At 48.0% G+C, this 72089-nt stretch overlaps 1 long non-coding RNA gene across 1 annotated transcript; it reads left to right on the top strand.

Annotated features, from left to right (window-relative positions):
* Positions 1-18890: 18890 nt before the first annotated feature.
* Positions 18891-30050, top strand: LOC123403793. The gene is made up of 4 exons (XR_006611558.1): positions 18891-19869; positions 19960-20499; positions 20582-21311; positions 30011-30050. It is a non-coding gene; the product is annotated as an uncharacterized LOC123403793 (long non-coding RNA).
* The last annotated feature ends 42039 nt before the right edge of the window (positions 30051-72089 follow it).

Here is a 72089-nt window from a genome sequence, read left to right as displayed (position 1 = left end):
GCCATGGCTTGTGAATGTATGGTAGAGGGGAGTAAACTTCATAATTCCGATTGGCAACCACTTATAATGTGTTTAGCATGGAAGATACCGAAATCCTTTGTTGTGCCCTTGTGTGGGGACCCCGAGTCATAAGTCATGATCATCGAATGCACACGTACAATGGTTCCAGAGATCAATGCTCACTGAATATAGAAGCTGAATAACAAGAGTCTTAAATCCATAAATAGTGTATTACACAAATTACTACCATCATGTTCAAGTTATACATAGATAGATCCATGAAGGCTAAACACCGAACATAAACTCGCACCAGAAATCTTGAAAGATAGCGTAGGCCATGCCATCTGCCTTAACCCTACATGCATTCTGACTTGGAAGCGTCCTAATTCCAAACATGGGCTGCATGCCAAGGTAATCTTCATCATATTCCTGCTCTTCCATGCCGAGCCAAATAAATAATTAAAGGCAAGCGAATGAGTACTTTGAATGTACTTGCAAGTAACCCATGTTTGGAACAAGGTACAACAATGTATGATATAGCACCAAGTAGGTAAGTTCGCAGAAGCCTAATTTTGAGTGCAATACATGTCCTATATGAACAGGTTATAGATATCATTATAAACAAAGTTCAGAACAACTCTAGTTTGATCATCACATCGAGTCATTCGATTTATCTCAAGTATCCCCTCCCCCCACACACACCAAGTTTTATAAACGATGTAGTAGCCCAAGAGCAGTCATCCAACTGTCCTTGATCGTGAACACATCTATTCGAATAGTTTTACACTCTGCAGAGGTTGCAGGCTTTACCCACAAGACTCGGGGAACTTCGATGTCATATAAGACTCGCGTTGCCTTGGGTACCCGAGGTAAGCACCCAAACAATACCTTTCCCTTGACGATACTAAACAAAGGGTCCACTCATTGTCCACATCTTCATGATGTACAAAACACGAGCCTCGCTCAAAATAGTACCATCCATGAAGGGACACAACGGTGTGCCCGATGTCTGTGAAAACATCCCATGGTCACCCTTCCTGGCACGACCCTATATTGAGAGAGTGATTCGGGTCTCCCGCCACTATTAATGCAGGATCTATACTAGTATCGACCAAAGGAATCAATAAGGCCCTTCTCATAATAGGAGTAGTGTGGTCACACATGTAAGGTTGGAGTAACGGTCGCAACATAAACTAATCCGTTTTCGAAAACAATACACTCACTTGTCTCGATACACAAATTCTTAATCATGTGGTTACGTAGATTAACATCATCTCCCTCGGGTATTAGTAAATGTCTTTCGAAAAATATTTTATTTTCCCATAATGATGCATATACCCGTCCCACTTGTGTAGCATCTACAATCATTCTATCTACTGCCCACCCACACAACTCTAAGCTGAAAGTAGAGTCATGTTAATGCAACTATCAACGATTAAAGTAACAGAGAAATCCCACCAAAGTGGCCATCCTTCATTATGATTCTGATGCAAGAATTTAAAGTGCTATATAACATGCATCGAAAGGTTTGTTAGACATGGTCAAGGGGCTACTCGCTTCGCTCAACAAAGTCTTCGGGGTCTTCAAATCCTTCTAGTTCAACTTCTTCGTCAATAGTGCAATCTACCGTGGCAATATAACGGGAAAAAATAAGACCGCGGCAAAAGCAGGAAAAATACATCACTCCTAGAAATACAAACCACTTCTGTAAAATATTAGGTTCAAAACTAAAAATACCAAAATTATTATTTTCTTGTTTTGGTGTTTCAAAAATAGTGGAAAGCATTTAAACAATAAAAATGGTTTTAAATAAAAATAGTACATAAAATATATTCCAAATAGTGCACAAGTGGCATCATCAAATAGGATGGAATATTAGAAGACTTTACAAATTTGAATCACTAGATTTGGACAAGTTTTTGGGCTTGAGGAATTTTTGCAAAATCTGACACAAAAGGAAAAGAGAAAAGGCACTACTTTCCCTTGGCCAAAACTTGTCACAGTTGGGCCAGCCTCGGGCGACGGTGGCCCAGCTGAGTCGGCGCACACGCCGCCATGTTTTAAACCTAACGTGCGGGGCATAGTGGCAAAGAGAGATTGAGAGATGCGGGGCGAGGCGGGATGATGACGAGCGAGATCCCCTTCCTCAGGTCCTCATCAACTCCTGCCAGAGGATGGAGGGGATCACCGGGAACACTGCAAGGCACGACGAGGTGAGCATATGACAAGAATAGAGTCAGCGTCGAGCTACCATTTGGGTGGAGGTGGAGAGGGCCGCTGGAGTGCAGGGATTCACCAGCGGCGAGGTAGGCCGCGGTGGAGAAATTCGAGAGGTGGTCGAAGTCGACATTTCCTACAACAATACATGCGTGAGAGGGAGTGAAACACGTTTGGGAGGTGAGGGATGGCCATAGGAAAAGAAAACAAAGATAAAGAGGGGTTGCACCCGAAGATCAATGGAGATCCGATGCAACGGAGCTCAGGCTTGATCTCGAGCCCAGAGCCATCTATGTTTGAACTAGTGGTGCGGGGGATCGATTTGGAGGGAGAGAGGGTGAATGAGATGGATAGGAGGGATCAAAAAGGGCACATATAGCTGGAGCGCAGTCCACCATGGGCGAAGTTCGCTGTAGTCCGCTGCATGGGCTTTGGAAGCCACGGGAGGATGCCGAGGTGGCTCGGGGGCATTTGTGGGGATGGTCTATGACCAGAGGAAGGAAGAGAGAAAGAGAGAGAGAGAGAGAGAGAGAGAGAGAGAGAGAGAGAGAGAGAGAGAAAGAGAGGGAGAGGGAGCGTTAGGGTCATCACGTGTGTGAGCTTGCTCACTAGACGATCCGGCGGTTGTTGGGCACGCACAAGAGGGGAAGAGAGAGGAAGACATAGGAGGGGCTGATAGCATGGCATGATGCAGATGCTGAGGCCGCCTCACGGGACCCAACCCATCCTCTCCATGATGTCGGGATCCTGGGGATGCTATCGCTATAGTGGGAGGATGCACTCTAGTGCGCTCTAGAGCACGCCTTTGGCATACCATGGCATGCTCTTGGCCCGTAGAGCATGGCCAGTCATCTCCAGAGGATCTAGTTGGAGTACACAAATTTGGTGAAAGACTTTGGTGTCCTGAGGGTTGCTGGGAAGGTGAGGGAGAGGAAATATGTTGATGTTTTTACTCCAGGGAGCTAAAATTGGGGGTTTTACCGCTCGATAATTGAGGTGAGGACTTAGGGTTCTTACTAGGGATAGAAGGGGACTAGGAGGTATTTTGGAAAAAAATTGAGGTGAATGGAAATAGTAGAAGGGGTCAAAACATGGCTTTGACCAAATCACCAAAAGGTGTTTGTGCTAGGTTTGAGCAACATAAGGGATCCTACTGTTCATGATATTTAACAAGATCAACTAGTAGTAGAATTGGGGTTGATCACCAAGTTTGAGCCCATTTGAAGAAAGTTGCCAATGCAAACTTTATAAACCCTATAACTCAACTGAATAAGGATTCTTTAGATATAGCCATGAAAACCCATTCTCCTTGATGAACCACTTGGTGTGTTGGCATCATTTGGGGGTTAGAGTATGCCCACAAAATTTGAGATCAAGTGGAGATACTTGGCAATGCAAAGTTATTCAAATTTGGATCTAGACGGAGAGGGTTTAGGGGCTTTTTGGTGAACAAAAATTATTTGGATTGAGATGAAACTTGGCAAGATCATACCATAGGGCATTTGCAACACGCTGGAATTTTCCTGGTTTTATTTGACATTATTTATTATATAATATTTCAAATGCTTGAAATATATAAAAAGGGTTTTGGAGGGTATTGTCCAATGTTTTGAACATGACCATGTGTTGAAACTCATACATATGGAAAATATATTTCCACTGAGTTTCCTTAAATTTTCTCAAATATTTTAGATGTATAAAACTAATCCTCCCCTATAAATACCATTTCTTGCCTTAAGAGAAGCCTTTAAATAAAATATGAAATAATATTTGGTGGTCTTGGTAAGTCTTATATATCCTACATTTCAAATAAAATATTCAGGGAAAAATATTCTCCCTAATTTTAGGACTTGCAGTACAAACCTCAATTTATGGGTTTTTTGAAAACCTAGTTGAATAAATGATTTTTGTCCAACATAATATTTTTTATAAAAATATTTCTTTGTCCTATACACATGACATAATCATTGGGAAAAGGTTTAGATCAAGAGATGAGTTTTTGAGAACAAAAGTATTTTTGTGAATTAAACACAGTCAAGAACACAAGCAAATAGCAAGACATTCATGCATCCACAAGCACACACTTTTTTGTTGGTCCAAAATTTTTAAACTCATCATCATAACAAAGTGGTACAAACACAGGGTGTGATAGACGTACCCCCTTACAAGAATCTCGTCCTAGAGATTCCTAATCTAGGCGCCAAAGAGATAAGGGAAATTGAATCTATGGTACTCTTCACTCTCCGAGGTTGCTTTTGATTCAGTGTGGTTAATCCACTGGACTTTGACATAACTGATCATGCGGAACTAAGTGCACCACTCGGCTTCATCCAAGAGCCAAACTGGCCCTCATGATAAGTGAGGTATGGCTGAAGGTCGATGGCTTGATGATCGATGTCATCATAGAGGACGGGGAGGTAGGGAACTTGGAGACACTTCCGAAGTTGTGACACGTGGAAAATGTTGTGCACATCGGACAACTTGGAAGGTAGCTCTAGCTGGTAAGCAACTTCTCCTCGTCTATCAGTGATATTGAAGGGTCCGCTATATCTTGGTGCGAGCTTTCCTTTTACATGGAAGCAACTGGATCCCTTGAGAGGTGTAACTTGGGTATAGTCATGGTATCCAACATGGAAACTCATGTCATGGTGGTGTGAGTCGGTGTAGCTCTTTTGTCTTGACTTGACAGTCTCCACACGTTCTTTGACAAGTTGAACTTGCTCCTCTACTTCATGGAAGATATCTTGTCCAAACACTAGTCCTTTACCGGCTTCCGACCAATTGAGGGGAGTGTGGCATTTCCGTCCATACAACACCTCAAACGATGCCATTTGAAGACTAGACTGGTGGTTGTTCTTGTAGGAGAACTCGATGAAAGATAAGCAATCTTCTCACTTGGATCCATACGCCAAAACACAAGCAGGAAGCATATCTTCGAGTATCTAATTTACTCATTTTGTGTGTCCTCTGGTCTAAGGGTGAAAAACGATACTGAAGGATTACTTGGTTCCCAAGGCTTCTTGGAATCTATTCCAGAACCCCGAGGTAAACTAGGTACCTCGATCTGACATGATTTTGTTAGGAACTCCATGGAGACACACGATTTGGTTTGATGTATAGGTTGGCTAGTTGGTTCCCATTGTAGGTTGTCTTGAGACGAATGAAGTGGGATACCTTGATTAGGTGATCATCAATGACCCAAATGGAATCATGTCACTTGCTTGATCTGGGTAATCCGGTGATGAAGTCCATCCCAACTTTGTCGTACTTCCATTCACGCACTTTGAGAGGTTGTAAAAATCCGGAGGATTGCTGATGCTTAGCTTTGACTGTCTCGCATATTTCCCATTTGGCGACAAAAGTGGCTATCTCTATTTTCATGTCGTGCCACCAGAATCTTCCTTTGAGGTCTTGGTACATGTTGGTTCCTCCGGATGGATAGAATACAAAGTTTCAAGGGCTTCTTGCATGATCCAATTCTTGAGATCAATTTTTCTGGGTACGTAGATGCAATTCCCAAACCATAAAACTCGTTCATCCTCTAAGAATACTCGGGCCTTGCCTTCCTTGATCTACCTCTTGAAACTTAAATGATTTCATGTCCCTGCTGAGCTTCCTTAATATCATCCATCAAGGTAAGCTTTGCTTTGAGGTTAGGCAAAAATCCTGGTGTAACCCGTTCCAAGCCAAAGCTTTCAAGATCTTCATAAAAGGGGAGTAGCCTTTCCTTAATCATACCATTCAAGGAACAAGCCCTTATGCCTAAGGCATGTGCTACCACATTAGCCTTTCTAAGGTGGTATTTAACAATGAGGTCGTAGTCCTTGATTAACTCCAACCATCTTCGCTGCCTCATGTTCAATTCCTTGTAAGTGAGAATATCCTTCAAAATCTTGTGGTCTGTGTATATCTCGCGTCGCTTCCCTAGAAGGTAATGTCGTCATGTCTTCATGGCATGGACCACAGTTTCTGACTCAAGATCATGAGTGGCGTAGTTCTCTTCATGAGGATGTAGCTATCTTGATAGATATGCTACAACCCTTCCTTCTTGCATGAGAACGCCACCAAGCCCTATTCTCGATGCATCACAATACATCACAAACTCCTTCTGATTATCGGGGGTGGCCAAAACTGGGGATGTTGTCAATCTCTTCTTAATCTCTTGGAAGCTTTCTTCAAACGTCGGAGTCCATTCAAAATTTCTTCCGTTCTTCAAGAGTTGAGTCATGGGTCGGGTAATGCTTGAGAGTTCTTCAATGAACTTACCTAGTATCCGTGAGTCCAAGGAAGCTTCTCACTTCCTTCACATTGCTTGGGGATTGTCATTCAGTCATTCTATAGTCAACACATGATCCAAGAATCCGACTTTGTGTAGCTAGAATTCCCTCTTACTGACTTGGCATGCAGTTTGTGCTCTCGAAGCTTGTCTAAGACCATCCTCAAATGTTGCTCATGTTCTTCCTTAGACTTGGAAAAGATGAGTATGTCATCAATGAGGACGACAACAAACTTGTCCAACTACTCCGTGAAAACTTTGTTCATGGGGGTACAAGAAATAGGCGGGGGCATTTGTTAATCCAAACGAAATGACCATGTACTCGTATAGGACATACCGTGTCATGAATTCAGTCTTCGAAATGTCTTGGCGTCTGATCTTCAACTGATAGTTCTCTGACCTGAGATCGATCTTGGAAAACACCTTGGAACCATTCAGCTGATCGAATAGGTCTTCAATATAGGGATGTGGGTACTTGTTCTTTACCATGAGTTCATCGAGAGACCGGTAATCGACACAGAATCAGATAGTTCCATCCCTCTTTGACACAAATATATTAGGTGATCCCCAAGGAGAGGCACTAGGGCGGATAACTCCTTTTTGGAGCTTCTCAACTAATTTCTTCTTTGGTTCAGCCACCTCTATGGATCCCATCCTATAGGACTTCTTATAGACGGGTCCTGCTCTCGGCATTAGCTCAATGATGAACTCAATGTCATGGTCAGGAGGCATTCGGGGAGCACATCAGGAAATACATCTGGCTATTTACATACCACTAGCACTTGGTCTAACTCAATTCCTGATAGGCAATTGACCTGAGAGATTGAGCGGCGGAATGGTTGGGGTCATACTTGACTTCAACTCCATGGAGATTGGTCATGGTAACAGTGTGCTTAGTGGAGTCTAACAACCCTTGCGTATGATCACACCCAAGCCTTATGACTTCAGGATGATAAAGTCTGCCAGGCATTCTACTCCATTCATGACAATCCTATCTAGTTAAATCCTATCTTGGTCCTCAAAACTGAACCAAGGGTTTGTACCATAATATGACCAAGGTTTTAAATAGTGGATAGCCAGCTAGTAGCAGATTCGGTTCAACGTAGCAAAATGTATACAGCGGGCGATATTGTGGGTGCTATGTACGCATAGAGGACATTTAAGAGCACTAGATTCTTGTTTATATCACTCGAACATGAACAAAAAGTAATGACATTTAATTTGAGTGATAGTGGTCGCTATTGCGCTAGCGCTATTGCGGACGCAATAGAGGATGCTATTTTTGCTATTTACTACTATGCATATGACTACCCAGGGGTGTAGGCTTCATACCACTTGTTAGTTCAAAAAATTTGGTAACAAAAGAATGCAAAGCTCCACAATGAAATAGAACAGTTGATGGGGTTGAATTCCCAAGGAAAGTATCAAATATGACTTTTGGGTCTTCGTGGGCTTCCTCAGCGGTGTCGTGCTTCACAAGACATTTGCCATTGTTGGCTTGGTTGCGAGGAGCTTGGTTCCTTGGTGGCACTCCTTGGCCTTGACCTTGGTTCTGCGCACTGTGACACGGTGCATCTAGCTTCTTGTTTGGGCACTCACTAGAGATGTGCCCAGGCTGACAACATCCAAAACAAGTGACTTGGCCTAAGCCGTTGTTATTATTGCCACCATTGTTGTTGTTAGGGTTGTTGTAAGTTGTCCTAGGATTGGCATACTACTGAGGCTCATAGCTCAGACGAGGTGCAGGACTCCTAGTTTGCTGAGGCTGATAGGTTGGCCCGGCTAGGGCTAGCTTCCATGGGCGAGGCTTCTGGTTGCTAGAACTACCCTTGATAACCATCTTGCACTTGCAAGTGTCTTCCATGGCACGACACTTGCCTTCACGCATGTGAGCCTTGTTCACCAGATTGAAGATCGTCCAACAGTCACAAACAATGAGTTGATACTACACGGCTTGCTGGAGTGCTTTCACGAAGCGTTCCATCTTAGCTACCTCAGTGTCGACATCTTCAGGGGCATACCTTGATAGGAGGTTGAACATTTGCATGTACTCCTTGACAGAGCCACTTCCTTGCTCCAACGCTCAAAATTATTTCTTCTTAATAGACATGATAAGAGAAGGAATGTGGGCCTTGAGTAATCCATCCTTGAAGTCATCCCAAGTGATCACATGGTCGCCTTGCATGACCTTGAATCCATCCCACCAAGATCTACGATATCCCCGAGGCAATGAGAGGCATAAAGAACCTTCTCGCAATCCACATTGTAGTTGACAAGTGCAAGGAGGTCCTCGATGGTGCGGATTCAGTCATCGTCATCCAAGAGTCCAACAATCTCGATGAAGGTTGGGGTGAATTCCTCATGAACTCTGACAGAGTGGAGCGGCCATTGTCCTTCCTTCCTTACTGGTGGTTAGTCACAAGGACATGAGCCATCTGTTAAATAACAGTAGTGTTGTCTTAGAGTTCCTCCCGGAGAACTTGGAGAAACTAACCTATGGTCATGTTCTTCGGTAGAGGTGGTGGTGGGGGAATGTCACCGTGTGGCTGCTACTGGTGTTCTCCAGCCTGCTAAGAACCACTAGCCCCCTGGTACTGCCTAGAGTTGTCGGCATCGGGGTTGGCAGAGGAGTTGTTGCGGGTTGCAGTCACCATCCTGTTTGGTGTAGCCAAGTCAAATATTTGGAATAGATGAGAGGGAAAAGAAACAATAGAGGAATCATGCCTAAGAGGGTTGGTATGGTGCAAGTGTTATCAAAGAGGGATCGAAAGACCCAAAACAAATGACATTAAGATAAGATAGATGATGGAGTGGCTTACATGGTTCCTAAGGCAAAAGCGTAACTTGCATCAGGACGCAAAAAACAAAACAAACAAGAAGCACACATGGTTTCATATGACCCATTAATAGGACTCAACTTTGCATCAGGGGTACAAAATATATAATACCATAGGGGTTCTTGGATTCAAGTGGTAGAGTGCTCGGTCTCCTACTCATGCTCCTTTGGAACTTCTTCCTGGTCATCACCTGTATGGGCATTGTCTCTGCTCGCGGGGGTCAGAGAATAAAGAGGTCAATCTCGATGACACTTTGCCGGTGGGTCGGTGAAGAGCGCACGATACTCCTTCACACTCATGTGACAACATTGAGAAGTCCCTGCAGCGGGTGTATCTCTAGATAGGGGTAATCCTCCTTTGTATGCGATAGTTGGTGGTCCCTCGAGGGCGCCATCCTTCTTGATCCTATCTGGCTTCATCTTGGCTTGACGGAGTAGGTCTCGGGTGGTGGTGAAGTTCCTTGCGAAGCTTCATGGTCCCTTAATAAGGTTGTGAGCTAGACTGTAGACATAGAGGATGAAGTAGGTCTAGAACCTGAGTGGTGTGTGATAACCCACAAGTATAGGGGATCGCGATAGTCTTCACGGGTAGTATTTCACCCTAATTTATTGATTCGACACCTGGGGAGACAAAGAATATTTATTGGTCTTGACACTTGAGTTTTCAATTCAATTTCACATGGGATATCTCTATGCGTAAAGGATTTAGTAGCACAACAAATGGTAGTAGTAATAGTAAAAGTGATAGCAGCAATTTTGGTAATAGTAGTAAAAGTAGCAATTGAGTAGCACGTGCGACAGTAGTAGCAACGGTAGTAAATCAGCAATATTCAGTATATGTAAATTGTAGGCATGTGGATCAGTGATGGATAATGATTTAGATGGCATTGATCATCTAATAGTTACACACTAGGGTGACACTGAACTAGCTCCAGTTGATCAATATAATGTAGTCATGTATTCCGTATATAGTCATACGTGCTTGCGATAAGAACTTGCATGACATTTTTTGTCGTACCCTCCCATGGCAACAGTGTCCTATTGGAAACCATGGGACATTAAGTTATCCTTTTCATGGAGAACTAGAACGAAGCATTAACACAAGGTGAATACATGAACTCCTCAAATTACGGCAATGAACGGAAAGAATCCCAATTATTGTCACCTTGGGGTATGCGGATCAAGACACGTAATACCTTACTACAACTTGCAACATAGGATCCAAATCACTCTTATATTCATGAGAACATAATAGGTTCAGATCTGAAATCATGGCAGTCAGGGCCTAGTGACAAGCAATAAGCATAGCAAAGTTATAGCAACATCAATCTCAGAACAAAGTGGATACTAGGGATCGAGCCCTATCAAACTTAACTCGATTACATGCTCAATCTCATCCAATCACACCATCGTCCAGCAAGCCTACAAAGGAATTACTCGCTCCCGGTGGTGAGCATCATGGAGGTGTTGATAGAGAAGGGTTTGTGACGACGGCGGCGACGAATCCCCCTCCCCGGAGCCCCAAATGGACTCGAGATTAGCCCTCCGAAAGTAGAACAAGAGGTGGCGGAGGATCTGTCTCATAAAACACGATGAATGCTTCTCTTTGATTTTTTTTTCTCTGATTATATGATTTTATAGGATCGAATTACGGTGAGAGGATCCATGTGGGCCCAACAAGCCATCACGGTACGGCATGGGGGCGCCCTGCTAGCTTGTGGCCTCCTGGCAACCTTCCCCCGACAGTTTTCTCCAAAATTCATTATAAATCCCAGAAATAATTCACAAAAAGTTTCCTCTTTCCGAGATCTTTTACTTCTGCTGAAAAATAACACCAATGCAATTCTGCTGGAAACAACGTCACTCTGGGGTAGTTTCATTCAAACCATGCAAATTAGAGGTCAAAACCAGAGCAAGAGTGTTTGGAAAAGTAGATACATTGGAGACGTATCAACTCCCCCAAACTTAAAATCATTGCTTGTCCTCAAGCAATTCACATGATAAACTAAAAGTGATAACTAAAACTTTTACAAATTCTTTTGTTCTTGTCTTTATACACATGCTTAGCTATTGTTCAAGTTTTAAGCAGAAATCATAAATATTCATATCCATGAGAACAATTTAAGCATCATATTCAATTATGGAAATACATAACCAACTAGCATGTAATAATTAGATGTCTCAAAAGCCAACAATTTGTAAAGACAATCATGATATAATGTGGTGATATGGTATCTCACTAGCCCTTTCTGAGACCACAAAACACAAATGCACAGCACGTGTGAGATTCATGTAGTGACTAAACATTATAATTCAGAATAGAAAAGAACCTAGTCACGCTCATATCCAACATTGACTAGACTCAATGCATAAAAATGACAATAGTGCTCTCCAGTCTAGTGTTGTAGGTAAGAGGGTGATGACTCAACACAAAAGTAAATAGATAGGCTCTTCATAGAGGAAAGCATTGATTTGTACAGGTGCTAGAGCTCAAAGTTTGAAACAAGAGTGAAAGAAAAGTTTTTGGGAGGTGTGCTTCTCTTGTCAACATTACAGCAAAGGTATTCAGTATAGTCCATGCTAAATTCATTATTGGAGGTTCCCAAACAGAATTGTAAAGTTTACTCCTTTCCACCATCCATACACAAAACCATGGTTATCCAAATTCATGGGTGTGTGCCAACAATAAACTATACCAAGGAGATTTGTTTCATTAATTTCGATTATGCAGGACTGGGCATCCTTTTTACCAACCTCTCTCCTACAATGACAGTTAATAAAGGACCGTCTTGAGAATAAATCACTTAGCATTGAAGATACCGGCCACCTCATCCCTCCATGAGCTAGACAAGTGCACAAATTAAATGTTTATTTGAATATTTAGAGGTGGCACATGCAAATTTATATGGAACAACAGGGTAATACCACATATAGGTAGGTATGGTGGACTCATGTGGAATAGCTTGGTTTTAAGGATATTGGATGCACAAGCAACATTCCCACTTATTATAGGTGAAGGCTAGCAAAACATTGGGAAGCGGCCATCTAGAGAGAAAAAAATGTTCATAAGCATGTATCGAAAATAATCAAGTTTGGACAAAGCATGAGTAGGATGTAAACACTCTGAATCATATATCGCGAAGGCTACATTTGTTTTGAATCAACTACATGTTTGCACATGGGCCAAGTCAAACCACTCGAAATACTCAGAGGGAAATACCATACTACCATATCACATCATAACCATTTTAATGCATGTTAACATACAAGATAAATCATTATCTACTCCTAACTATTTAGGCATGGCATGAAAAACTATGATCTCTAATTTTCATCAGAACCATGTTCACTCGTGATATACTGAATGAAGATAGAATGAGCCCACCTATTTACGAAAACAAAAAACAAGAAGAGTTCATACCCATATCCTTTGCCACGATCACTTCATCAAATATCGTCATTATTTCCTTTCACTTGCACGACCGAATGGTGTGATAATAGTAGTCCAAGAATACCATCGACTAAGCTGGAATATGCAGGGTAGTTTCATACAAAGGAGAAGAAAAGGTAATGTTGGCTCATAATTATATTGAAAATAAAGTATAGAGGAGCCACTCAACATTTTCATAGTGGTGTTCTCCTTTCAAAAAAAATGAAAAGAAATTCAGAGAAACACACTGAAATATTTTTGGAGTTTTTGTTGTTCTTAAGCAAGCAAAATAAACTAAGGGAAAACATGAATGAGAAAAAAATATTTACACGGGAAAGCTCCCAACATGCAAGAGGAAATATTTTTGTTTTTTTAGGACTACAACTAATTAAATGGAAAACGAGAAATGAAAAGAAACGAGAAATATTTTTGGGTTTTCAAAGTAAAAATAAAGCTAACATGGATATACAATGAAATAGGATGAACACCAAAAATTTGTCTGAAGTGTGTGAACATGAATGAAATTTTGGTGAGAGATACGTAGTCCCCCAATCTTAGGCTTTTGCCTAGCTTGGTAGTCACCACTGGTAATAACCATCAGGTTCAGGAAAGTGTTCCTCCGGTGGCACTAGCATCCCAATCCTGGGCCTCGGCCTTCGGAGCCGCCAACATGTCAAGGTACGCAATTATGTCTTCCAGCAAGATGGGTTATCCGTTCCTGCCGGGAAAGTCAAATAAGAGGGTCCAAGCAACACAATAATACCGCGAGTGTCCTTGATGTATACTAAGTTACAGTGGATGCCCTGTGATAACTCAATTTTCATAGTGAGTTGATGGTGTGACATAGATTGTTGGTCAAGATAAACCCGAGGCAACAAATAATTAGTAGGTCATAGGCCAACATTAAGACGATTTGCCAAGCACGTGGCATAAAAACAACCATGAATCTTGCCTTTGGTTGGGCTATTATGCAAGTGGCAAGCGACAGTAGCTCCTAGGTTGTAAGTGTTATCACCATAAAGTGCGCGACACAAAATAGCCAAGGTTCGGGCACTAAGACTACCCCCTGCTCTATAGCAGTTATACATTTGCCTATGAACACACAGAATATTGCATAGAAGGAAAAAATGCAAACTAGTGGCCCTCGCATTTGATACGTCCCTAGTTTCCCCCACAATTTAGGTGAGGAGGAAACCATCATATTCCTCAGACATAGGCTCTCGTATCCCCCCGTCACATGGGAGCAAGCAAATATCACAAAATTCATCAAAAGGCAATTCAAAGTTTGTTGCATAAAGAGCAAAGCATACTCTGGGAGCACTAGGCATGTTTAAGAAGAAAAAGTTTTGCATGAAGGAAATAGTAAGGAGACAGTATTGCTCACACTCATTTGCGAGGAAGTTGGCCAGCCCGCCATTTGCAATGAACTACATGAATTCTTCATAAAAACTGGCTTCACTCACGCACGGTGTATGTGGCCATTCACAAGGCGTAACCTCCGCCTTGAGGAAAATGTTGACATCGCGATCTTGAGTCCTCCGAGCAGCTCCCGTGGGTCTATGTCTAGAAGAACTTTTCATACTACGTGGAACTCAAAGAATTTAACATGTAGGCTCATTTTATGTATCACCAAGTGATGTAGTTTATGAAAAATATAAAACACTAAAGAAAAACTAATTGGAGGGGTAGAGGAGTCACATACAAAGGAAGAATTTCCTCAAAATGGTTTCGAAAATGGAGTTCTGAGCAAAGAGATCGGTAATTTTAGTTTCCACAGGAAGAACACGGTAGAGAGAGAGAGCCAGTGATTTTTCTGAGGTAGAGGATGATATGAGCTAAAGACATAAGGTAGGAGCCCTATGCCCCTCCCCCCAAGCCAGCATGGCATGACCTAGGGGGGCTCTGTTGTCTTGTGTCCAACAGGTTCGTCTCCCTGTTGTTATTTTAATGTCAAAAATTCTAATTTAATCCAGAAAAAATCTTGTTAAAATTTTGTAGCAATCTAAGACTTTTCATTTTTTGGTCAATTTTGTTGCATGGGAGAAATCAAAAAACAGAAAAAGTCAAACTAATTTCTACTCCCTCCGTCCCATAATATAAGAGCATCACTTATATTATGGGACGGAGCGAGTATTTCTTAACTGTAATAACATAGAACAAATTAGTGATATAGAGATTTGTGAATACTCAATTCATCAATCACATGTCTTTCGAAAAGGATCCATTAATAAGGTTGATCAAGTCTTATAAATAATTGTTTCCACTTAACATGAAACTGAAGAATTTTAGTATATCACTATGTTACCTTAATCGGGACTTGCATATCCCCAAAAATAAGATTATAGTATTTCTTTTTCTTGGCAGTAGCTAGAGTGCTTGTAAAATCTCCAACGATGACTGTGGGAATAGGCTCAATGGCATTAATATTGTTAACCAAAGTTTGCTTCTTCAGAAACTGCACAATATGTTGCTTTCCATTAACATGAAAAGTGATCATACTTTTCTTGCAATCAATAACAAACCCTACAATATTTAGAAAGGGTCTACCAAGGAAGATCGACATATTTTCATCCTCGGGCATATCAACAATAACAAAGTCTATTAAGATAGTTACATTTGCAACCACAATGGGAACGTCCTTGCAAATTCCAATAGGTAAAGATGTGGATTTATTAGCCATTTGCAAAGGTATCTCAGTGGGTGTAAGCTTATCCAATTCAAGTCTTTTATAAAGGGAGAAAGGCATAACACTAACACAGGCTCCTAAATCACATAAAGAAGTTTTAAAATAATTTATTTTAATAGAACAATGTATTGTGGGTATACCCGAATCTCCTAACTTGTTAAGTATTATACCATCAAAAGAATAATTAGCAAGCTTGGTAGCAATTTCAGTTTCGGGTATCTTTCTTTTGTTGGTATTAATATCCTTCATATACTTAGCATACAAATGCATTTTTAACATATGAGTTAAGCCAGTGCGCAAAAAGACAGGTCTAATCATTTCAGCAAAGCATTCGAACTCTTCATCGTCCCTACTTTAGAAGGTTTTTGAGGGAATGGAATGGGTTTTTGAACCCATGGTTCTCTTTGCCTTCCATGTTTTCTAGCAATGAAGTCTCTCTTATCATTACATTTACTTTTAGGAGGTGGGTTATCAAGAACCTTAGCAGGTTCTATCTCCACATCATCATTAGGTTCCTTATTACTACCTGGCGGATTTTCTACATGAACATCATTATTATCATTATTATTGTCATTAAGTTCATGTTCACTACAATATTGTGTTTCGGCATTAGAAATATAAACATTATTATGATTTCCAATAGGTTTCTCAATATTAGATTCACTAGGGGCATGCAAAGTCCTATCATCTTTCTTTTTCTTTTTCTTTTTCTTCTTAGTGGGACTAGGTGTATCATCATTAATTCTCTGAGAATTTCCTTCTATTCTGTTAGGGTGACCTTCACAGTAAAGAGGTTCCTAAGTCATTCTACCTCCCCTAGTCATTTCCCTAACATCATGATCATTCATATTATTATTATTCATTTCAACAAGCAAATCATTTTGTGACTTAGCTATTTGATCTAGTTGGATCTGAACCACAGAGGCATGTTTACCTAGACCTTTCACATTATTAGCAATTCCAAACATCAAGTCACCTCAGCGATCTATTTTTTGACCGGCTACTGTAGGGAAAACCCCCCACAGCCTTTTTCCTTTATTCCCATATATGAGAGCAATATGTACAAGAGGAAATTAGAATGTACAAAGGGGAAGAGGAGCAAAGATTACAAACCTCAAGGAGGCAAAAAGAAAACCCATTTAAGGAGAACATCCCTAAAACTAGCCTTAATTCTATGAGCTAACAGAGAAATGTCATGAATGAATCGAGATCTCCATTTTTGGAACTTTGGCTGCTCCTGGTTGAAGACCTTTGCATTTCTAATAGTCCAGATGTTCCAACATGCAGTGAAGACCACCTCAGCAAAGAAGGGGTTATGGAAGTCCCTTTTAGCAGCAACAGCAGCAATCCACATGGATGGACCCTGCCATGTGATCTGCAGGTAATTCCAGACCCTGGTACTGAAAAGACAGTTAAAGAATAAGTGATCTCTGTCTTCCTTGACTCGAGCGTGACATAGAACACAGAGATTGGAGTCGGAAACATTCCAGTGACGCCGTTCAAGCATATCTTGAGTATTAAGCCTATCCATGATGAGCATCCAGGCAAACATCTTAATCTTCATGGTACAGTAGCTTCTCCAAATCCAGTTGAGTAAAGGGTTTGGTGCAATACTGATGCGAATGTGAGCATAGTAACTCTTGGCTGTGTAGACCATATCATCCTTTCCCCATACCCATCTGTCAGAGGCCTGATGATCAAGATCCAGGTCTTGAAGCAAAGATTGGACCAAAAGCAGTTCCTGGTAAGCTTGAGCAGACAGTGTAAGTGGAACATGGATAGCATGCTGTCATCATAAAAGGCTGTAAAGACCTCTTGAGCTGTGCAGAAAGGATCATTCACAAAAGAAAACAGTCTTTGGAATCTGGCAGCCAGTGGCATAATGGAGTTTCCAATCAACCAGGAGTCAGACCAAAACAGGAAGGAGTCACCCTTGTTCGGCAGAACATATGTAACTGATCTGAATTTGTCAGGCCGTTTACAGATATCCTTCCACCAAAAAGAACCACAAAGGGCAGTTCCCTGAGGTACTGTGTCATGATAGTAAGTGTTCCAAATCAAGTGAACCCAAGGGATATCAGCATGATTGAGGAACCTCAACGATCTATCATCATGGTTGTCATCGTTTTGTCACAACACATGCCATGGGGTGGCTTATCTCGAGTGGTTGGGGCCAATGTGCATCGACGGACTCTCGGAACGGGATTGGGAACTAGTGGTGGTGACATGCGATGTACCCAGGTTCAGGGCCCTCCATGGGAGGTAATACCCCTAGTCTTGTCGGAGTTGTTATGTAGTATATGGGATCTACAATGGTGCACATTGAGTTGTTGGCTAGAGGAGGAAGAAGAAGCTAGCTTTCTCTCTTTTCTACTCTACATGGATGGCTCTGTGTGCGTGTGTGAGCTCATGATCGGCCGACCCCTTGCATGGGGGGCGGGGGCTTTATAGGCCAGCCTCCCCGGTTTACAATACACATGGATGGTGTGGGTGGGGCCCGGCTCGCGGCCTCTCTTGATGGGTGGAGGGTCCCACCCCTGGTGTGGTATTGTCGCTGATGGGGCCTGGTTGGATGCGGGGTCCCGTCGAAGTGGTGCCTTGTGAAGCATCTGTCGCTCCTGCCTATGGAAGGTGGTACTAAAAACTCCCGTGCCGCCGTGTGTGAGGGTGTGGTAGGTGGTAGGAGATGATGCACGCTGAATAGACCCAGGCTGCCTTACCTGGTCGCAGTCGGCAGAGGTCGGTGGATCGCCGGCTCCACCATAGCCATGCGCGTACCTTGTCATCGAGTCGACGGCCTTGCGTCGCGTCGCGTTAGAGTGGACTTGTCGTATGGGCTGATAACTGGCAGGAGGGTGCCTGTCGGCTAGCCGGTCGCTCAGATCCGAAGGGATGATGGTCCAGTCGAGAGTCGGCCGAGCCGGCCGGAGCCGGCCCGCTGGAGCCGACACTTGAGGGTCGAGCCTGCCTCAATCTTTTTGGAAATGGGCATGAAGGAAGATAAGGCTACCCCACGGTTATCCCCGGATAGTCGTCCTCAAAGACGGAGAGTCCCACCGGCTCAGAGCGACGGGTCATGCCGGCTTGTCGCCGAGAGTCCTTGATGGTGGAGCCTGGGAGCTGGGTCCGTTTGCTGCGTGTCAGGCCCGGGGAGCCGGGCAGTCGATGTCGAATGCCACGCCGCGGCGCCTCGGGGCTGGGTAGTGGAGCCTTCATGAGTCGGGTGCCGGAGGGCCAGCCCAGCGAAGCCACACAGGTGATGGGACGGGGGCCAGAGGCCTAGGAGGACACCTGTCGGCCTCTCAAGAGCGCATGAATGCGCCTACGCAAAGTGGGGAGTGGAGATCATGCGCAACTGATATAGTCCCCCACTCATGCTGCGGGGGTTTAAATGAAGGGAAGGGTCGCGGAGCAGACGCCTTTCAAACCTCAGGCATGCCGCCCATTGTCGACGATGCCAACACCCCTACTGGGGAACCTCTTCCGTGCCAGCCGTGCCACCGTCGTACCCGAGTCCGACCCGAGCCAACCTATGGGTAGTAGGGGGGCATGGGATGTCAGTGACATCTGCGAGGACCACCTTGAGTACCTCCGACACCTCTGCTACCTACCACCACAATACGCCGCGGAGTCGCGGCTGCCTAGGGCTAAGAACATCCCAGCACCCAGGTCGGCAAAGTGGTTGTATTTTATGAACACTTCGTTGGAAGATTCGGGCAGCGGGCCAGCACGTTCTTTCGGCGGTTCCTCGCCAGGTTCGAGCTGCAGCCTCACCACCTCGGAGCCAGCTCCATCTCGCAGCTTTCTGCCTTACTCACACTACGCGAGGGGTATCTTTGTATCGAGCCACGGCTTGGCCTGTGGTGCCGCTTCTTCTGCCTCAAGAAGCAGACGGTGGAGGACAAGGCGAGAGGGATGAAGCAAATGACTGCCCGCGGGGCGGCCCTTGTATACAACCGGCTCGGAGCTGGCTTCCTCAAGCTGCTGCTTCACGAGTCGCTGAAGAACTGGCAGGCTCATTCTTCTACGTGAAGAACATGGATCAGGCACTAGATCTCATCAATCCGTCCCCTTCCTCAACCAGCCCCCGACTGCGCTGCTCCATTGGGGTGAGAATCTGCAGCAGGCCATCAAGGTGGTGAACTAGGCGGTCGACCTGCTCTGGGTGCTGACAGGCGTAGACGGCCTCAAGGCCTTCGGCCTCATCGCCACCATGATAGTACATCGGGTCCTACCGCCGCAGTGGCGCCCGCATCGCCTCTATAATCATGTGGGGTAGGCACTACCTATTCCGAATCTCCACGAAGGAGCTGAACCATGTCGCCATCATGCGGTAGGTTAACCTGATCACCACCACCCAGCTAGTGGAGGTGGGGTGGAACTTGGGCAAGGCCCCTTACCACTAGATGCATCCGCTACCCAAGGTACGCAACACATCGTCTTCTTTTATTATTTCTTTTCCTGTCGCCAGCTCCGAATGACCCTTGACCCGGACGGGCCATTGCTGTTTCCAGGGTTGTAGAACTACAACCAGACAACGGTCGACAAAGAGGACGCGAACACTGAGGAGCCGGTGGACCACGAGGATGTGGAGCCGGCGGGCAACGAGCCGGTGGATGAAGAGGTGGTGGGCAACATTCTGATGGACGAGGAGCTGGTGACCGTGTAGTCGGAGGGCTAGGAGGCCCCCAGTGGAGGATCGAGAGCCGGCGACCTGAAACTAGACGGCGAGTTCCCCTCTTCCAATCACTTGCAAGACTAGACACACGACGGTGACTCTGATGTCTGAGAAGTTCATGATGCAGTGTGGGCACAGGCCATGCAGAGGGATGACCTCGAGGCGAGGGGTCGACTCTGCAGATGGTCCCCGAGCCAGTGCCCGAGGGTTCGGTGGTGTCCGAGCACGCGCAAGGGAAACTTTTGGCCGCTCCTAGGCCAGCAACCAAGCGAGAGACCGGTACGCATCCCCACGGCGGCAACGGAGGAGGCCGGAAGAAAGCATGCATCACCTCCTCGGGATCGGTGCGAAGGCGCGCGATCCCTACGACCGTCAGGTAGGCCATCTCTTGTCGATCTTTTGGGTTCCGTTCTTGCTTTTCTATGCTTCTTTCTCACCCTGCCCCTTTTTTTGTGCAGGGCCCCATGTGCCCTAGGAGCGGAGGCTGAGGCGGGTATAAGTGGCACTAGCGATGCGCTCTGGGGAGGCACGATTGTCTTGGAGGAGCGGGAACATGCCGCCTGGCGGGAGGAGGAGACCGCCAAGCGACATGGTCGAAGGAGCAGCGCCACTAGTGGGAGAACGTGGCAAGGGAGTCCGAAGTCGCGGTGGGGGAATACCCCATCCATGTCTTTGTCACACGCGGGAGGGTGAGCTGAGACTGACGCCCATGCCACGACACAGAGGCACGCTCTGTCTGAGGACATGCCAGACATGGAGTCCCCCTTGAGGCATGAGGGTGACCGTGCGGAGGACCCCGATGCGAGGTAGGGTGACGATGAGGCTGAGAGGAGCGGAGTTGGAGGCAGCAGCGGCGCCTCGGACATTATAGTGCAGGAGCCGCCAGTGGTTCATGCAATCGGCTCCGTGCAGACGCTGCCGGGACCCAACGTCGGTGCATCGAGCAGTGTGCCGCCGTCCTGCACCGGGCCCCTTTTTGGGATGCTGGGGCTGCCGACTCACAGCGGAGCCGGAGCCGGCTTCTGGGCCTAGCTGCAGGAGTCGTGGGCGGTGGCGAGGGATGCCACTAGCAGGAGTGCCGTGAGCATGCACGCGGTCTAGTCCGAGTTCACCGACTGCGAAGCGCAGGTGAAGCTCGATGCGTAGAGGGTGTTGGGCAGGCGGACTCACCTGGACCAGTCCGTGGTGGTAAGTACCAACTCTTGTTTTTTTCTTTTTGATCTTCATGTTTCTTCGTTGCTTTTCAGCGGGGGCGTGCTAGTTTTTATTCTGGACCATTTTGGTGTTTTGAACTACAACCCTATTCTATTTTGCTCCAATCCCTTTGAAATTTTTACTGCTTGTAGTGGACCCTACCAAAGCCTTAAGTCCAAGAGATTGGAGCCATTGAGATATTTTTAACCCCTGTTTTAATGACCTAAAGATTCTTCGAGAAAAGTTTTTCCTTCAAAATTGTACTTGCCATTTTCTCTTTTTCTCAAACTAACCATGCCATCATGACCAACACCTAGAGAGACCCTCATCTGAAGTTTTTGGTCACTAACAAAATTCATTTGATGCCTAGAAAAGTTTTTGCTCAAAAATTGTACTAGCCATTTTCTCTTTTTCTCAAACTAACCTTGCCATCATGAACAACACCTAGAGAGACCGTGATCTGGAGTTTTTGGCCACTAACAAAATTCATTTGATGCCTTTAACATTCTCTCGAAGACATTAAGGGCATGGACAGAGTTGGCATGAGTTTTAGTTTGCACCAGGGATTTGTTCCAGTTACTAAACTAGCATGTCCCTCAGACCCCTCTTTCCCTCTAGCCTAGACCTGTTAAGTCTCACACGCACTGGACGCCTCTAGCATGCAGTGTCATTTTATCGAACACTTGTCGTGCGTGCCCAGAGCATGCCCGGAGCGTGTGTTTTGCACGTGCTGGTCAGAGCATCGACGCGCCCACCTGTGTGGCACCCCGATTCAACGAACTGGATTACCAGTGTTTCCAACCCAGAGATCATGTCTTCTGGAAACACTCAACAACTTGGCACAAAACTGAACTTATTTTATTGATAGCATAATGTTACAGGAGCATATCTTACAATGATGGCGAGCCCAAAGGCACCGTTGGTGCAGCACAATATCTACATTATTTCTGAGACATAGCGCGGCCTTGAAACTACTAAGTACTTCTACGGCGTAGCGGAACATAGCGGCAACTCCATACACAGGGATAGTGCTGTGGACACTTCCTAGTATGCATCATCTGGACCTCCATCCTCGGCTGCTCCTGCATCTGGCATGATACGCCAGGTGAGTACTTGGAATGTACTCGCAAGCTCATAATAACCAAGCAATGCAACAAACAATAGCATGGCACCAAATTACGAATAATACCACTTGGCTTTATAACATCCACTTACTCATGTCCGGGGTTGTCTCAAACCACCGAAATGCTTATCAAGCATCTCCACTCAACTTGAGAGTTCTTCCATCAATACTAACATTCTCACGGTTGAGCATCTACTGAGGTCTGGTCGGGCTATCCATTACCGTGGACACTGCTATTCGAATAGTTTTGACACTCTGCAGAGGTTGCACACTTTACCCACACTCTGGAGCACTAACCTCGTGATCCCATTCGGGTGTACCAGCATTCCTCCAACGCAATTTGCCTGATCCCTGACTCTCTCATCATATCCCCGACAACCACTCCCTTTCGGAGTCGTGCCCTGGACAGACGGCGTCACCCCTTCTTCTCCGGCGGGTGGAGGCTACGGTGGTCGTCGACGATGACGGTTCCGGCAGGGATTCAACTCACCGACAGCTCGAGGAGCACTAGAGGGACCCAAGGAACACACTGGTGGCCTTGGATTCGACTGGGGACGGGCGGAGGAGGCTGGCGACAGAGGGGATTTGGCGGCGGAGCTTGTCGTCAGAGCTGAGGGAGACAAGCTCCCGGCTCTTGCTGGGGGTCTGTAGGGCTAATCTAGAGGTGGATGAGAGGGGTGGGAGCTAGGAGGGGTTCGGGCAGTGCCTTAAATAGGCCAGCGACGAGCGCTACCGAGCTCTCCCGAAGCGGCGAGGCTCGGGCTTGCCACTGGAGCAAGGACAGTGAGGTGGCTATCGCGGCGCGATGGTGAGGTGATGGAGGAGGTTAGGGGAGCGACGGGACGGGTCCAAAGCCATTAATTGTGTGCAGACGACCATAGTGGCCGAAGCCCACTGTGTTGCCCATGGCGGAGCTTGGCCGGGAGCGACGACAGCCTTCCCCAGCGAACCAAAGGGTTCGGCAGGTTCCACGCGGCTACAAGGGACCTCGTCAGCACTTTGGACAAGGGGGGCAGCGATTGTCGGCTCGGCTGTCACTGGAGCTGCGCACAACGCGCTCTGTGGCATGCCAGCACCGTGGTCACCACGGTTGTGGCCACCCTGATGCCACGCAAGCCTTGAAACCTTGTCTATTGCGTCTACCAGCCTTCCATCAGTCACCATCCACTGCTTGCTTGAGCATACAAGCTCTGTTGCGACTAGGAGCAACATCACCAGGTTCTACGAGCAGACTTTGGGTTGATCTAGAGCTCAACGGGGTTGGGATAATAGCAAGATAGGATGTCTAGGAGAATCAGCATAGAAAAGACTCTAAACTGGCAAAATTTGGCAAGGTTTGAAGATCAAATGAATATAGTTCCTTTGTAAGCCACCTTTCTGGTCCAAAACACAAATGAGCTCCTAGCACTCAATTGCAAGCTTTGCTACCAGTGTCTTTTGGTGGGAAAGTGTCATTTGGTAGTGCACACATGCCCAAAAATTTGTAGCTCTATTGTGCACTCCTAGCTAGCACTTCTTTCACAAAGGTCTTGTTTTAGCAGAAACTTATCACAGTGTTTTTGCTCAAAATTTGTATTGGACTATGGGATGTTTTTACATATTGGAACCATATATGATCCCTAGTAACTACATGAATTAATTGGGAATTTTTCAAAAGAGGAATCATGGGGTTGCTTCACAAAGGGATAATTCTGGTCAAAAAAGAAATAATTATGCTGGCCATAATTATCCATTGGACAAAGAAACATTTTTGAATATTTTGAAATCATATGACATTGAGAAGATGTTGCAAAAGTTTTGGGTCTTAAAGCTCATCCAAGCTATAGGTTGCTTCTCAACCCATAGTGGTGGCATAATTCCCAAAATAGAAAAAGAGAATTATTTGATGAAATAAAGTATTGCAAATAAATCTCAGAAAGGTTTTAGTAAGAAGCAAATGGTTTTGGGTTGTTTGAGACAAGAAATTAGAAGTTTTCACAACCCCACTTGCTTTGAGAATTTGAAAATCCACCAAATTGCAAGTGATCTTCAAAATATTTTGAAAAGAGAAGGTTTGAAAAATCAGGGTGTTACAAACCTACCCCCCTTAGGATGAATCTCGTCCTCGAGATTCGGTTGCTCAGGGAACAAGTATGGATATGCGGATCTCAAGAAATCTTCTCTCTCCCATGTAGCTTGTTCCTCAGTATGGTGTTCCCACAATACCTTATAAAACTTAAGCACCTTACTCCTGGTAGTTCTTTCCATCTCATCCAATATTCTGACTGGTTTCTCCTCATAAGTCAGATCCTTAGCCAATTCTAGCTCACTCATATATGTCTGCTTAATTGGAGGAGCAATACACTTTCTTAGCTGTGAGATATGAAAGACATCGTGCACATCTGACAATTCGGGTGGTAGTTCTAACTGATAGGCTACTCTGCCTCTTCTTATAATAACTGGAAAGGGACCGATATATCTCGGTGCGAGCTTTCCCCGTGTGCGAAACCTTCTCACTCCTTTCATGGGGGTTATTCGGAGATATGCATATTCTCCTTGTTCAAAGGTCACTTCTCGGTGCTTTGGATCATTGTAGCTTTTCTGGCGGGACTTTGCTGCTTGAGGGCGTTCGTGAATATCCTTGACTTGTTTCTCGGCCTCCAGCATCAAGTCGGTTCCAAATATGCGACCGTCTCCTGTTTGTGACCAATTCAACGGGGTTCGGCACTTTGTGCCATACAATGCTTCAAAGGGTGACATCTTCAGGCTTGTCTGATAGCTGTTGTTGTAGGAAAATTCTGCATAGGGTAGGCTGTCTTCCCATTTGGGCCCATGGGTGAGGGCACATGACCGAAGCATGTCCTCTTGTATTTGATTCACTCTTTCTATTTGTCCATCCTTCTGAGGGTGGTATGCGGTACTGTTCTTCAGCATGGTGCCCAAGGTCTGGTGAAGTCATAGCCAGAATGCCGAGGTGAAGAGAGAGCCTCTATCTGATGTGATTGACTTGGGTACCCCATGCAGGCTTACTATCCGGGACATGTATAATTGTGCCAGTTGATTGGCGTTGAAAGTAGTCTTTACCGGAATAAAGTGAGCTACTTTCGTGAGCATATCCACAATGACCCAGACAGCATCATTGCCTCTTATAGACTTGGGTAGTCCGACAATGAAGTCCATGCATATGTTGTCCCACTTCCATTGGGGAACTGGTAAAGGCTGTAATAATCCCGCGGGCTTTTGGTGTTCCGCCTTGACCTTGTTGCATATATCACAACAGGCGACATAATATGCTATATCCTTTCGCATCCCTGACCACCAAAATGTCTTCCTCAGATCATGGTACATCTTCATACCTCCTGGATGAATGGAATATGCGGAATCATGTGCTTCCCTGAGTATTTGCTATCTCAGGCTGTTTTCGTCGGGGACGCATATCCGTTTTTCGAGCCATAGTATGCCCTGGTCATCTACTCGAAAGGATTCGTCCTTCCCCTTTGGCAGTGACCCTTTGATCCTCTTGATTCCTTCGTCTGATTCTTGAGCTTTCTTGATTTCGTCTATCAGGGTGGGGGTAATTTCTAGGGTTTCTGGGGTAATTGGACCGCATAATATCATGTTGAGACTAATGAACTCTTCTTGCAGTCTTGGATGCATACTTTCCAGTAATGCATTCACCGTGATTGGCTTTCGACTAAGAGCGTGTGCAACCACATTGGTTTTCCCCGGATGATAGTTGATTCCAAGGTCATAGTCCTTGACTAGTTCAAGCCATCGTCCTTTCCTGAGATCCAGATCGGGCTGGATGAAGATATACTTAAGACTTTTGTGGTCCGTATATATCTCACACCGTTGTCCAATGAGGTAATGCCTCCAAATATTCAAGGCATGAACGACGGTTGCTAGCTCCAAGTCATGAGTGGGGTAGTTCTCTTCATGCGGTCGTAACTGTTGGGATGCGTATGCTACAACCTTCCCTTCTTGCATCAGCACACAACCAATTCCTCGTCGGGAAGCATCACAATAAATGTCAAAACTCTTGTGAATGTCCGGGAGGATTAAAACAGGTGCGATCGTTAGTCTTGTTTTTAATTCCAGGAAACTGCTTTCGCATGCTGTCGTCCATACGTATCTCTGGTTTTTCTTGAGAAACTCCGTCAATGGTTTGGCTATCTTGGAAAAGCCTTCAATGAATCGTCGGTAGTAGCCTGCCAATCCCAGGAAGCTACAAACTTCCGTCACTCAGACTGATGTTTTCAATTCAGAACTGATGTTACCTTACTGGGGTCGATAGCCACACCTTGTTCTGACAGGATGTGTCCCAAAAATCCCACTTCCTTCAGCCAGAACTCGCATTTACTGAACTTAGCATACAATTGATGGGATCTCAGTCTTTCCAAGACAGCACAGAGGTGACGCTTGTGATCCTCTTCGTCTTTAGAATATATCAGTATGTCATCAATGAACACTACCACAAATTTGTCTAGAAAATCCATGAAGACCTTGTTCATCATGCTCATGAAATAGGATGGAGCATTTGTCAGACCAAATGACATGACCATGAACTCATACAGGACATATCGGGTAGTGAACGCTGTCTTGGGTAAATCTTCCTTTCTGATTTTAAGCTGATGATACCCAGTCCTGAGGTCAATCTTGGAGAACACTCGTGCTCCACTCAACTGGCCGAATAGGTCATTGATGCATGGTAGTGGGTACTTTTTTAATAGTGACCTCATTTAGCTGACGATAATCTATGCACATTCGTAAACTTCCATCCTTCTTTTTGACGAACAGTACTAGTGATCCCCATGGTGAGATACTTGGGCGAATGTATCCCTTTTGCAGTAATTCGTCCAACTGTTTCTTTAGCTCTGCCAATTCTGGTCCTGGCATACGATAGTATTTCTTGTAAATTAGGGCGGTACCGGGAACTAATTGGATTGCGAACTCCAACTCTCGGTTCGGTGGCATTCTGTCACACCCTGTTTTTGCTATCACTTGTCTGTATTGTAAAATTCTGAGCTTCTTAAAACTTTTTCGAAACTAATGATGTGAGTGCCATGATTGACATTCTATGCTTGTATGCTTGATCATGAGTGGATTTAAAACCCTAAATTCCTTGGTATTATACTGATTTCAAAAACCTTTGCTTATTGCTAACCTAAGTCATACCACCTTGAGTTGCACTACATGCCCTTGATAGCAAGCAGTGCTTCTACCCATATTTGGTAATCTGATTTTTACCAATATTTATATTTCAAAACCACAAAAATAATTATTTTTGTGATTATTTTCCTAATTAAATAACCTATCCATTTATAAGGTCAGAATTGGTATTCCAACATGGAAAAATACTTTTCTGCCTTGGAAAAATCTCATTAAATTTAGAGATGATCAGAAGGACATATAGTTTCAATACATAGGATTTTAAACCCCATTTTATATTGTATTTATTGTTTAAAACTATAAAAGCTATTTCTTGTCTGTTTTGGCATTTTGAAATATTTCCAAACGAAATATTCCCAATAAATTCCTAGAAAATTCCAGTGGTGTCCTTAAGCCTTGTTTGGTGTCCACATAAAGTTTCACCTTGATCAAAGGTGGATAAGGACCCCAAATAACCCAAAAACCCTGTCTGTCCATAATGAAATTAGAGAAACTCTACATAGCAAAGTTTGCCCAATGATGCTAAAACTTTGCAGGAGTTCCTAATACCTCAAATGAGGGCTCTATACCAAAAATAGGATTTGTGGGACTTAGTTTGACCACACTCCCTTTGGACATAACAGATCTGGTCATATTGGAGTGATTTCAAGTTTACAAAGCTAATCTTGTCCTTTGGAGCTTAAATTTGGTGGAACTCCATGGTTTACCACCAAAACCAAACATGTTAAGTCTCAGCACCTGTAGTGGGGTGCAACCCCCTGTACCCACTGTCGAACACCTTTTGACAGATAGGAAAAAGCCACCTTAGCCATAGCTAAACCAAACTCATTTGCTTAAAACTCTTAGATTAAGTAGCCAGCACCTGTATCTAACCCCAGTCAACTGGCCCCTCACTAGTTCAAAGGGGAATGGCCAAAAACCGCAATTTAGACCTTAGTTCATGACTGACAGCACCAGTATTTCTTGCCTCCTTTGACCAGCCAAAGCTCCCACTAAAACCAAACGGCTAGCCACACCCCCAGCAAGTGCCGGGACATGCTAGAGACGTCCAAAGTGCCTTAGAGCGCACCAGCATGCCGTGGCATGCCAAAACTATGCTCTGGGCATGCTACAGGGAGTCACCGAGGTGGGGGCGATGCCCTCGGCCAGTTTCAGCCTCCCCTGAGATGTCCAACCTCTTCCCCGACAACCCCTCTGCGTCAGGCAAGCCTCAGGGCCCCTCCTCTCTCGCGCTAGAGCTCGCTCGACGCGTGCCCGCGCGCTCCAGAACCGGCCAAGCTTGCGCGGCCACGAATGCTCGCCTTCTCTCTCCCTCTCTCTGCTGCAGATGGTTCGGGCGGTCTAATACCACATCCTCAGACCGTGGTTTCAACGCCGACCTCTCTCTGCACCCCCATGCACGCCACGGTGAGTCATCGGCGCTCGCGAATCTGCTCACCGTCGCGGGCCTATAAATAGCCCTCCCCCTCGCTCGAGCACCCCTCAGATAGCTTCGCCACATCCACCAGCACCTCCCTAGCCACCCGAGCAAACCAGCAGAGCCCCGGTGCTCGAGATCGACCGACGCTCCTTCGCCTCGGAGCTCCGGTCGATCTTTAGCTACACGACGGATCCTACGCCCCTCAACCCACCATATTGACCCCTTGATCCGAGGAAGCTTTCCCCTAACTCGCCCGAGCTTTTCCGTGTATCTATCCTCTCCCTCGACCACCTCCCGAAACTCCTCCGCCACGGCCTCCTCGTCGCTGGTGAACCCCTGCCTCCCGTCGTTGTTTCGACCACCAGCAGATAGGCGACGGTCATGTGGACCCATTCCCGTGTTGAATGGAGCTTGAGCGCGTCGGCAACCTCGTCAGCGTCCTCCTCCTCCTCTTTGGCTGGAGGTAGGAGACGACCCCGACAAGTGTGCCTCACCTATCGGTGGCCCAGCATCCACCCCCGCGCTGGCCTCGGCCACTGACCGCAGGGCCCCGCGCTTCAGGTTCAAACCTGACGGCACGCGCGCCTAGGTAGGCCGTCAGCTGGCCATGGGCCAGCCCAGCTCTTGGCCGAACCAGGCCAGGAGCTGGTCTGTTTTCTTTTCATTTTTAAAACCTGGATTTCTAAGATTTTTATAAAAACATTTAACCAGCGTAAAAATATAATTCTTCCAGTGTTATTTTTCTAAAAATGTGAACTATTTAATGATATGCTTCGATGAATTTTTCCAACAACTATTATTTTTTATAATATTAAAAAGGGCTAAAATGGAATAGTTTTGCTTCTGCTTAGTTGTTTTCAAAAATATTTATTCAAAGAAAACTAAGATAAATATTTTTAATATGATATCTTAGATTTATCAGTAATAGGGAACATTTTTAAAATGACTTTGTGGACTGTTTCTGTGTGAGCTATTTCTTATTTATTGTTTTATCGACGATAGAAAATCCGTGTGACGAGGGAATCAGAGCGGAAGACCTCGAAGACCATGGATACTTAGCTGACCAAGGCAAGCACTTCTTTGACCATGCCTGAGCATATGTTACTTTGCATGTTAAAATAGACAGTATTCCCGTTGCACAAGATCATAAGTGTTGGTAATCATTCGATATGATTTTTACCGAAGGCTCGCCCGGAGCACATGCATTGAGCGTGGCTCTACCCCTTAGGGTCATGATAACACCATGTTGACAAGTAATGATAGAACTAGTATTATTCATGAGCATGTTGATGTCATAAAGCAAGAGTTTATGAAAACCCCGTCGGGTGCCACTAATGCCCGAGGGTGATGAAGAGATTGGTGGTCACTTTTGGTGAAGTGATGCACCCGGTATTTGTGTAAGGTTTCGGAAATAGGATTAGATTTATGATGTGTCGACCCTCCCAACCTTACCAGTACGACCACGTTACCCTTTATGGGACGGGGCTATGTTAATTACTCTGGTCGGTGCTAGCAAAGAGCCACATTAATAGTGGCGGGAGTGATGTGTGGTCACTCTCGTGATGGGGTCGTGCCGGGTAGGACGAGTATGCCATTTTTATGAGTTCCAGTCACACCGTTGGTCCCCGCATGGTTGGTATTGTCCAAAGTTGGTACTCGTAAGACGTACAACATGTGGGCTGGGTATGAATCGAGTGGACCTCTTGTCTAGTATCGTCAGGGAAAAGGCATTGATCGGGCACTTACCTCGGGTATGTGATATAACGCGAGTCGTGGATGACCCAGAAGTTTCCTGGATCTCGTGGGTCCAGCGTACTACCTCTGCAGAGTGTAAACTATTCGAATAGTCGTGTCCACGGTCAAGGACAGTTGGGTAATCCTGCTTAAAATACGTCCTGATATTTCCGCATAAACCAAGTGTGTGTGTGTGTGGTGCTAAGAAAGGTGTTGCTATGATAGCAATAATATGACCAAGTTCGGTGACTTGGCACATAGGGTGAACCCGGATGGTTTAGGCTTCAACAGATATGTTGACATTTGTAACCTGTTCTTCAAAAGTAATTCTTTAACTTTATGCATATTCATGATCATTCCACCCAGATGAGTTACACTAAAGATGCATGGAAGGACCAGAGTTTGGAGATGAGTATGTCTTCGACGACACCCCTGCGAACTAGGACGCTTCCGAGTCAGAATGCCTGTCGGTGTAGGCTTGATGGCATGGGCACCCGCTTAGCCCTATGTTTTCTGCTATTAGTGTATTCGTGTGATTTGGCCTTAGGCCCCGTCTTGTGAACTTGAACCTTTGGTAACGTGTTGTAATAATCGGTACTTGGATGTAAGACTCTTTATTTTAGTATCTGTGTTTGGTAGGCATTGATCTCTGGGATCACTGAGCACAGCGATTCTCGACTAGTAAGTCGGGGTCCCCACAGAGCTGGTATCAGAGTCATCCTGACTATAGGAAGCCTTAGGTTGCATGGGCGATAGCTGAACAAATAGTGCACATAGAATGACCCGAGAACCGCACCCGCTATATATTTCTAACCCTCTCCTATACACCTTGTAGATGGCCGCCGTACCCGAGACGCTTCTGGAAACGGGCTTTCCTCTGCTTTTGAGTGGTAGCCTCGAGAAGTGTCAAGTGCGTCGCCCGCCCGTCTTTCTCTACCACGAACACTGGGTCAACGCCGACACCAAGGAGTATCACGTGGACGTGATAGTGAAGGCTACTGACTCCCCAACTAGCTGGTTCTTTGAAGGGCCACGAATGGAGGATCTGATGTTGGTCGTGGAGACTGCATCACGAGAGGCACTCGTGCGACTCCGCGACATCCTTCGTGAGATGGCGGACGAACCCGCTACTCGTCACCTACCTTTTGTTAAGGATAAGGTAGACGGAAGCTGGACACTCAACCCCTCATCCGAGGACGGGATGCCATTAAGGTTTCAGACGTACTTCAGCCTCTCCTCAGACACCTTGACGCATCTTTTGAGCAAGGAGTCAACTAGGATTCTCCAAGAGCTGCACCAAGTTAAGGAACTACTTCGTATGGAGAAGATGAAGAACCGCAAGGTGAAGAAAGAAGGAGCACCTGTGATATCACATGGCTTTGCTTTCCGAGGAGGAATACCCCCGCTTCAGGTTGTTCCTCTTCAGAGTCGACGTTTAACCACAGAAGAATACACCGAGCTTTTCGCTACCTCATCAACCAAGAGACGTCGAGATGGTCTACTTCCTTCCCCTACTCCTTCGAGGAAGGGAAGCACTAATGAAGATGAAGACAGAGATGAAGATGAAGATCCCATAGAGCCGGCTTATGAGACCGCGCAGTCGATCGCTTAGCAGTGTAGGATGTACCGAACGTAGGAGTTCTTGTATCAGGATTTTATGACCCGAATGTTGTGTGAACCTGTTGGATGCGAGTCGCATTCTGCCTTGAGCAGCTTGTGAGCGACTGGATCATTTGTTTGAAATTTAATGCAGTAGTGCTTTTCAAAAACCTTTGTCATAAAACTGTGCACACTAGCGCACACCAGACCCCCCCTCTTTACTAGAATGTCATCCCTTTCGAGTGCAACCAGTTCGGCAAATTGACCTGTCTACTCCCCTGACAGGATAGTGAATGCAACTCGCAACAGCACTTTCCGCAACCCTGGCTCTGCCTCTCCATGACAGCAGCAGGGTACAGGAGGGGAAGCTCAAGCTGGAGATCACCATGTGCAGCAAGACGATGTTCCTCCGCCATCGCCTCCCCCTGAAAGCTTGACCATGGCTCAGTTCCTTCAAGATCTTCAGGAGGAGCGTCAAGCCAACAATGCCGCTATCCGACAGCTGGCTCAAACTTTGGTGAACCACCCACCGCAGTACGGGAATAGCAACGGTCGCTCAACTCTCTCTGAGTTTATGCGGACTACGCCGCCCATATTCACGGAGACGACTGAGCCCTTGGATGCCAATGATTGGATCCGCACTATCGAAGACCTTCTCGCGCTGGTCAAGTGCACTGACGACAACGAGAAAGTTCTCTATTCAACCCACTACCTCGGAGGCACAGCCAGAGCCTGGTGGGATGGATTTCAGATCATGCGAGCCGAGCAAGTCATCACTTGGGCCGTGTTCAAAGATGGATTCCGCGCCGCTCACATTCCTCCGGGAATGATGACCATTAAGAAGCGGGAATTCCGAGCCTTAAGGCAAGGCAGTGGATCAGTCAATGAGTATGTGCAGAAGTTCAACCTTCTATCAAGGTATGCACCTGAAGATGTCAGCACTGAGGCTGCCAAAGTGGAGCGCTTTGTGGAAGGACTGCAGCAGTCACTCCAGTACCAACTGGTTGTTTGTGAATGTCAGACCTTCAGTGACCTGTTTAATAAGGCTCTTATGTTGGAACACAAGCGTTTTGCAATGGACGACACCCGTAAGCGCAAGCTAATGGGTAGTGGAGGACCGATCAACTCAAAACCACGACCATGGCAGTCAGCCCCAGCAAGACCCAACTATCAGCAGCAGCAGTACAAGCATCCAACATTTCGCCAGAATTACCAACCTCAGCAAATCAGCGTCAAGCCAGCAAGCACTCCGCCAAATAACGGTGGGAGCAAGACCAACCATCCAGCGCAAGTTACCTGTTTCGGGTGAGGACAACCAGGGCACTATTCCAGGCAGTGCCCCAATAAGAAACCCGATGCTCCGCACCCCAATGCGCCAAATCCAGGCCAAGGAGCACCAGGGAGGAACCAGGCTCCCCGCAATCAGCAGTATCACAGCAAGGGGCGGATTAATCATATTTCCGCAGAAGAGGCAGAGGAAGACCCGGACTGCATTCTGGGTACGTTCCTCGTCAACTCTACCCCAGCAACAATATTGTTTGATTGTGGTGCTTTGCATTCCTTTGTTACGCAAAAGTTTGCGGAAAAGTGTGGACTAGAACCTACCTTGCTTCGTGGGCATATGGCAATTCAAACCCCGGGAGCAGTTTTGAGGACCAACCTAGGGTGTAGAAAGGTTGGGATAGTTATCAATGGGATGAGCTTCTCAGCGAACCTCATTGTGCTTAAGTCGCAAGGCCTAGAATTAATCCTCGGTATGGACTGGTTGGCCAAGCATCAGAGTATCTTGGACTATGCTAACAGGGCCCTTCCCATGACAAGTGACAAAGGGGTCAAAGTCAAGTATGTATGTGAGTCATTACCCACTCGAATGCCACGAGTTAACAACCTATTAGAGGAAGGACTCGACCGAATGCCAATAGTCTGTGAGTACCCGGATGTCTTTCCTGATGAGCTACCAGGGATGCCTCTTGACTGAGACATCGAGTTCATCATCGAACTCATGCCCGCATCAAGGCCTATCTATAAGAAGCCTTACAGGATGGGATCCGAAGAGCTAGCGGAGTTGAAGAAGCAACTGGATGAGCAACTCAGGAAAGGGTTTATTCGTCCAAGTGCGTCACCTTGGGGATCACCTGTTCTCTTCGTGTCCAAGAAGGATGGGACAATCCGACTTTGCGTCGATTACCATTCACTCATGAGATCATGATCAAGAACAAGTATCCACTCCCCAAGTTTGAAGACTTGTTCGACCAACTTAATGGAGCAAAGGTATTCTCCAAGATCGACCTCCGATCTGGATATTACCAACTAAAGATTTGACCCGAAGACATTCCGAAGACAACATTTGTGACCCGGTACTGTCTGTACGAATGCACTATCATGTCCTTCGGATTGACAAATGCCCCAGCTTACTTCATGTACCTCATGAATAAGGTCTTCATGGAATATTTGGACAAGTTTGTCATTGTATTCATTGACGACATATTAATCTTTTCCAAGTCTGAAGAAGAGCATGAGCAACACTTGAGGTTAGTATTGGAAAAGCTTCGAGAGCACCAACAGTATGCCAAGTTCAGCAAATGCCAGTTTTGGTTGAACGAAGTTGGATTCCTAGGTCATACCATGACAGCAAGTGGATTGGCAGTTGATCCCTCTAAGATTACCACGGTAACCAATTGGGAGTTGCCAATCGACGTGAAGGAAGTCAGGAGCTTCCTTGGACTCGCAGGGTACTACCGCAAGTTCGTAGAAGGATTCTCCCGCATCGCGCGACCTATGACTCAGCTCTTGAAGAAAGGCAAGAAGTTCGCATGGATGCCGGAATGTGAGGCAAGCTTCCAAGAGTTGAAGAGGAGGCTAACCACCGCCCCGGTATTGGCCACTCTAGATATCAGCAAGGAGTTCGTGATATATTGCGATGCCTCAAGGACCGGGCTAGGTGGGGTTCTAATGCAGGATGGCAGGGTTGTGGCATACTTGTCATGGCAACTGCGCCCGCATGAGGAAAATTATGCCACCCATGATCTCGAGTTGGCAGTAGTAGTGCATGCCTTGAAGACATGGCGACATTACCTTCTGGGGGAGCAATGTGAAATATACACCGACCACAAGAGTCTGAAGTATATCTTCACCCAAAGGGAATTGAATATGAGGCAACGAAGATGGTTGGAGTTAATCAAAGACTACGACCTCAGCATTCAATATCACCTCGGTAAGGCAAATGTAGTGGCTGACGCCTTGAGTCGGAAGACCAGCACCTTAAACGTCATGCTTAAGGAAAGGCAGCCCGCCTTATACGAAGAATTGGAGAACTTCAGATTGGAACTGGTGGAACCAGGATTCCTAGATAACCTCGAAGTCAAACCATTGCTGGAAGACGACATCAAGGGAGCCCAAAAGGGTCACAAGAGCATCGAAGGTATCAAGAAGAAGATTCGAGAAGGCAAGGCCCCAGGATTCTTGGAGGATGATCAAGGAGTGGTGTGGTTTGGGAAACGTTTATGCGTACCCAACAAGGCCGAACTCAAGGAACTCATCCTACGGGAAGCTCATGATACACCCTACTCCATTCACCCCGGTGGTACCAAGATGTATCAAGACCTCCGAGAAAGATTCTGGGGGCACGGCATGAAGAGGGAAATCGCGTCATATGTGTCCAAGTGTGTTGTGTGTCAGCAAGTTAAGGCTGAGCACCAACGACCCGCAGGACTGCTACAACCTCTCTAGGTGCCGGAATGGAAGTGGGACAAGGTAGGGATGGATTTCATTACCGGTCTACCAAGGTCTAGCAAGGGCCATAACTCGATATGGGTTGTTGTCGACCATTTGACCAAAGTGGCCCACTTCATCCCTGTCAACACCACTTATGACGGGAACAAGTTGGCTAGTCTCTATATCGAGCGTATAGTAACCCTGCACGGAGTTCCCAAGGAGATTGTATCTGACCGAGGCACGCAGTTCACCTCAAGGTTTTGGAGGAAACTTCAGGAAGCCCTCGGTACCAAGCTCTCTTTCAGCACCGCCTTCCACCCATAGACGGGAGGACAGACGGAAAGGGTGAATCGATACTCAAAGATATGCTCCGCGCATGCGTCCTAGCGCACGGAGCCAAATGGGAAGACTGTCTGCCATTCGCTGAGTTTTCATACAACAACCCCTACCGGTCTAGTCTCCAGATGGCCCCGTTCGAAGTGTTGTAAGGACGGAAATGCCGCACCCCGCTCAACTGGTCAGAAACCGGAGATGGGCTGATTTTCGGACCAGAAGATTTGCACCGAGCAGAAGAGAAGGTGCAACTAGTCCAAGAAAATCTGAAGGCAGCCAAGTTGCGACAAAAGAGTTATGCGGACTCTCGCCGCAGGAATGTGGAGTTCATTCCTGGAGATCTGGTGTACCTCCGTGTCATGCCTCTCAAGGGAACCAAGCGTTACACGTTAAGGGGAAACTCGCTCCAAGGTTCATTGGGCCATTCAAGATCATGGCAAGGCGTGGAGAGGTCGCTTATCAGTTGGAGTTACCTCCAGAACTTTCGGGTGTGCACAACGTGTTCCACGTGTCACAGCTTGGGAAGTGTCTCCAGAAGCCAAGTCGTTCCAATCCTTATAAGGACATTGATCACCGGGCCATTGACCTTCAGTCTGATCTCACCTACTGCGAGAGGCCAATCTGCATTCTGGATGAAGCACAGCGATGCACCAGAAGCCGCACCATCAAGTATTTCAAGGTTCAATGGAGCAACCACACCGAAGCCGAAGCTACATGGGAGCGTGAAGACTATCTCCGATCTGAGTTTCCAGACCTTTTTAGCACCTAACCTAGGAATCTCGGGGACGAGATTCTTGTAAGGGGGATAGGTTTGTCACACCCTGTTTTTGCTATAACTTGTCTGTATTGTAAAATTCTGAGCTTTTTAAAACTTTTTCCAAACTAATGATGTGAGTGCCATGATTGACGTTGTATGCTTGTATGCTTGATCATGAGAGGATTTAAAACCCTAAATTCCTTCGTATTATACTGATTTCAAAAACCATTGCTTATTGCTCACCTAAGTAATACCACCTTGAGTTGCACTACATGCCCTTGATAGCAAGCAGTGCTTCTACCCATATTTGGTAATCTTATTTTTACCTATATTTATATTTCAAAACCACAAAAATAATTATTTTTGTGATTATTTTCCTAATTAAATAACATGTCCATTTCTAAGGTCAGAATTGGTATTCCAACATGGAAAAATACTTTTCTGCCTTGGAAAAATCTGATTAAATTTAGAGATGATCAGAAGGACATATATTTTCCTTACATAGGATTTTAAACCCCATTTTATATTATATTTATTGATTAAAACTATAAAAGCTATTTCTGTTTGTTTTGGCATTTTGAAATATTTCCAAAGGAAATATTCTCAATAAATTCCTAGAAAATTCCAGTGGTGTCCCTAAGCCTTGTTTGGTGTGCACATAAAGTTTCACCTTGATCAAAGGTGGATAAGGACCCCAAATAACACAAAAACCCTGTTTGTCCAGAATCAAGTTAGAGCAACTCTACATAGCAAAGTTAGCCCAATGATGCTAAAACTTTGCAGGAGTGCCTAATACCTCAAATGAGGGTTCTACAACAAAAATGGGATTTGTGGGACTTAGTTTGCCCACACTCCCTTTGGAAGGAACAAATCTGGTCATATTGGAGTGATTTCAAGTTTACAAAGCTAAACTTGTCCTTTGGAGCTCAAATTTGGTGGAACTCCATGGTTTACCACCAAAACCAAACCTGTTAAGTCTCAGCACCAGTGGTGGGGTGCAACCCCTGTACCCACTGTCGAACACCTTCTGACAGATAGGAAAAAGCCACCTTAGCCACAGCTAAACCAAACTCCTTTGCTTCAAACTCTTAGATTAAGTAGCCAACACCTATATCTAACCCGAGTTAACTGCCCCCTCACTGGTTCAAAAGGGAAAGGCCAAAAACCCCAATTTAGACCTCAGTTCATGACTGACAGCACCAGTATTTCTTGCCTCCTTTGACCAGCCGAAGCTCCCTCTAAAACCAAATGGCTAGCCAGACCCCCAGCAGGTGCCAGGACATGCTAGACACGTCCAAAGTGCCTCAGAGCGCACCAGCATGTCGTGGCATGCCAAAACTGCGCTCTGGGCGCGCTACAGGGAGTCACCGAGGTGGGGGTGACGCCGTTGGCCAGTTCCAGCCTCCCCCGAGATGTCCAACCTCTTCCCCGACAACCCCTCTGCATCGGGCAAGCCTCAGGGCCCTCCTCTGTCGTGCTAGAGCTCGTGCGACGCGTCCCTGCGCGCTCCAGAACCGGCCAAGCTTGTGCGGCCACGAATGCTCTCCTTCTCTCTCCCTCTCTGCTGCAGATGGTTCGGGAGGTCCAATACCACCTCCTAAGACCGTGGTTTCAAGCCCGACCTCTCTCTGAATCCCCATGCACGCCTCGGTGAGTCACCGGCGCTCCCTAATCTGCTCACCGTCGCGGGCCTATAAGTAGCCCTCCTCCTCGCTCCAGCACCCCTTAGATAGCTTCGCCACATCCACCGGCACCTCCCTAGCTACCCCAGCAAACCAGCAGAGCCCCAGTGCTCGAGATCGACCGAGGCCCCTCCGCCTCGGAGCTCCGGTCGATCTCCGGCTACACGACGGCTCCTGTGCCCCTCGACCCACCAAACTGACCCCCTTGATCCCAGGAAGCTTTCGCATAACTCGCCCAAGCTTTTCCGTGTCTCTAGCCTCTCCCTCGACCACGTCCCGAAACTCCTCCGCCACGGCCTCCTCGTTGTCGGCGAACCCCTGCCTCCCCGTCGTTGTTTCGTGCACCAGCAGGTAGGCGACGGTCATCCGGACCCATTCCCGTGTTCAATGGAGCTTGAGCACGTCGGTAACCTCGTCGGCATCCTCCTCCTCCTCTCCGGCTGGAGGTAGGAGACGACCCCGACAGGTGTGCCCCACCTGTCGGTGGCCCAACCGCCACCCCCGCGCTGGCCTCGGCCACTGAACGGAGGGCCCCGCGCGTCAGGTTCAAACCTGACGGCGCGCACGCCTAGGCTGGCCGTTGGCTGGCCATTGGCCATCCCAGCTCTGGGCCGAGCCAGGCCAGGAGCTGGTATGTTTTCTTTTTATTTTTAAAATCTGGATTTCTAAGATTTTTATAAAAACATTTAACCAGTGGAAAAACATAATTCTTCCACTGTTATTTTTCTAAAAATGTGAACTATTTAATGATATGCTTAGATGAATTTTTCCAGCAACTATCCTATTTTATAATATTAAAAAGGGCTAAAATGGAATAGTTTTGCTTCTGCTTGGTTGTTTTCAGAAATATTTCTTCAAAGAAAACTAAGACAAATATTTTTTAAATGATATCTTACATTTATCAGTAATAGGGAACCTTTTTAAAATGACTTTGCGGACTGTTTCTGTGTGAGCTATTTCTTATTTATTGTTTTATCGATGATAGAAAATCCGTGTGAGGAGGGAATCAGAGCGGAAGACCTTGAAGACCCTGGATACTTAGCTGACCAAGGCAAGCAACCCTTTGACCATGACTGAGCATATGTTACTTTGCATGTTAAAATAGCAAGTATTCCCGTTGCACATGATCATAAGTGCCGGTAATCATTCGATATGATTTTTACCGAAGGCTCCCCCGGAGCACATGCATTGAGCTTGGCTCTACCCCTTAGGGTCATGATAACACCTTGTTGACAAGTAATGATAGAAGTAGTTTTATTCATGAGGATGTTGATGTCATAAAGCAAGAGTTTATGAAACCCCGTCGGGTGCCACTAATGCCCGAGGGTGATGATGAGATAGGTGGTCACTTTTGGTGAAGTAATGCACCCGGTATTTGTCTGAGTAAGGTTTCGGAAATGGGACTAGATTTATGATGTGTCGACCGTCCCAACCTTACCAGTACGACAACATTACCCTTTATGGGACGCTGCTATGTTAATTACTCTGGTCGGTGCTAGCAAAGAGCCACATTACTAGTGGCGGGAGTGAAGTGTGGTCGTGCCAGGTAGGACGACTATGCCATTTTTATGAGTTTCAGTCACACCGTTGGTCCCCGCATGGTTGGTATTGTCCAGAGTTAGTTCTCGTAAGACGTACAACATGTGGGCTGGGTACCAATCGAGTGGACCTCTTGTCTAGTATCGTCAGGGGAAAGGCATTGATCGGGTACTTACCTCGGGTATGTGTTATACCACGAGTCGTGGATGACACGGAAGTTTCCCGGATCTCGTGGGTCCAACGTACTACCTCTGCAGAGTGTAAACTATTCGAATAGTCGTGTCCACGGTCAAGGACAGTTGGTAAATCCTGCTTAAACTACATCCTGATATTTCCGCATAAACCAAGTGTGTGTGTGTGTGTGGTGATAAGAAAGGTGTTGCTATGATAGCAATAATATGACCAAGTTCGGTGACATGGCATATAGGGTGAACCCGGATGGTTTAGCCTTCAACAAATATGTTGACAATTGTAACCTGTTCTTCAAAAATAATTCTTTAACTTGATGCATATTCATGATCATTCCACCCAGATGAGTTACACTAAAGATGCATGATATTGTTATCCTTCAGTTTCATTGTTCATATTATGGGCTGTTTGGGAGTACATTCAAAGTACTCATTGGCTTGCCACTGGTTATTTTATTGACAAGACATGGAAGGACTGGAGTTTGGAGATGAGTATGTCTTTGGCGACACCCCTGCGAACTAGGACGCTTCTGAGTCAGAATGCCTGTCGGTGTAGGCTTGATGGCATGGGCACCGGCTTAGCCCTATCTTTTCCGCTATTAGTGTATTCCTGTGATTTGGCCTTAGGCCCCGTCTTGTGAACTTGACCCTTCGGTCACGTGTTGTAATAATCGATACTTGGATGTAAGACTCTTTATTTCAGTATCTGTGTTCGGTGAGCATTGATCTCTGGGATCATTAAGCACGGCGATTCTTGACTTGTAAGTCGGGGCCCCCACACATTCCTAGAAATTCCTCGGGGAACACATCTGGAAATTCACATACCACTGGAATCAAATTCATATCTTTGACATCTGCTTGGTATGTCATTCCGTTCCTTGTCTTCATGTTGTTGGCAATAAACTGGACGGTTTTGCTGGGCGGATTAACCAGCGTCACAGTTCTGGTGGCACAATTGATGCACACTTGATGAGGTGTCAACCAATCCATCCTGAGTATTACATCTAATCTCGAGGATTCGATGGCAATTAGTGCAGCTCGAAAGGTAACTCCTTGTATCCGTATTTCCAAATCCCGGTATACGAGATTTGTTCTGAGCATAGAGCCACGGGATTGTACCACCATGATTTTATCCAACAACAAAGGGGAAAATTGGTGTATGGCGGCAAAACTCCTCGAAATAAATGAGTGGGAAGCCCCGGAATCAAATAAAACTATTGATGGTATGTTGTTAACAGAGAACATACCGATAACGACTTCTGGAGCTTTGCATGCTTCTTCAACAGAGATATGGTAGACGCGTCCTTGGGTAAACTTAGAGTTAGGGCGGCGTCCAATAGTGTTGATCTGCGGTTTGATGTCGGAGGATGGTTTTCCGCTATTGGTGGGGCACTGCTTTGCATAGTGTCCACTTTGGCCGCAAGTGAAACAGGTGTTGTTGCGGCGGCAATCCTCTAGCACTGGTTGTTTGCCGAAGGCCTTGTTCTGGCTCACTGTCTTGTTAGTGTTGTTACTGTTGTTCCAAGTGGGCTTGTAGACAGTGGTATTTGGCTGCCAGGTACGTGGCTTTTGTGCAATCTGCTCCTTGTTGTCCTTCTTGGGTTCAAACTTCCTCTTGCGGTCATCTTATCCAGTCTTAAGCTCTCGTTCAACTATGAATGCTTTGTTTACCAACGTCTGGAAGTATGGAAAGTCCAGCATACAAAGCTGACAACGGAGGGCATGGTTTAGACCGCCTAGGAAGCGATCAATGTTCCTTTCCTCAGTGGATACATCATGAGTTGAGTATCGTGCCAGATTGTTAAACTTGTTCAGATACTCGGCTACCGTCATGTTTCCTTGTGTAAGAGCAGGGAATTCTCTTTGCTTCACCTTCATAATGCCCGTATGAATATGATATTTGCGGAATGCTTCCGTGAATTTTCCCCATGTAATCTCTTCTCCATAGGGAAATGTTACTATAGTATTATCCCACCATATAGCTGCTGGCCCTTCTAGGTAGTGAGTGGCAAAGGGAACCTTGTCTGCTCCCTCACAGCGGGCTATGTCTAGCTTCTTCTGCATAATCCTTATCCGGTCGTCGACTTCAATCGGATCCGCAGCTTGGCCAAAATTGGGAGGCTTAGTACGCTGAAAATCTGACAACCCGGATCGTGCCCCGTTGTGGTTATTCCGGCCTACCATAGCTTGCATGCTTCTCAGGAATTCCATGAGATCCCGATTCCTCTTTTCCTCAAACATTCTCATGATCTGCTAAGTGTTTGGTGCTTGGGGTGGTGGAGGTGGTAGGTCTTCTGGTGGTTGACCTGCCTGCCTGGCGGACCGACGGATGGGGGTTCCATCGTTGCGTTGGCTACAACTCCCTTTCATGCTAAATTATTGTTCCCATTGCAAATTACCGAATCGATGAGCAACATCCATAAGGGAAAAGCATGGTCATAAAACGCCGAAGAAATTCTCATGGAAAAAGGCGAATAAGAAAAGAACATAATTATAAAATGCAAATTAACATCACTCTTGGCAAGCTAGTAGGGGAACATATCATGACTAGACTGCTCACACGGCAGTTGACATATGCAAAGATGCATGCGCAACAACTCCAACCTCGGCTCTAGTGGCGCGGATGGCACGAACACTGGAAGACCTCCGACTCCTCGTCGTATGATCCTGAGTCGGACTCTGGACTGATGATGTTGACCTCAATCTCCGGAGCAAAGGCTACGCGGCGACGCTGATGAGACGGTCCTGCTTCCGAACGAGACGCCTTAGCATCGGGGCAGCAGGAGTGGCAAGGAGTGAGGCCCACTCAGAATGAGTCTCACGGCGACTGCTAGACGAAGTGCCTGGCGGCGCTGAAGAACTAACTGGGATCCCAAATCCAGGTGGTGGTGGAACTGGAGGTGCATCTAGGGGTGGAACAGAAGACTCGGGTGGAGGTGGCACTGTAGTTGCAATGACAAGTGCCGCCCGAAGACGGGATAGCTCCTCAGCCAGGGACACAATCGTACGATTGCTGGCGCTCACATAGCGAGACAGAACAACAGTTGCACGGTCACATGCCGGGTCTACAGGAGCAAAAATGACTCGCCCTATCGAAGGCGACAAGGTGGGGTAATGGAAGAAACCTAGATGAGTCTGCATCTCCACCTCGTGGTAGCGCAAGTCGGTGAGAGCCTCCACTGCAGCAAACTGGATTGCATCTCTGGAGTAGAAGCCGTTCCACCCTGAGTAGAGTGAGAATAGCTGCCAATATTCGAGCTGACAACCAGGTAAGCCTAAGCATGGAACTCGTACACGGACTCGGCAAGCTGCTCCCGAAACACCTGGTACACTGGTTCCTCGCCATGTGGGTACAGTCGAAACCAGACGTTCTGGAGCAGTCCTGGGAAGGAGGATGGTGCAAGCTCATGCTGGAAATGATACGGAACTGGTGCCATCTACACTCACAAAGCCAAAAGTTAGTAACACAATGAATCATGATGCATGCCATGCAACAACCAAATGCAGCATTCAAGTGCAACAAGCAAATGCATACTCACGACCCTGTACTACCCGTTGTGCTAACGCGGTGACTAGGGTGTCCTACAGTCAGCGTGGCTCTGATACCAAGCGTTGTGGCACCCTGATTCAATGAACCGGATTACCATTGTTTCCAACCCAGAGATCATGTCTTGTGGAAACACTCAACAACTTGGCACAGAACTAAACTGACTTTATTGATAGCATAATGTTACAGGAGCATATCTTACAATGATGGCGAGGCCAAAGGCATCGTTGGTGCAACACAATATCTACATTATTTATGAGACATAGCGGGACCACGAAACTACTAAGTACTTCTACGGCGTAGCGGAACATAGCGGCAACTCCATACACAGGGACACTGTTGTGGACACTTCCTAGTACGCATCATCAGGACCTCCGTCCTCGGCTTCTCCTGCATCTAGCATGATACGCCAGGTGAATACTTGGAATGTAATCGCAAGCTCATAATAACCAAGCAATCAGCAAACAATAGCATGGCAACAAATTAAGAATAATACCACTTGGCTTTATAACATCCACTTACTCATGTCCGGGGTTGTCTCACAACCACCGGAATGCTTATCAAGCATATCCACTCAACTGGATAGTTCTTCCATCAATACTAACATTCTCACGGTTGACCATCTACTGAGGTCTGGTCGGGCTGTCCATTACCGTGGACACGACTATTCGAATAGGTTTGACACTCTGCAGAGGTTGCACACTTTACCCACACTCTGGAGCACTGACCTCGTGATCCCATTCTGGTGGACCAGCATTGCTCCAATGCAACTTGCCTGACCCGTGACTCTCTCTTCATATCCCCGGCAACCACTTCTTTCCGGAGTCCTGCCCTGGGTGGCCCTGTGTCCTCATGACACCTGCCACCGTCGTGGCCAAACAAAACTGTCCCAAACAGGGACGGGCCCAACACAACTTAACTGGTCTCACAGAGTTATCACCGCCCACCGGGCCAAGGTGGTGGCACACGTGCATAACCCTCCTTCTTTGGGGCATATCGCTGAGAGTTCACGCAGACAGCCCAAATCACGGCCTTCACATACCGGAAAGAGGTGGTTGTACGATTATGCCCGATCAGATGACTCATGATCATCCACCATATCATAGCAACCATAGTGATTCATAATCATAAGCATATATCTCTATATGATGGTATATTAAATGATTATTTCTTAGCAAGTATAATGCATGAATATGTGAGCTATGCTATGCAAAACAACATCACATGGATATGATGGCTTGCCTTGATTAGTGGGGTTGTTCAAACACTCTTGGTCTTCAAAGTTTCCATTTGAAAATGTGTTTGAAATAGCAAAAGAAAAGGAAAAGCATTAAATACCTTTTTATTAACCAGAAATTCTATGGGTGTGGGAAAAATACCAAAATTTACCAGATTGTAAGGAATTTCAATACCAACCCAATGCAAAAAAGAATCAAGTGATTTCGACTTGTAAATAAAAATATTTAAATGGTCAACGTTTCTGTTTAAATCTGAAATACATAGAAGAAACAGAAATCCTGGGAGGGGCCACGGTGAAGGCGTAAAGTGAAGGAGCGCCTGCACTTATCGCTTCGACCGCAGGACGCACAGACTGGTAGGTGGGACCTGCCCTTTTAAAACAGAGAGAGAGAGGAGGGGGAACACAGAAGGGAGGCTCACCGGAGACGCTCACCGGCGATAGGGACGACGGCGAGGCTGGGAGATGACGGGAATGGAACAGGCACTCGACGGCGATCCTCCCTGTACCCGTAGCTCCTCCGGAGGTGCACGGATGGCGTCGCACCTTCTTCTCCGACGGGTGGAGGCTACGGTGGTCGTCTACGTCGATGGTTTCGGCAGGTATTCAACTCACCGACGGCTCGAGGAGCACTAGAGGAACACAGTGGTGGCCTTGGGTTCGACTAGGGACGGATGGAGGAGGCTGGCGACAGAGGCGATTTGGCGGCGGAGCTTGTCGTGGGAGCTGAGGGAGACGAGCTCCCGGCTCTTGCTGGGGGTCTCTAGGGCTAATCAAGAGGTGGAGGAGATCGGTGGGAGCTAGGAGGGGTTCGGGCAGCGTCTTAAATAGGCCAGCGACGAGCGCTGTCGAGCTCTCCCGAAGTGGCGAGGCTCGGGCTTGCCACTGTAGCAAGGACGGCGAGTTGGCTATCTCGGCGCGGTGGTGAGGTGATGGAGGAGGTCAGGGGAGCGACGTGACGGGTCCGAAGCCATTAATGGCGTGCGGACGACCACAGTGGCCGAAGCCCACCGTGTTGCCCGTGGCGGAGCTTGGCCGGGAGCGACGACGGCCTTCCCCGACGAACCAGAGGGTTCGGGAGGTGCCACGCGACTACCAGGGACCTCGTCGGCGCTTCGGACAAGGGGGGCAGCGATTGACGACTCGGGACGGCTCGGCTGTCACTGGAGCTGCGTAGAGCACGCTCTATGGCATGCCGACACTGTGGTCACCATGGTTGCGGCCACCCTGATGCCACGCAAGCCTTGAAACCTTGTTTATTGCGTCGACCAGCCTTCCATCAGTCACCATCCACTGCTTGCTTGAGCATACAAGCTCTGCTGCGACTAGGAGCATCATCACCAGGTTCTGCCAGCAGACTTTGGGTTGATCTAGAGCTCAACAGGGTTGGGATAAGAGCAAGATAGGATGTCTAGGAGAATCAGCATAGAAAAGACTCTAAACCGGCAAAATTTGGCAAGGTTTGAAGATCAAATGAATATAGTTCCTTTGTAACCACATTTCTAGTCCAGAACACAAATGAGCTCCTGGCACTCAATTGCTAGCTTTGCTACCACTGTCTTTTAGTGGGAAAGTGTCATTTAGTAGTGCACACATGCCGAAAAATTTATAACTCTATTGTGCACTCCTAGCTAGCACTTCCTTCACAAAGGTCCCATTTTAGCAGAAACTTATCGGAGTATTTTTGCTCAAAATTTGTATTGGACCATGGGATGTTTTTACATATTGGAACCATATATGATCCCTAGTAACTACAAGAATTAATTGGGATTTTTTCAAAACAAGAATCATGGGGTTGCCTCACAAAGGGATAATTCTGGTCAGAAAAAAAAAATTAATCTGGCCATAATTATCCACTGGACAAAGAAATATTTTTGAATATTTTGAAATCATATGACATTGACAAGACGTTGCAAAAGTTTTGGGTCCTAAAGCTCATCCAAGCTATAGGTTGCTTCTCAACCCATAGTGATGGCATAATTCCCAAAATAGAAAAAGAGAATTATTTGATGAAATAAAATATTGCAAATAAATCTCAGAAAGGTTTTAGTAAGAAGAAAATGGTTTTGGGTTGTTTGAGACAAGAAATCAGAAGTTTTCACAATCCCACTTGCTTTGAGAATTTGAAAATCCACCAAATTGCAAGTGATCTTCAAAATATTTTGAAAAGAGAAGGTTTGAAAAATCAGGGTGTTACAACCTGCCATGCACCCATGACCCTCCCACAGTGGCAACCTGCAGCTTTCATCATGCTAACATGACAGACCCTCTTCGCTGCACGTCTGAGCCGCCCAGTAGCTCTGCTGGCCGCTGACGCCAGTAGTGTCTGCCTCTGCAACAACAGCACCCAGCACCGCCCAATCCATCGCAGCTCGCTAGCTCAGCCCTGGGATCAGCACCATTCGTCCTCTAGCTCTGCTGCTAGCACCTCGTGCAATCGTCGCGTCGCCCTGCTGCAACAAAAGCGGTCGGTCGACAATCTTATCCCTGGCCACCGCGGAATTGACCTCGCCGGCTATATAAGGAACCTTTGAGGACTTCTAGCCATAAAAGCCACCTCTGCACAGCCGTAGGAAGCTTCCCATTGCTCTAATTCTCCCAAAGCCGCCACCTTTCGCACCTCTGGTAGTTTCGGACGTCACCGCCCTTCGATTAAATCCGAAGCCTTCAAGCCGCCCCAATGCCTCCTTCTTCGTTAGCTGCCTACCCGAGCCACGTCCAACCCATTCTACTGACCAATTTCTCTCAAACCACACGGTGGTGCAGAACCCCTCTCCACCGAAACTCCCCTCCTCCATGGATGAAGGCTGCTCGCCCTCGAGTTGCGTCGCGCCCCTAACCTCCTCAAATGGACGCGAGATCTTCTCCCGAGCATGTGCTTCTCCGCAGCGCGTCGAGCGGTGCCCTATGTCACTAGGAATCATCGCCGGAGCTCACCTCTGTCTCTGCCCAAACACATGGTAGGTGGGGGATAAACCAGACAAGTGGGCGCACCTGTCGGTGAGCCAAGCACCCTCGTGGTTGGCGCACCGTGTGGAGTGTGTTTTCCCAGCGTGTTGCACGAAGTATGCTTTCTCTAATGTAAAGTTGTTTGGGCATCGGGTACGTTTCCCCTTTACTGAAAGCGTACTCTTAGCCGAAACGTTTTCTTTTTTTGATTTATTTAAAAAGAGAAGTTTGACCCAATTTTGACTGCCCATATCTTTGTTAATACAACCCCAAATGAGTTGGTTTTTTAATCACATTCTTGAAATTTCTTCTAGTTTATTTAAGGATTCATTTCAAAAAAAATCAAACAACTTTTTCAGTGTTGTTTGAATTATATGTTGATTTGAGTGTTTTTTTAAAATAGGAATTTGGGGGAAGACTAAAACTTTCAAAAGTTTGAAGTGCACCCTACCTTTCTGCATACTCAAGGCAAGCATTCTGAACTTGGATATAGTATTAGTTGTGTGTTGTTTGCTAGGACAAAAGAACGTTATCATTATGCTAAAGCATAGTGACGTTATTTCATCTGATGATATAACCATACTTATAAATAAATGAGCAACATTTACCTCTATTGCAAGTGAGATGCATGTAACATTAGTCACTACCTCATGCCACATATGCCTACCGGATGGGATTCGAGAGAAGTCTCTATCTTGGGAAAGACACGACCATGGAGCTGACACCTCGTTGGGACGATGATGGTCAAGGAGGCATGATAGGGTATGATAGGTGGTGACCGTGTCTGGAACGGTGAGACATACTTGTTGTGCTAATCATGCAGGAAAAATAGAAACCTCTTGAGTCGACCGTAGATTGAGTCTTGGTCCAGTAACCTCCCTTACTTTCTTTGTACTTGCACTTGTCCCTGTACGGTTGAGTAAGTCGTCAACCCCTTTGTTGGTACACACCGTACAGGAGAGGTCATAGTGAAACATACAAGTGGCCCCTGGTAGGCATGTCACTTGGTCCGGGGTCATGGGTGTTTCCGGTCTGCGACTGAGAGGGGGGCACTCCCTTGTAGAGCGCGGTATGAAATTTGATCCCATGCTATGAGGATTTGGAACCTTCTCCAACTAAGTGTCTCGCCTAGCAAGTGCCATGGGTGATTTTCCGACAGAGAGGAGACTGGTGTGTGTGGGTTAGGTGTGTTTTCAACTCAAAGGCCGTAATCAGAATTAGTTGACAACTCCGGTTGACTAAAGAAATCTATTACTCGTGGGTAAAGAGTACACCCTCTACAGAGTTTTATATGTATTTGGATAGCCCTGTCCGCGGTGAAGGACTAGAGTCTAGGATACGTCAACTGTCGATCTGAGTGTCGGTCTTTGGAGGAAGTTAACTTAACCATGAGAATAATAGTGAAAAACAAGGTGTATGATTATGATTATTATTTTTACCATGGATATATGAATGTTGAATATCCCTGGGATGATTCTACCTCCTCGATATTCTTTGGTTGCCATTTCATATAAGCCCCATATGTGATGTCGCTTAGACGCCCGACTGTGGTGACTATTATTATTATCATATAATCCCTTTATATGGTGTCGTGTAGACGCCCGACTCGGCCTTGTATTTTATTATTTCACATAAAACACTTTATGTGGTGTCGCTCACACGCCCAAGTGTGGCATGTATTTCATGACTTCATATCAGCGCTTTCTGTGGTGCCACCTAGACGCCTGACTGAGGCATACATATTTAATTATCTCATATAAGCCCTTTTGCAGTATCGCTCACACGCTCGACTGAGGCATGCTTTACACCTTTATACTATCGAGGATTACCGCCCGATTTTCCAATTCATTTATCTTTCATTGATTGCTTATTAAATTTTTGGTATGGATAAATTACATTCTTGCTTGCACTTAATAAGTTGATTGATGACTAAGGGAATACCGTTGAATTATTTCAAGTGCATAATAATCACCTCCTAATTTATGTGTTTTCATGATGTTTGCGAGTACATTCAAAGTACTCACTCGCTTGTCCCTGGCTATTGTCTTGGCCAGATTGTGTGCTTGGAGAGGAGCATCCTGACGATAGCTCTAGAACCTAGGTTTCAAAGATAGCAGCCGTGCGAGATAGGTATTATCTAGGTGAGTTGTTCCGGTAGGAAATAGAGTCCCATAGACGCTGGAGATCCCCAAACCGGTTCCGCCATCAACCACCAGAAACCTTTTTGTTGTACTCCATATACTTTCATGGTCTTGTACCTCAAAATGTTGTAATTGCTTGGATATGTGTATCAAGGATTTGTGTACCAGCTAAAAATATTCCCGGGGCTCGTATGCACAAGGGTCCTTTTGATGGGTAAAATCACGGAAAAATGGCCCTAGTAACCTCGGTATCAAAGCCATGCCAGCCATTGGTTATCCTATATTAGCCGGGTTAATGTACCCTAGGTAACCACCCCAATCGAGCCACTGCTATATCCACAACCAAGCCTGTCCAAACGAGTAGTCTCAATAGTGTTAACTGACACCTTTTGGTAGTTGGTGCCCAGCCTATCAGACTAGCCTTATGGTCACACGCCGTGATAGACGCCTGAGTTGTCCTATTGGCAATAGGCAGATGGAAGACTATGTTTCCTTTTCTATATAGGGTAACGATTTCCCTAATCCAGCACACCACAGCCACAAACTGACCTCCAAGATGTCAGGCCCTGTTGTTCACAATGAGACCACTGCAACTGAACAAGGAGGTTTCGTAACCATCCTTGGCAACCTCATCCATTGTGCCTTAGCTATGGAAGAGCCTCTAGAGCATGTTGTGTACCAAGAGTACACGAGTCATGCCATCCATCACTTCTGGGCCACGGTACACATCTACGTCACTAGTATCACCCTAGAGAACCCCTATCGATCCATCGAAAGGTCAACTTCCTACGAGCGATAAACCATCCAGCTAGCAACTCGAGAGGCAATAGTTCATCTCTGGCACATGTCGCCAAGAGTTAATTGTCTCTCGTTCTACTACTACCCTAGTCGTGAAGGTTATGGTAGGCCGCCCGAGGTCACCAACGGAGACTATGAGACTGACCGCGCCCTATTGCATCTCGTGCGCTACATAAGGGCGCAAGAGGCACTCTATGAGAAGGTCACCCTCAACCTGATTGCAGCTCGTGGAGAGCTGGCTCTTCTTTACCCGAGGAGGAGAGAAGCGGAGCCCGACGCAAGCAACCTAGCAGTGCTGTTTGGGACACCAATTGAGCCCTTGAGGTCTACCCCTGCTGTCGACCCTAATCATGCGCCTATCTCCCGTGAGGAGCTTCACCAGATCTTGGTGATTTCCTCCAATGGGACGGTAGCCATAGCTCCCCGCAATGAACACCATCACTACCACAGTCTTGTAGCCCTACCTTCTTCCCCAAGCAACCCTAACATCGTGGTTCCAACAGATTTGATGTCTACGAGACCTGCTCACTGGACGTCAATGAAGTAGACTGAGCCATAACCCTGCCTTAGTGTTCCAATGCCTTGTAATATTATGAGCTGGTATTATCTCAAATGAATTGGCACACTATTTGTGTGCCATTATTTTAATAGTACCACTTGTGGCCATATGTGTATGCACTTAGCCATGTAGTTTATAGTTGAGCGTAACCACGGGGAGCCAATCCCAACTGACCACCGCAGTAATAAGTCACATTTCGTGGACTTCTATTTGTGGCCTTGACCAAACAACGTTAGAGCAGGGGAAACCACCAAGACCAACCCAACCCAAAATGTGTGCCCTAACCCAGTCTTATATAAGAGTCACTTAGTGACTTTTCCCAGCACACCTCACCTTGTGCACTGCCTTCACAACCTCTTGCCATGCCACCCCAAGGGAATCACCTGAGAACCTCGGTTGCAACTCCGGGTAGTTTTGTTAAGATATTATGCGATTTTACCTGCAGTACCATGGGTTCTCCCCGCCCACAACGGTACGACATGTTCAAATCGAGGATCGCTCCCACCACCTTGAAGTATTGGGAAAATGTGCACATTTCCCGAGTAAACCCTAACCAATACCCCATGGAAGTCCGTTTCAGCGGGAAATCCATGCCAACCCTGAAAATGGCCATGGAAGTCGCTGCCTACAAAGCAATTACTCATCTTTGATTTGTAGTACCATATGCCAATGAACGGGGGTATTGTTACTTCCCCAGCCAAAGAGGCACCCGGAGAAGGAGCGACTTTTTTAGACGCCGGCGCAGAGAGAGACCCCGTGTTGATTAAGATTGTGCAGTATGTCATCCCTCAAGAGCGTTTGACCCAACAAGTGATGGATTTTCTCCAGTCCCTCGCTTTCCAAAATCCTTAGATTGCCATTGGTGGAACTCTGAGGCCAGACCTAGGAAGACGCATTCTGGGAGTCCTCCAACCGCTCGCCCTGAAGACGAAGGAAATATTCCCCTTCTGGAAATATTTCGTGATGACCTTAAGATTTTGTGTGTTCCGTGAATGCCATATTTGAATCTGCTAGCCTAGCATTTGATTGTCTAATGTGATTGTTGTGCCTTGTTTTCTAATTTATCACATGCATATGTTGAGATTTCGGTTGCTTTCTTGCGGCGATTTATAAACGAATTGGTTTCCTATAACAATTCTTCGGGTGAAGTTTTCTAAATAAACCACCACGGAAAAACTTTGTTTCCAACATAAAGCTAATTTGCACACCAATCGGCTCACAACAACACTCACTCTACCACATGCACAAAGTGCAAAACCACACACGCATTTAGCACCAAGCTAATTGTCTTGATAGTACACCATAGTTTTCCCGAGAGGAAACATTTGTGGGTATTTTGGTTTTTTAGAGTTGTGGCCAACAAACTAGCACCACTCGCACAAATCACAGATGCCTAGTCATCATGGTCACCCCCGCCACGGAGAGCCACCACTCGAGCAGCGACATCACGGCGATCATCGTCGATGATCACGTAGAGGAGCATTGGGAACCCGACCAATGTCGCTAGTGTTGGGGAACGTCGCATGGGAAACAAAAAAATTCCTACGCGCACGCACGCAATATCTATCCATGGTGATGATCATCTATGAGAGGGGAGAGTGAATCTAGATACCCTTGTAGATTTCTAAACGGAAGCGTATATATCGCGATTGATATAGTGGAACATCTTCGCGATCCAAATCACAGCCTGTCCCGCGATCTCATCAGGATCCGTCCCGCGACCCCATCACGATCCATCCCGATCTAGTGCCGAACGGACGACACCTCCGCGTTCAGCACACGTACAACTCGATGACAATCCCCGCCTTCTTGATCCAGCAAGAGGGGCGGAGAGCTAGATGAGCTCTCCAACACGGCGGCGTGGTGGTGGTGGTGGTGAACTAATCCAGAAGGGCTCTGCCTAAGCACCGCCGAACTAGACTACAGGAGAAACAAATCTAGAGAGAAGTGGAGGGAGCACATGGAAAATAGGGTTAGCCCTCACCTCTAAAACCTCTAGTATATATAGGAGGGAGGGAGGGGAGGAGGCAGCCTCAAACCCTCAAGGTTAGGCCGAAATTGGAGGTGGAGGAGAATTAATCCAATCCTACTAGGAGTAGGATTCCTCCTCTCCACTTGGGAACCCTTTCCACCTTTTCCACCTTTTGGTTTCTTTCCTTCCCTCCTCCAATCTGCCTTGGAATTTAGTGGAGGCTTCGGCCAGCCCGCTAAGGGCTGGTCCACGTCCTCCCACAGCCCATGAGACCCTTTGGGGTGGGTGGGCCCACCTGGTGGACCCCGTAACCCATTCGTCACTCCCGGTATAATACCATGGAAGTGCCCGAAACTTTTCCGGAGGTCAAAACCCACTTTCCTATATATCAATATTTACCTCCGGACCATTCCGGAGCTCCTCTTGATGACCGAGGTCTCATCCGGTACTCCGAACAACTTTTGGTTACCAAACACACATAACACAATAATACCAAAAGGTCACCGAACCTTAAATGTGCACACCCTGTGGGTTCGAGAGCTATGCGTACATGACCTGAGACACTCCCTGTTCAATAACCAATAGCGAGACCTGTATTTCCGTATTGGCTCCTAGATATTCTACGAAGATCTCTATCGGTTGAACCTCTATGTCAAGGATTCAGTTAATCCCGTATGTTGTTCCTTTGTCCTTCGGTATGTTACTTGCCCGAGAATCGATCGTCGGTATATGAATACCTAGTTCAATCTCGTTACCGGCAAGTCTCTTTACTCGTTTCGTAATAGAAGATCCGTAACTAACTCCTTAGTCACATTGCTTTCAAGACTCGTTGTGATGTTGTGTTACCGAGTGGGCCCCGAGATACCTCCCCGTCACATGGAGTGACAAATCCCAGTCTTGGTCCATGCCAACCCAACAGACACCTTTGGAGATACCTATAGAGCACCTTTATAGTCACCCAATAACGTTGCGACGTTTGATACACACAAGGTATTCCTCCGGTGTTCGGGAGTTGCATGATCTCATGGTCATAGGAATAGATACAATCACATGCAGAAAACAGTAGCAATAAACTCACATGATCATATGCTACGTTTATAGTTTGGGTCTTGTCCATCACATCATTCCCCTAATGATTTGATCCCGTTATCAAGTGACAACACTTGCCTATGGAAAGGAAAGCTTGACCATCTTTGATCAATGAGCTAGTCAACTAGAGGCTCGCTTGGGACGGTGTGTTGTCTATGTATCCACACATGTATTTGAGTTTCCAATCAATACAATTCTAGCATGGATAATACAAGATTATCATGAACAAGGAAATATAATAATAACCAATTTATTATTTCATCTAGGGCATATTTCCAATAGTCTCCCACTTGCACTAGAGTCAATAATCTAGTTCACATTACTATGTGATTGTGATGAATCTAACACCCATATAATTCTGGGGTTCGATCATGTCTTGCTGGTGAGAGAGGTTTTTAGTCAACGGATCTGAACCTTTCAGATCCGTGTGTGCTTTACAAATCTCTATGTCATCCTATAGATGCTGCTACTACCCCTTTACCACGAACTCTTTAATCACCTCCATAATTGAGAAAAATTCCTTAGTCCACTAGTTAATAAGGATAACTTTAGCCGTTGTTCAGTGATTCAATCCTGGATAACTCTTTGTACCCCTTGACAGACTCATGGAAAGGCACACATCAGGTGCGGTACACATCATGGCATACTTTAGAGCCTAAGGCTAAGGCATAGGGGACGACCTTCGTCATTTCTCTTTCTTCTGTTGTGGTCGGGCTTTGAGTCTTACTCAAATTCACACCTTACAACATAGCCAAGAACTCCTTCTTTGCTGATATATTTTGATCTCCTTCAAAAATTTGTCAAAGCATGTATTTCATTGAAAGTTCTATTAAGCGTTTTGATCTTTCTCTATAGATCTTGATGCTCAATGTTCAAGTAGCTCTATCCCGGTTTTCCTTTGAAAAACTCCTTTCAAACAACCCTTTATGCTTTCTAGAAATTCTACATTACTTTCGAGCAACAATATGTCAACCACATATACTTATCAGAAATTCTATAGTGCTCCCACTCACTTCTTTGGAAATACAAGTTTCTCACAAACCTTGTATAAGCCCAAAAGCTTTGGTCATCTCATCAAAGCGTATATTCCAACTACGAGATGCTTGCACCAGTCCATCGAAGGATCGTTGGAGCTTGCATACTTGTTAGCATCCTTAGGATCGACAAATCCTTTTGGGTGTATCATATATAACGTTTCCGTCACACCCTGTTTTCATTGCTCTTTTACTATAATTCAAAAATCCGAGTTTATTAGAACTTTTCCAAAATCAATGATGTGAGTGCCATGGTTGTCAATATATGCTTGTATGCTTGATTGTGTGTTATCAAAACCATGTTTTTCATAACTTCAAAATTCTGAAAACCCTTTCCTCATTTCTGGTTATTTCAAAACCCAACCTTTGGTTGCACTACAAGACCTTGATAGCAAGGAGTGCCCTTACCCAGAGTTGGTGATTTGGTTCTAAAACTATTTTCCTATTTTATTTGCATGTCCACTTCTAAGGCCAGAAATGATATATTCCTATATGGAAAAATACTTTTCTGCCTTAGAAAAATTGTAGAAAATTTGGAGATACTCAAATGACATATATTTTCCCGACATAAGATTTTCAACCCATATTTATATTCTAAACAATTGAGTAAAATCTTGAAAACCTATTATGTCTGTTTTGACCTTTTTAAATATTTCCAAAGGAAATATTCTCAATAAATCCCTAGAAAATTCTAGTGTTCTCCCTAAGCCATATTTGGTGCCCATATAAAATTTCACCTTGATCCAAGGTGGTTAGGGTCACCAAATAATTCCAAAACCCTTTATGTCCACTATGGAGTTAGAGCAACTCTACATAGCAAAGTTTATCCAATGGAGCTGAAACTTTGCAGGAGTGCCTAATGCCTCAAATGAGGACTCCATTGCAAAAATAGGATTTGTGGGACTTCATTTGGCCACACTCCCTTTGGAAGGAACAGATCTGGCCATTTAAGGGTGATTTCAAGTTTGCATAGCTAAACTTTTCTAATGGAGCCCAAACCTCGTATAGCCTCATGTTTTTGCACCAAACCTAGTCGTTTTAAGTTGCATAGCCAGTGGTGGGTTGCAACCACCACAAACCAGTGTCGAGCACCTTCTGACAGTTAAGCAAAACCCCTCTTAACCCCAGCTAGACCCACTCCCTTTCTCTCAAACTCCTAGATTAGGTGGCCAGCATCAATGCCCAACTCCAGTCAAGTGGCTCTTCATGGTTCTAAGTAGATAATCCAAAAACCCCAATCTAAGCTTCAGCCCAAGGATGACAGCATCTGGTTTCCTCCTCTCCTTTGACTAGCCGAAACTCCCACTGGATTCAAACAACTAGGCATCTCCAAGCAAGGTCCGAGGACATACCAGACGCGTCCAAGGCACCCCAGATTGCGCCAGCATGCCGTGGCATGCCAAAGCTGCGCTTTGGGCGCGCTATAGAGAGCAACCGAGGTGGGGGTGACTCCCTCGGCCAGTTCCAACCTCCCCGCGGTGTCTCTCCTCTCCCCCTACAACTCCTCTGCATCAGGCACCCCCAGGGCCCCTTATTTCCCGTGCTGAGAGCCGGTGCGACGCGTGCCCGCGCGCACCAGTAGCGGCCAGAAGAACGCTGCCACACAGGCACACCATTGCTCACCCCCTCTCTCGCAGTGAGCTCGGAGGTCCAAAACCATGTCCTGAGACCGTGGTTTCGACTCCAGCCTCTCTTTGTGCCCCCATGCACGCCACGGGGAAACCACCGAAGCTTCCCGCCCGATGCACCGTCGCGGGCCTATATAAAGCCCCCCCTCACTCTGGCACCCCTCGCACCACTCCACCTAGACCCCAATAACCTCCCTAGCCACCCCATTGAGCAAGAAAAGCCCCGGTGCTCGAGATCGATCGAGGCCCCTCCGCCTTGGAGCGCCGGTCGATCTCCGGCTACACGTCGGTTCTCGCGTCCCTTTGCCCACCTACACACTCCCCGTGACCCTAGGATCATCTCCCCCCACTTTCATGTTCGTAGCCACCACCTCCACCGTTGACGGAAACCTCTCGACCGTGGCCACATCTCCGCCGGTGAACCAGGACCTCCCCCCCAGTCATCGACTCGACCACCAGCTGGTAGGCGACGACGAGCCAGACCCATTTCCACCGTTGTTAGGGCCTAAGGACGTCGGTTGCCACGCCGGCGTGCTCCTCCCCCTCTTTGTCCAAAGGTAGGTGACGAGCCCGACACGTGTGCCCCACCTGTCGGTGGCCCATCCTCCTCTTCCTCCCTCCACGTAGCCGCTGACCGCAGGGGCCCACGCGCCAGGTTCAAACCTGACGACGCGCGCGCTTGGGTAGGCTGGCTGGCTGGCCATCTGGGTTCTTGCCCTTTTTCTTTTATTTTTAAAACTATGTTTTAACATATTTTTATAAAAAGATTTAACAAGTGATAATTTATGATTCTTCCACTATTATTTTTCTAAAAATGGGGAGTATTTAAAAGAACTGTTAGACAAAGTTTTTGGACAACTTATCTGTTTTATAATAAATAAAAATGCTATTTGGAATAGTTTTGATTCTGTTAAATTTATTTTAACAACATTCCTTTCACTAAAACAAGAGACAAATATTTTATAGAATGACAATATGGATTTATCATAATTAAACAACATTTTTAAAGTGACTTTGTGATCTGTTTTGGAGTGAGCTACTTATTGCTTTTTACTTTATTACGACGATAGAAACCCCTTTTGACGAAGGAGTTGGACTTGAAGACCCCGAAGACCCCGGATACTTAGCTGACCAAGGCAAGCATCCCTTTGACCATGTCTGAGCATATGTTATAATGCATGCTAGTGTAGCAAATATTTCTGAAGCATGTGATCATAAGTATCGTTAAATCATTGAAGTGATGTTACCGATGGCTCCTCCGGAGCACGTGGATTTTGAGCATGATCCTACCACCTATGAGGGTCACGCTAATATCATGTTGACAAGTAGAGCTAAGGATAGTGATATGTCTCCAACGTATCTATAATTTTTGATGGTTCCATGCTATTATCTTGTCAAACTTTGGATGTTTTGTATGCCTTTTATATCTTTTTAGGGACTAACTTATTAACTCAGTGACAAGTGCCAGTTCCTATTTTTCCGTGTTTTTGACCCTTTTCAGAGGAGAATATTAAATGGAGTCCAAGGAGAATAAAACCTTCGAAAAGATATTTTCCGGAACAGAAGATACGCAGGGAGCGTCAGAACCAAGGCAGAGGCCACCAGGGGAGGCCACAAGCCCCCTAGGCGGGGCCAGGGGGGCCGTGCCTAGTAGGCTAGTGGCCCCCCTGTGGCTCGTCTGCCCTACCTCTTCCGTCTATAAATCCCCAAAAAAATCCAAAACCACGGGAGAGATCCACGAAAATACTTTTCCGCCGCCGCAAGCTTGTGTTTCCGCAAGATGCCATCTGGGGCACGTTCTGGTGCCCTGCCTGAGGGGGGATTCAGATATGGAGGGCTTCTTTCTGAACACCATTGCCTCTCCGATGATGAGTGAGTAGTTCGCCATAGACCTTCGGGTCCATAGCTAGTAGCTAGATGGCTTCTTCTCTCTCTTGGATCTTCAATACAAAGTTTTCCATGATCTTCATGGAGATCTATCCGATGTAATCTTCTTTTGCAGTGTGTTTGTCGAGATCCGATGAATTGTGGATTTATGATCAGATTATCTATGAATCTTATTTGAGTTTCTTCTGATATCTTATATGCATGATTTCATATCCTTGTAATTCTCTTTAAGTTGTGAGTTTTGTTTGGCCAACTTGATCTATGATTCTTGCAATTGGAGAAGTGCTTGGTTTTGGGTGCATACTGTGCGGTGACCTCACCCAGTGACAGAAGGGGTAGCAAGGCACGCATCATGTTGTTGCCATCAAGGGTAAAAAGATGGGGTTTATATCTATTGCATGAATTTATTCCTCTACATCATGTCATCTTGCTTAAGGCGTTACTCTGTTCGTCATGAACTCAATACACTAGATGCATGCTGGATATCGGTCGATGTGTGGAGTAATAGTAGTAGATGCAGAAAGTATCGGTCTACTTGTCTCGGATGGGATGCCTATATGTATGATCATTGCCTTATATATCGTCATGACTTTGCACGATTCTATCAATTGCTCGACAGTTATTCGTTCACCCACCGTAATATTTGCTATCTTGAGATAAGCCTCTAGTGAACACTATGGCCCCAGGGTCTACTTCACATCATATTTCCAGGCTTACGCTTTTACTTTGTTGCACTTTCCACCTTCAGATCTCACCTTGCAATCAATCGTGAAGGGATTGAGAACCCCTTTGTAGCGTTGGGTGCAAGTTTTCTGTTTTTGTGCAGGTACTGGATTGATACCTTGGTTCTCAAAACTGAGGGAAATACTTACTGCTACTGTGTTGCATCACCCTTTCGTCTTCAAGGGAAAAACCAACGCAAGCTCAAGAGGTAGCAAGAAGAATTTCTGGCGCCGTTGCCGGGGAGGATCAAGTCAAGAATAGTCTCCCGTCAACGAGTCAATTTCTGGCACCAGGGATCATTCTAGGTGAAGCTTATCCAAGTAAGTGTCGCAAACTCATCTCTTGCATTTATTTATTTTTTCCTCTCGTTTTCCTCTCCCCCACTTCTGAGAAACAAAAATTTACAAATTTTGTTGCCTTTTTCGTTCGCCCTTTTCTTTCGTTTGCTTTCTGCCTGTTTGAGTGGGATAGTCTACCTGTCCTCATGGCTAGTCTACCTGTCCTAATGGCTAGTGCCAATTTAAAGGATGCTTGGTATATGATTTGCAATGCTCAGAATAGATGTACTCGTAAGCAATCCACTACCATCCTGCTTCGCAGCTTTTATGTCGGGGGATAACCCCGGGGTAGGCTCATCAAGCCTGCTCCTTCATTTCCTGCCCAAAGGATATGACCAAATACAGTTTCCCAAGGCCCAAGTCTTCTGGCCGGCTAGGCTGTGCCTGCCGGCTGGAGGACAAGGCGGCCAACTATCTGGTCGGTCAGGCAACCCCTGTCGGCTAGAAGCAAGACGGCTACCTCTTCCTGACCGTCTTAGCCAAGCCAGCCGGCTAGGAATGAGGCGGCCGTGCCCAAGCCGGCTAGCCAAGCAGGCTAGCCGGTCGGGGGTCTCAAGTCACATCAGATCGTAGGTCAGGACGAGACCTTATTATTAAAGGTGGCTACGCATCAGCAAATGTACTGGATCGGAGTGTCTGACAGGTACGAGCGTCGGCGGCCACGCCGCTGACCTACCCTGGCTCTGATCCATCACCTAGCATAGTGTCGGACCGTCACACTCCCACTCCATTACTGCACTCGGCGTGGGGAACAGTGGAGTCGTTCGTACTACATGCCCATGACGAATCTCGCTCGTAGACGCTCGACGTACAACGCGTGCTCGACGTCAATCTTGCGCGAGAGCTTCATTGGCAAGCCGGCGGATCCCACGGCCAAATGAGACCATGCAACCGGCGGCCCCCTCAAGCGACAAGACAAGACCCTTGTGGGCCCCTGGTCAGCCGGCGAGGCTGCCAGCCGGGTCCCACTCTTGTACCCTTTATCCATATTGTAGCTCGGCAGGTTTGTCTATAAAACCCCCCGGCCACCCTCCATGGAGAGGGTCGGTCGAACAACACTTCACATCTACCAACGACATAGAGAGAGGCAGAGACGAGCCGACTACTCCCATCTTCCTCCTCCCAACACAGATCCAGGAGCAACCTTGTAATCCATCCATACACATCAAACACTCCGGCAGGACTAGGGGTCTTATCTCTATGGAGAGCCCTGAACCTGGGTACATCGTGCGTTCCATGCTTCTACCAACCTTGTTCCCATCGCCCTCCTTTGTCCCTTCGGTTCTCACGGACTTTAGCCTACCTATGGAATATGTTGTGGGTATTCACCCACATTTGGTGCCCACCATGGGGCCGATCGTGGCATCGGCTGGCTTTACGCGCTGGGCGGGGCCCCGTACCTACGCCACCGGATGCATCGCGTCCGGATCGGTCTGCATGCCCGTGGAGCTCGCTTTCGACGAGGCAACACCGATGATGATCGACGTCCCCGTTCACCATGCGGATTCGGACGAAGATTCTGATGACCAGGCGCTTCCTAGCATCGTTGTCGCTGCTATGGAGAACCTCAGCGTTCTCTTTAGCGACTTACATCTCAACGATGGTCCTCGCTACTTTGGCGAGGACTTCGACGTTGAGGCGCTCTGTGCCAGCTTCAGCAGGCTCTCTATCGCTGAGATGCCTGCACATGACGCGTACCCCAGCAATGTACTCGTCTTCGACAGCCCTCCGCCGTCGGTGGGGTTCTCCACCCCATACCATGTCGCCGCCGTCTCCAACATCGTGGAGGTGATGGTTATCGGCACTGGCACCAGCACGACTCATGGCAAGGCGTCGGCGGACGCTAGTGAGCCTGCTGCTATCACCACTGATACTATTCAGGACTCTATCGCCAGTCTGAAGACACCTATTGCTGCCTCCGCGAACCCTAACAATGCCCGAGCCTCACTGGAGGAGGCTCGCAGGCATATCTTGGAGGAGGGCATTGCCCCCGCCTTGGCAAAACGTCGGATGGAGGCCACGGAACGCGAGTATAACTCCGCATACGACCTCACTCTGATTTCCGAGGCCCCTAGCCGGCTTGGATCGTTCCGCAGCCGTGGCCGGTTCATTGCTGAGATCCTAGGCGGCAACCAGCCCACTTACGAGACCCCTGCGGCCAACATGTAGGCGCCGCAGGAAGCCATGGATGAAATGGAGAGCTTGGAGGGCGAGGAGCGCGCCTTCCAGGAGAAGCGGGTCAAGGATCTCCTTGACGCCGCCAACGAACAACATACTCGGCTTGACCCCGGCCAGGCCCAGTCAGAGTCTCCAGGACCCAACCCCGAAGCACGCCACAATCCTAGCGGTCAGCATCACTCGGAGGGATCTTCCTCGCACCGCACCTCCGGCCGGAGGGGTGAGGGAAGCCAAGACCGGTGATCCCAGCGCTAGAGCGAGCACACTTCGAGCAAGCGTTGCAGAGGCGACGAGAGCGATTCGGCATGTGAGGTCCCTCACCCAGGGAGGACCCATGTCTCCGGTTCGCGAGCTGCCTCTCCTCTCGCTACTCGGATCGGCGCTCGCATTCCCTAGGATGACCGGGAAGCGCGCAGGCGTCTCATCGTCCTGGCCCAGTCAGCCCTCTTGGAGGAGGACGGTCCCATCGGTCCGACCTGCTTCGGTCCACGGATCCGAGGGAGCCATTCCCCCGAGGCTTCACCTTGCCTCGGGACACGCCCAAGTATAATGGCACAGCCAAGCCAGAGGACTGGTTGATCGACTACACCACAGCCGTTGGCATTGCTAGGGGCAACAAGCGTGTAGCAGTCCACTACGTGGCACTCATGTTGGCCGAATCAGTTCGAACTTGGCTTAACAGCCTTCCAGCCGGCAGCGTCAACTCCTGGGTGGACTTCGAAGGAGGCGTTCGTCCGCAACTTCACTAGCACCTACAAGCGCCCTGGCCGGCCTCGCGAGCTGGCCATGTGTGTCCAGAGGCCCGATGAACCCCTTCACGACTACGTCACCCGGTGGACGGAGCTCTGCAACTCCTGTGAGGGGGTGCATGAGGTACAAGCCATCCAGGACTTCATCGACAGTTGTCGAGACGGCACCCTACTCAAGCACAAACTCATGTGCTCCCAGCCCACCTCACTGGCGGTGTTCATGGCCAAGGCGGACAAGTACGCCATGGCCGACTCAGCGATGCGCGTCAAGGTGACCACCTCGGACAAGGCTGTCCCCATGCCGGCTACTCCCAAGCCGGCTGGAGACGGTCGAGGCGGCCAGAACAACAACAAGCGCAAGGCGGATCAGATGGATTCGCGCTCCAACAAAAAGTTAGTAGCCAGCATGGAGGGCGAGACGTCGGCTCCTCAGGCCGGCCCTCAACAAAAGTGTTCCAATAGGAACAACGCCAACTGGCTGCCCAAGTAGTCCTTCGAGCAGCTGCTCGACGCCCCTTGCAAGATACATTCTCGGGCACAGCCGTCTAGTCACACCCTTCGACAGTGCAACTACGCACGCCGACTGTCGCAAGGGGATGGCCTGCCGGCTGCCCCAGGTGCACAGGCCGCGCCCCATGCACCGGCTCCTGGTCCTCCTCCGGCTCCACCGCTGCCGCCTCGCGATGACGGCCGCCTCCACGACGACTACCCCCATCAAGATGGAGCATTTGTCGTCTTCACCAGTGAAGGCGACGACAAGCACAGCCTGCGCCAGAGACGGCGTGAGGTGAATGCCACGGTTCCCCCGGTTCCCCAGTAAATGCATTGGTCTGACAAACCAATCACATGGAGCCGGGTGGACCATCCTGCGGTGATGCCCAACCCGGGCTCATACGCGCTCGTCCTCGACCCCACCTTCGCCTCCAAGAGGCTCACCTGCTGTTTCTCCTTGGTGCTGGTCGACGGTGGTAGCAGCATCAACATCCTGTACCTCGACACTTTCCTCAAGCTCGGGCTCAAGGAGACGGACGTCCTGCCGACCAGCACTGTCTTCCACGGCATCGTTCTTGGGCAGTCCTGCTCGCCTGTCGATAAAATCCAGTTGGACGTCCTCTTCGGCGACAAGGCTCACTTCCGCCGAGAGTCCATATGGTTCGAGGTAGTGGACCTCAGCAACCCGTATCACGCGCTGCTGGGCAGACCAGCTTTGGCCAAGTTCATGTCTATACCGCACTACGCCTACCTAAAGATGAAGATGCCGGGTCCAAAGGGCATCATCACCATTGCTGGCGACTACAAGAAGTCGCTCGAGTGCGCCCAAGATAGCAGCCGCCTTGCCGACGCTCTGGTGATCGCTGAGGAGAAGCGGCAGATCGACCGTCTCGTAGCCCAGGCTACCGAGCAGCCGGCGATTCCTTCTCCTCCGCCCCAGTCGGTCGGCGAAGGCGCCTGCAAGTCGGCCAAAGAGACCAAGCAGGTCCCACTCGACCCTGCCAACCCCAATCAATGTCTCACCATCAGGGCTCGCCTCAGCCGTAAATAGGAAGGCGAGCTCGTCGACTCCTCCCTGATAATAGGGACATCTTCGCATGGTCTCCCAAAGACATGCCGGGTGTTCCGAGGAAGTACGCCGAGAACAAAATTCACGTTCGACCGGATGCAAAGCCGGTGAAACAAGCTTTGCGCCGCTTCGCCGAGGGGAAGTGGTGCACAATTGGAGAAGAGATCACCCGGCTCCTTGCAACCGGCTTCATCATGGAGGTTTTCCACCCGGACTGGTTAGCTAATCCAGTCGTGGTGCTGAAAAAGAATAACACCCGGGGAATGTGTATAGATTACACTAGCCTAAATAAGGCCTGTCCGAAAGACCCTTTCGCGTTGCCTAGGATAGATCAAGTGATCGACTCCACTGCAGGCTGCGAACTGCTGTTGTTTCTGGATGCTTATTCAGGCTACCATCAAATCAAGATGGATCCAGCTGATCGCCTAAAGACCTCCTTCATCACGCCCTTTGGGGCCTACTACTATACCACCATGACGTTCGGTCTGAAGAACGTTGTGCGACGTTCCAACTCTGCATGCAGCAGTGCCTACTGCCTCTGATCGGCAGAAACATCCACTACTATGTGGATGACATCGTCGTCAAGACGAAGCAGCACTTCAGTCTCCTCGACGATTTGCGGGAGACGTTCGCCAACCTGCGCGAGTACAAGATCCGGCTCAACCCGGAGAAGTGCGTATTTGGGGTTCTAGGCGGCAAACTCTTGGGGTTCTTCGTGTCCGCTCATGGCATCGAGGCGAACCCCGATAAGATCGGCACCATCAAGCGGATGGTGCGGCCGGCTCGAATCCTAGACGTCCAGAAGTTCGCTGGCTGCCTGGCGTCCCTTAGCCGGTTCGTTAGCCGGCTTGTCAAGAAGGCCCTTCCACTCTATCAGCTCATGAGGAAGACGACAAAATTTGAGTGGAACGACCAGGCGAACGAAGCCTTCCGCGACCTCAAGCGGGTCATCTCAAGCCTACCAATCTTGGCAGCACCAGCTGAAAGGGAACCCATACTCATATACATTGCCACGACCACTTGCGCGGTTAGTGTAGTGTTGGTTGTTCAACGCAAGGAGGAGGGCAAGGTACTGTTAGTGCACCGCCTTGTCTACTACCTCGGCAAGGTCTTGTCCGCCTCCAAGCAGAACTATCCCCATTACCAAAAAATGTGTTATGGTGTTTACCTTGCCGCAAAGACGTTGAAGCAATACTTCCAAGAGCATGCCATCACTATGGTGAGCACTGCTCCACTTTCAGAGATCATGGGCAACCGTGATGCAACGGGCAGGATTGCCAAGTGGTCCATCGCCATGGTGGACCATGATATGTACTATGAGCCTCACACCGCCATCAAATCTCAGGTGGTGTCCGACTTCTTAGTCGACTAGGCCGAGACCCAGTTCGGGACGCCACCTCCAGACTCTACGCATTGGCGGATGCACTTTGACGGTCGAAGATGTGGACGGGTCTGGGAGCCCGCAACGTCTTGACGTCTCCGAAAGGAGACTAGCTCAAGTATGCTCTTCAGATCCACTTCGCCGCCTCCAACAACGTCGCCGAGTACGAAGCGCTGTCTCACGGCCTCCGGCTCGCCAAGGAGATTGGCATCCGTCAGATCATATGCTTTGGCGACTCAGACTTGGTGGTGCAGCAAGTTTCTGGCGAATGGGACGCCAGGGATGCCAACATGGCAAGCTACCGCTTCCTCACCCAGCAGCTCAGCGGCCCCTTCGAGGCGGCTGATACTCTGGCCAAAATTGGCTCCATGAGACAGGCTATCCCAGCCGGCATCTCCCTCGAGCAACTCCACAAGCCGTCTATCAGGCCGTCTCCTGAGGCGACATCGATCTTCATGCCGGCTGATTCTACGGTGCAAGCGTCGTCGGCTCCACCAGCTACGCCGGCTACAGTTCCTGGGCCGGCTACGCTGGCCACGCCGACTCCAATAGCGGCACCGGCAGAATCTATGGTGCAAGCGCCGTCGGGTCCACCAGCTGCGTCGCCTACAACTCCCGTGCCGGCTACGCTGGCCATGCCGACTCCAATAGTGGCACCGGCTACAACAACAACTCCGGCTCCGCCTTGCCTCGAATCCTGTCATCTCGGCACCCAGTGGGTGGACGTCATGGAGGTAGATGGCGAGCCAGCCGCCACAGCAGCACCAGAGACACCTCGACTCGAGTCGACGAACGTTGCTCCACCAAGCGCGAGGGCTGCAAAAGCCCCTAACAGTCAGGTCGAGGCGGAGCCAGCCCTTCTGTCGGCTCCATCATGGGCTCAACTTGGCCCGGGCATTCGGTCTAGCCGGACCGATCGGTTCGGTTTTGGAGGTCACAAACATTTTCGGTTCCTTAAAAAGTGCAGACCGATCAGATCCTGCACATTTTGGTACCCGATTATTTTCAGAACCGAAAAATCAGTTATGTCTTCGGTTTTGACAGAACAAACCGACGTACACCCCAAAGAATACATTATCTTTCTTAGCTTGCTTTGTCGCGTGTTTCGATACAAGCAAACGATGTGAGTAGCCACCTACTACTACCGTTTTATAGTCTTCCCAACGCGCCCATTCTAAATGGTTGTCCGAGGTGGTACTAATCTACAAACTGTTATAGTGCAGCTGACATATTATGTATGGGCCGATTACTACACAATACTTGGGCCATCCCAAACAAGTACATTTGTACGTCGATGGGAGAGAGAGACTTAGAGGTTGCTGCGTTCCTGCGTCTCTCTAGATGGGCCAGCTGGCCCACCTGTTCTAGTGCGTTGACAAGAATTAGACGGGAAGCGAGGCTTGTACTGTTGTTTTGGGTTATTCGGTTTTTTCTGTTTAACATGTGCTAAAACCGAAATTACTAAATAAATTTCGGGTTTACAGACTTGATAACCGAAATAGGAACCAAAATTTTTGGTTTTGGTCCATTCGGTCTCGGTCCCGGTTCTTTCGGTTCGGTATATCGGTTCTCGGTTTATATGCCCACCCCTAGGCTCAACCTATCCTGGCCTTCCTCCTTTGCGGCGAGCTTCCTCTAGACGAGGTGGAGGCGAGGCAGATCCGGCGCAGGTCTGTAGCCTACGCCATCATCAATCGCGAACTGGTACGGCGCAGCGTGACTGGCGTGTTCCAGCGCTGCATCAAATCAGAAAAAGGATAGGAGATCCTCATAGACATTCACAAGGGGGAGTGCGGGCATCATGCCGCCTCTAGAACCCTGGTGGCCATGGCGTTCCGCCACAGATTCTACTGGCCCATGGCCCTCGAGGAGGCCGTGGATCTGGTCGACAAATGGGAAGGCTGCCAGTTCTGCAGTGCAAAGAGCCACATGCCGCCTTCGGCCCTCAAAACCATCCCCCTGTCATGGCCGTTCGCCGTCTGGGGACTGGACATGGTAGGGCCCTTCAAGACGGCTCGTGGTGGCATGACCCATCTCTCAGTGGATCGAGGCCAGACCTATCAAGAAGCTTGATGGCCCCACGGCTGTCAAGTTCATCAATGACTTATCTGTGCGATATGGCGTCCCCCACATCATCATCACCGCAACGGCACCAACTTCGCCAAAGGCGCTCTGGCGCTCTACTGCTCCAAGGTAGGCATCTGGCTCGACTTGGCATCAGTGGCACATCCCTAGTCGAATGGCCAAGCGGAGAGGGCCAACCGCCTGATCCTGGCCGACATCAAGCCAAGACTGGTGGCACCACTCGTCAGGTCGGCCGGCTGCTGGATCGAAGAATTCCCGGCTGTACTATGGAGCCTCCGCACCACGCCCAACCGGTCAACCAGCTTCACCCCGTTCCTCCTTGTATACGGGTCCGAGGCTATTATTGCTACGGATATCGAGTTCGACTCGCCTCGGGTCACCCTATACATGGAAACGGAGGCGAAGGGGGCAAGAGAAGATGGTGTGGATCTCCTTGAAGAAGCAAGGGACTTAGCATTGAGTCGGACGGCCATCTATCAACAGAAGCTGAGGTACTACCATAGCAAGAAGATCAAGCCTCTCTCTTTCAGAGAGGAAGACTTGGTACTCAGAAGAATCCAGCGCACCGCCGGCCAGCACAAACTCTCATCCCCATGGGAGGGACCCTTCATCATCAGTAGGGCGTTGCACAACAACGCGTACTACTTGATCGATGCGCAAAAGCCAAGGAAGCGCAAGAGGGGCGACTCCGGCCAGGAGACGGAACGTCCATGGAACACGGCGTTGCTTCACCCATTCTACTGCTAGAAGGCAAGTACCAAATACAGAAAGAGCATGCACAAATGTGTCTTTCTCCCTCTTCAGGGTTTCTCAATGAATACAATGAAAAGAGCATGCCTCATGCTTCTTTTTAAAATTCATACCTAAAGTTCTCACTCTGCGAAGCCCCTTGCTGGCGCTAATAAGCTCGGGGGCTCGCTAGCCACCCAGACGCCTTCCTTATGTTGTAGAAGAACTCATAGTGTAAGCCGGACCGATCCCTGGTCACCTCGTAACAGCTTGCAGATCGGCTCCGGCCGTCCGGCTAGCGAGGCGACGCCAGGTAAGGCCGGATGCATGTAAAGTTCGACTACAAAAAGGTTATCGGCTCGGGTTGGCTTGATCTATTTTACAATCTCATTCAGGCCGGCCTCTGCTTGTTTATGTCTGAATCTTTAAGTCTTGATGGCTTCGAAAAATCTAAGTCTTGTGTTCTAAGACCAGAAACCTCGACCCAGTCACAGACCGGCTCCCGGCTGTCGGGCTGGCGGGGTGGAAACTTGGGAATACACGGGTTGGAAAAAAAGAAGTCAACGAGGAATCAAAAGATAAAGATATAAAACAACACACATGGCGATACGAATACAATGCTGAATATATACATTCAAAATGCGTTGGCCCACGGACAAGGTTCATTACGCCCCCAATGGGTGGAACTGTTGGACTGACAAGAAAATTGCACACAACAAAAACAGGAGACGGCTACGGGGCTGCGGCCTCATCGGTCGCCCCGGCTGCTGCTCCTGAAGTTGTGGCTTCACCATCCCCGGCCGCTCCCGAGGCGGTTGTGCCATCTCCTCCACGAAGGCTCCCGGCTCCGTCCGCACCGGAGTCGGCGTACGCCGCACCGCTGGAAGCGGCAGCATTATCCACGTCGTGGGCTGTCTCGTCGGAGCTGCCATCGGGGTCATAGTGCTGAAGGCCGTGTAGATCTTCACGGATCACATTGCCGCCTTCACCCCGCTCCAAGTTAAGCACGTCCTAAGCGGCGTACTCGGCGATGTCGCTGGCCCTCACGCGCAGTGCCTCCTCCATGGCCTGCAGCTCCGCCTTTGAGCTGTCACGCTGAGCGACGAGCTTGCCCATGTCCAGGTTTCGATACCAGGACTTGGCCAAGCGCAGGGCCATGAAGGCTCCAACACGCGCGGCCGAAGCGCACCAGGCGTAAAGGCGATCCCCGCCAGATGCAAGCCAGCGGGCGAGCCGGATCATCGACGCTGGCTCCACGCCATCCGGCCACAGGGCCGCCACCATCGACGAACCCGCGACCTAGAGCCGAGCCACAAACTCGCCCAGGGCCTGCAGGCGGGCCCTGAGGCCCACTCCGATCTCCCCCACGCTCCAGTCGGAGGTAGCATCTACCTCCTGCCCAGCCGCGCGGCGCTCCTCACGGCTCACCTCGACGGCCGTGTCGGTTGCGCCCAGGGTCTCGGGGAAGAGGAATGAGACAGGAAAAGGGGTGCAAAAACGAGTAAGAAGAGGAGACGGCCAAGAAAGCTCAAGACAAAACAAAAAGAAGACTCACGATGGAAGGTGCCATCGGTCTCATGGGCGCTCTCCAGGACCTCGAGCTTCCGCACCTTGCTCGCTTGAGCAAGGCGGGCAACTTCCTCGTGGAGGGTCGCCGCAGATTCCAGGGCCTTGACCAGCTGCGTCTGCTTCTGGACAAGGGCCTCCTCCTTCTCCCTCAAGGCGGCGTCCTTGAGCTTCATCTCCTCGAGATGAACCGATGCGAGGCGTTCCACGTCGGCAGAGTGGGAGGCGTCCTTCTCCTGCAGCATACCACGCAGCTGCTCCAGCTCGACCCGACTGGCCGCCTCAAGCTCCTTCTTCTCCGTCTGGAGAAGAGCCAGTTGCTCATGGAGCCTGTTGCCTGCGTCTCGCAGAGCGTCGCGCTCCACGGCGACTTCACTCAGTCGGGCATGGAGCCCGGCAACCTGGCCATCGGCCTCCTGGTGCTGAGCCCGCAGCTCGTTGTAAGCCTGCACCTGGGCATCATAAATATCCTGCGAAAAGCAAAGAAGAAGCAGGAGCAAGATTCGGCCTAGTTAAGACATAACCAGCCCGATTCTCGGGGGCTACACCCAGTGGGTGTGCTAGCGCGCCCCCACTAAAGAAGCAGAACAAGAAGAGAGGCTCAAAAGAGATTCGGCTTGGCCGATACTCGGCCTGCCCGATTCTCGGGGTCTACACCCAGTGGGTGCGCTGTAACGCAAGAAGAAGAAGGAGTAAAAATTCAAGACCAAGATGAGGCACTTACCCTGGTGCGGGCCTCCACGCGCTCCAAGTCGCTGGCCACCATGCGGGCCGACTGCTCCACCTTGGACCGACTGCTGGAGAACAGCGACACCCGCTCCGGGACACCGGTGAGCGCAGTGCCGGTGGGCAGTCGTGCGCGCGCCGAATTGGCCGCCCGCCACGACTTCATGGGCCGGCTCCTGACCCGGCCACCAGCTCCCGGCGCAGCTAGACCGTGGTGGGGGACGACGATGGCGCCGGATCCAGGTGTCGGCACGGTGGCCGGCTCCGCCAATTTCCCGGCCAGCGTGGCCTCCTCAACGGGACATGGATGGGCCGCATCCGGCGCATCCATAGTCACCCCTGGCGCATCTGGGGCCGCGTCTGGCGCGTCTAGGATCAGTTCCTGCGCGTCAGGCCCCGCCTCGGCCCTGGGGGAGTCATGGATCGTCTCTAGGTCCACTAGTGCGGAAGCGTCTGGCTCGGAGGGCTGGGCCCCCTCAGCCCTCGGGGCTTGCCTCGGGGCCGCCTCGCTAGCTGGCTCCTCCGCGCGAGCATGCACGGAGGGGTCATGTCTAGTCTTCGTACGCTTCTCCACCGGATTCTCGGCCCGGCTGGGGCGAGACTGGCCCTCTGCCGTCATCCCCGCGGCCGTGTCCCACCGGCACTTGGACTGCTCCTC

This window comes from Hordeum vulgare, chromosome 6H (assembly GCF_904849725.1).
Source record: "Hordeum vulgare subsp. vulgare chromosome 6H, MorexV3_pseudomolecules_assembly, whole genome shotgun sequence".
Taxonomy (NCBI): domain Eukaryota; kingdom Viridiplantae; phylum Streptophyta; class Magnoliopsida; order Poales; family Poaceae; genus Hordeum; species Hordeum vulgare.
The sequence above is the reverse complement of the archived record's forward strand: the minus strand, read 5'-3'. Positions and strand labels throughout refer to the sequence as shown.